Consider the following 72,089-nt stretch of genomic DNA (forward strand, 5'->3'; position numbering starts at 1 on the left):
ACACCTGAGCCCCACTTCTCGCGGCCGGTTCGGGGAGCTCTCGCGAGAGCTCCCGGCCCCGCCGCGCTGACAGGCATCAGCTGTCTCTGTCTGTCTGACGCGCGCTCTCTCTCTCCGCGGCGCCGTGCGTCTGCGCGCGCGCGCGCTCGCCCGGCCGCGACAGGCGCTTGGGAGCCGCTCTTATAGTGACCACCAGCAAGGACAGCGCAGGTGATGCACCTGTAGCTACCCGGGCATGCGCACTGCACGCCTCACCTTTCCCACCGCGGCTCTGGAAAGATCAAAAGGGCTAGCTATTGTCTCAGGGTACGCACCTTTTAGGGGGAGAAAGACAAGATGCTCACAAGCACCTTGGTGCTTTGCCTCTCTCAAACTCTCCCCCATCCCCATCGCAAGCCCGGAATATATGCGCATTACTTAGGCGCACCTCCGCTCCGGGATGTCTAACAAGCTGTTATATAATGTATACAGCTGGGTATTTGTATGTTAAATTATCCCCGCGCATTCCTCTGTATACAGTATAAATAACAACACAGAAATGCAGAAGATGCTGTCTTTTGCTGCAAGAACCCGTTTCTTTCAAGGTTTATAAATAGGTTCCTGGAGAATAATCACGGTGACAGACATTTGTTTGAAGCAGTCAGACGCTATTGATTTCCATATAATTTAATTTCCTCCGCATACTTTGTTGTTGTTGTTGTTGTTGTGAATATAACTGTGTCAGGCACCGACAGTGACAGCCACTTAGGAGCCACAAGGAGCGTGTGCTTTCTACTAGGGAACCGCTGTTGAAATGAAATTGTGCATTTCTCTTATTGTTTGTCTCCTTTAACCGTGTACAAACCCACATTTCAAACGAGCTCCGGGTGATCTGAGGCTTCTAGTAATCAAAAGGAAAAATAGTTAACAGGGTGTTGTTGGGATCCTTCCCTCTCCTCAGCGTGTACACACACACACACACACACACACACACACACACACACACACACTTTAGGCTGGAAACTCCAGGAAAAGGAAATCGCTTCAGAGAAAAAAGAATTAAGATGTTGAAAAGAGAACTTTCTTTTCCCTTCCATCGTTTTGGCTTCTTTGCTTCTTATCGCTGTATGTCTGTGTGTGTAGATAGATAGATATGTATATATATGCGCACACTTCTCCAATAGGAGATGGGATCAAGCCAGTTTATAGGAAAGTGTGATTAAAATATTAATTCAAACCAATTTGAAAGAAAGAAACCTAAGCTCTGGTCCGGACTTTATTTTTTATGTATTCTCTTATTGTGAAATCAAAACCTAAGAAGAATGAATCAATTAGCCAACCTGTTATATGGCCCTTGTTTGGCAGGCAGATCAAGGGCCTCCCGGGAGAACCACAGTTCAGGTGCCGAGTCCCCAGGGACACAGAGCTTGCCCCGGGTGATAATAACAGCCCAGATGTTATCACATCTGCGGCAGGAGAGCTGGAGAACAGCAAGGGGCTACTTATGGGAGGCAAAGATCAGATAAATAATCTTTCTGGTCTCTCCCACACCAAAGAGGTCTGTATTTCCACCAAAGAGCAGATCTCATTTCTATAAACCTCAATTTGCGTTCGTGTGGATCTCTTCTTCAGATAAACATGTCCGTATTTAGCATACCCACTCAATACTCAAATTCCAAGTAAAGCCCACAGGCGTCACCATGGCTTTTTCTTTCTTTCTTTTCTTTTCTCTCTACCCTCCTCCCCCGTTGCAGCCAGAGAGGGGAGTAAGAAAGATGTTCACTTGCTGGAGCAAGAGGAGCCTCGCGTTTCCATCCATTACGTGGTCCCCTGGGAGTGCTAAATGCAACTTATCTCTACGGGGAATGGAGGAGGAGCAGGACATCTCTGGAGGGAGCAAGTGAGTCCTAAGGTAGTCATCACACCGGGTGTCCAGGCTTAACCTAATCCTTCCTGATACCCATGGCAGCGATTCCCTGAGCTCTCTCACTAGGGAAAGGAAGGGTCCCGCAGAGGGCGAGAGCCTAGATCCTGCCTGATCCCCAGGGAAACACTGGCCTTTAGAGACTCCGAAGAGTGCATGGGAGACAGAACCGCAAACAGCACAGGTTCCTCCCGATGGACCCCCAGAGAACAAGGCCAGCCCCCAGGTACTGGAAGCTCATCTGGGCTTACATTGTGACTCTGGGAGGGCACCAGGAAACCCAGAAGACAGGTACCCTGCCAGAGATCAGTTCACCGGCCTGCCGAGACTCCTCCCCTAGTTCACATTTCTTGGACAACTTTCTAGGACAACACCTTGGGGTGGGGCCAGACTTTTGTCCAGAATGTCACAGCTTTACCTGGGGCTAGAAATATGAGGGCTGTGGGTTCAATTCCCAACCCACCCACTAATCAATGGACTGGAAGCCCATTTAGGGCACATCTGTGTCCACCATGGTACCTAGCAAGGTGTTTGTCACAGTGTAAAAATGCCCCATCAAACAATAGGAAGAGAAGGCAGATGGGGAGGGCCAAGAGTAAAAGCCAGAGAGTTCAACAAGCCAGGGTTAATGGGGAGCAAGCAGGAAGATCACTGAAGGGTCTCCTCTCTTCCTAAAAGGGAGATTGAGACTGGGCCAGAGGGATATGTTTTCCCCATGCAGAGCTGTAAATCTTGATAGCAGTTTGTTCTTTCTCGAAGTTCAATGATTTCATCCCTCCCTCATTTACTTTCTACTTTACTCTCCTTCCTCAAATACTTGGTAATCACCAGTCTGGGCCAGGGCAAGACACTAGAAAGAAAATGAGGTATAAAATAGAGGTATCTGCCCTCCAGGAGGTGGCAGTCTCTAAGAGTGGGGCAGCCCCAGGTGAAGGGGTGCTCATGATACAGGTGCAACAGGTTCAAAGAGAGGGAATTGGACAGAAATATGGGATGGGGTGGGAGATGTTGCTGGGACAGTTATCCTGCCACATCCCTGCTGGGCCTGGGCCCCAGGCTAGAGAGTGGGGCACAGTGGCAGATCTGCATGCAGTTCCTTGACCTTATGAAATCTTTTTCTCCTTACCCCACGGCAGTGAAAGAAAAGGGTGGTGGACTGGGGCTCACCAATATGTCACTGCTTTGTTTTCCTGGTTTGGCAAGTGCAGTAACTAGTTGGCCCCTGCCTGTGCTAATGATGCGCATATGGGGTCTGAGCCTTGGCATAGATTCCTGGAAAGGTCCCCCCCTTCCTTCTTATTTAATGACCAACACAGATTCTCCCCTCTCCCCCATCTCATAGCTTTGCATTTTATCAAGAGGGGGATAATGAATGCACAGCTATTGATTTCCAAGGAATTTCCGCCCCCAGGGATAGGGAGTCTATCATCTGGATCAGAGACACATTTCTTTCCCTCATTAATTAATTTTCTCCTCCTCCTTTGGCAGGCCACACTTCACATCTCCTTTGGCAGCTGCTTTCTCCCCCGAGCTCAGGGAGCAGAGATGCCTTGGTTGCAGTGAGGGCCTCGAGAGAGGCGCTGTTCAAGGGCCTGCACTGCAGGGAGTGAACTCTCCTTACCTTAGACACTCACCCAACGCCACACATCAGGAGAGCGCACCTGACAGCAGCTGCCCGCTTCGGCTGCCTTTCTCCTTCCAAACGGGTGCGGGGAAAAATCAGCGCCCCCCGACTCAGCAGCCACACACACGCGCGCGCGCGCGCGCACACACACACACACACACACACACACACACACACACACACACACCCCCCTCTGGGATTGAACCCGGGTTATTTGTTCGGATTCAGGGACAGGGGGTTGGCCCTGAAGAACGTCTGCTTCAGTGCGTGGAGTTTGTGTGTGTGTGCAGGAGGAGGGGATCGGGCTCCACGCTCTGGCCTGAACCCAGGGACCGTGCCCCACCTGCAGGCCGGCCCCCTCGGGTTCTGGCGGCCCGAGCGGGAGCCCTGCACCTCCCAGACCCGGGGTGCCACGGTTCCCGCGGACAGTTGCCCAGTTTGAAACTAGGCACATTTCACAGCGCAGCCAGCGCTCTGCGTGCAGGGGGAGCCTCCAGAGCTCAGAGCTGGCCGGCTCCAGAGACCTGTTAGGTTGTTTTTAAGCCGTGTGAAGGGGCAGGCAGGGGAGGAGCAGGCCCAGAGTAGGGGGTGGGGGTCGGTTCTCTTGAAGAGGAGCTGCGCTTGGGTGGGCCGGCGGCGCCCTCGCGCTCCGACACTTTCTGTCTGAAGGGTGGAATAGAGGAGCTACTGGTGCGGTACTTTCGCTTCCTCTCCGGCCGCCTTCCCAGGGCCGAGTCTGGGCTGCCTCGATGCTAGGTCTCTGTTAGCGCTACCCTTCGCGCAGGCCGATCCCGGCTCTCCTGCCGCTAGGGGCCCGGGCTCCTCGCCGGTCCTGCGGGGGTCCTCAGAAGCTCCCCCACGCAGACCGCCAGGCCGCAGCGCCCACCCCGTCTGATTCTGGGCGGTGGCCCTGCCTTAGGCCAGCCCCCGGGCCCAGCCCTGCCCGAGCAGCGAGTTCGGAGCCACGCTCTTGCTGCCGGGAGTTCGGAGATTTCCTGGAGGGCCCTGTCCTCCCTTTCTACCGCGCCCCGCCCGCCCTCGGGCTGCTCGTCGGACGTGAGTGACTTATTGAGGCCCATGGTGATCTCCTTAAGGCTCCCGCCCCCGCGTTCAGACTGGATTCCAGCCAGGACCTGCGGAGAAGGATCTTGAGTAAGCCTGTCAAAACCCCACTGTTTTCTTTCCTCTGGCCGTTTAATTCAAGTGCAACTTCCGTTGGGAATATTTTCCCTGGATGTCAACCACCCCACCCCGAAATGATGCGTCCCAGTAAAGTTCACTGCCGGTCATTATCACTCTTGGCGTTACATATGTAGAGATCGATCTATCTATCTATGTATCTATGTATCTATCATCTCCACCTTCTCCACCTTAATCTCTCCATGGACTCAAAATCAACCTACCTTGTGAAAGATCTACGGGCGAGGCAGGACAACTACATCTGGGTCCTAACAGGGGCATGCCCCCCTCCCCGCGCCTGGTAGTTTCGTTGTCCATGTGAACAATGTTGTATCACTAAATGAGGCCAAGGGCCCCTGTGGTTTAGATCCTAAGAGGAGCAAAGTCGCCCCGGCTCCACCCAGGCTCCTTCAAAACCGGAAGAGTGCGCTGGTCAGAGAAGGGGTTCGAGGTCCCTGAGTGACAAACAGCGAACAAACCAACTCTACAAAAGGCACTCCCGCCAGTGACCCTATGCGACGAGATGGAAATTCCGTCGCCTTCCCTCTCGTCAGATAGCCGCCTGCCCACCGCTGCGATTCGGACGCATGCAGGCCGGGGTCGGAGGGAGTTCCGCTGGCGCAAATGGACGGCAGAAGACCCCTGGCCCGGTACTAGTGCAGTTCCGGGGACCGCGAGGCGAGCGCCCCTCGCCCTCCGCAGGTTCAGCTCTACCCGCAGGAGCAGGATCCCCAGGCGGGCCCAGAAGCCGCCGAGAAAAGCGCGAAACCGCAAGTCCAAACGCCAGAAGTGCGGAGTTGGGTCCTGTTGCCCGGCTCCGGCGCTCGCCGGCGCCGCCGCCCGCCGCCCCTCCTCCTCGCCGCCCCCACAAATCAAAGCCCCTTGCGAGGGACTGGGAAATAGTTGCCTTGTCATGTAACACATTGCCCTGATTTATTATAAAATTTTAACGAAATCATGCATATTTTAACAGCCTTTAATCACTGCATGAAAATTTAATTCATGGACTGTAGCGCGTTTAAATAAATGAAGTGTTAATTCATTAGGATTAATTAATTTGTTAAAGGATTGTGTGCAAGGTTAAGGTGGAAAGAAAACTCTTTGTTGCTTTCGCGTCTTAATCGCCAGGTTTCGCGAGTGGTAATAAAATGAAAGGAAACCGCAAAGCAAGTCGTTTCCTCGGGTGGGGCCTGGGCGGGACCAGCTGAGAGAGCGCCCTCGAGAGCGCGGGAAATTCCGGCCCGCGGGGCACCGGCGGGTCTGCCCTCCCGGGAAACCGGGGGTGGGAGGGGCCGGGGGTGGGGGTGGCTGTTGGGGGAAGAGCGGCGCTGGTTGCGGAAATCCCGGAAGGCTGGGTGCGTTGGAATCAGAGGGAGGTAGGGGCCTCAGAGCCGAGACTAGCGGGCTAGACCTCACCTCCCCACCCCCAGCACAAAGATGACCCTGAGTGAAGCGAGGTCGCGCCTTCCGGCCCTCGCAGCGCAAAGCCCCGGCTTAATGGACAGATGACGGGCCAGCCCTGCCACCTCCTGAGCCTTCCAGCGCCCAGGGAGTCACTGTCTCGCCATCAGGCCGCCGACTCCGGCGGCTAGGGCTAGCTTGGAGTCTCAGGGGACGCTTAGAAAGAGGAGGCGGAGCAAAGCCAAACTTGCAAGCTTAGGCTGGAGCAATCTAGAAACCTTTCTCAATCAGAAGCCCTGGCATTAGGCAGTGAGTCCTTCAGCACCTCTTCTGAGACGTCCGTGAAGTAGGCGCCCCTACAAGGACAACGAACAAGCAGAAGAGACGTCCTTTTCCACACCGAGCTCTTACTCATCCTTAAAGACCCAATGCAAACAGCACTTCGTGAAGATGCTTGATTTCCTCTCTGCTCCATGCTATCGCCAACACCGACTTTTTCTACTCACCGTGCTTTAAGAATCAAAATGGACCAGAACTAGCTCCTCTGCCCTCACAGAAAGTCTCAGTAAATGCCTAAATCCTTGCCCTTAGTAACTCCGAAATTTTAAGTGTCACACAAGGCACACACTTCTCCACACTTGGCTAATCCAACTAACATTTATTAGAGGGGGTCTGTTGTTCCCTCTTAAGACACAGCAGACCTTAGAATCTACCATTTCAAGAAGTGGAGCTCCAATTCAAAGTATTCTAGGCTGCTTCTGTCATATAAAACTGAAGATCGCCCTAGCCTGAGCTCCAGATGGGTTCTTAAAAGAAATCTGCATCTTAATAGATGTTTCCTCGCTCAGAGTGGGGTTCCGAGAATTAGGCAATAAATGTTCACTATGCACTCTGAGATCATTGCTTAAAAGGTTTTCTCTCTGCCAAGTATTATTAAAAGGATTGAGTTACATCATCACAGGCAAAGACTGTGTTGTAGGACTCCCACAAATAGGAATGAAAGACCTTCTTATGAGGCTTTGGGAAACACATTTAATCTAATAGGCCATACTCCATAAAAAACTGTTAATCTCAGTTTGATGTTGTACAAGTTATCATTCACAGGTACAAAATCTATGTATTACACTTTGAATAACTGAAAACCATTCAAATATACAGAAACAAGTTGCTGAAACATCTTAGGGTTTAAGACCAAAGTTCTTCCCTTGTTCAGTGGTACCCTTAAGCCAATGTAGATACAAAAGAAATTATGGGAATACAAAGCAGATTTGAAATTAAGGAGCTATAAATCTTAGTCTACCATTTTCAGCTTTTGTCTCAGCTGATACATTAAAACAGGAAAAAACATGTCATTTGTGGATGGGATTAATATTTTGGGAAAATTAAAAGATGAACACTAAAGGTCATGTCAAAAAAAAATCTCGCATGTCACATTCCCTTTGCCATTACATTTTAGAAAGATAAGCAATCAAAAGATGCTGTTTTTATAGGCATGATGATTAGTGTCTGCTTCCCTTATCACAAGTGCATCTTGTTCTAACATAGTCTTTAGTGCTAACCCTCCCAATAAGGGTTAAATTCATCTAAATGTCGGAGTTAATGCAATTCTTTCTAAATTTAAAAGTGGCACACAAACAATTTTCATCACTGAGCTTCCACTTAGTAGTGGAGTTAGACCCTGGAACATTGGCAGGAATTAAATGCTACTTGAAAAGAAACATGCTAATATTTCTAAAGTAGTACTTTTAAAATAACCCTCGGAAATTTCAAATCCATTCATCCTTTGGCCTACAGATGGGAACTCTCATGCTTAGGGGAGAAGAGTACAAGCTCTAGAGTCAGGGGCCCAGCTCTAAGACATGGTTCTATCCCATTCCAGCTGTATGACCACTAATCCTCAAATCACTTATTTTAAACTGAGGATAACAGTTCTTGGCTTACAGAGTTTGAAGAGGATTAAAGGAAATAGAAATTAGTAAAGTGCTTGGTTTAAAGAAGTTTGTCTTTGTTTTGTTTTTAGAGTGTGCATACAATATACTTGAAAATACATGAAACCTGGGTGGCTCAGTCGTTAAGCATCTGCCTTCTGCTCAGGTCATGATCCCAGCATCCTGGGATCGAGTCCGCATCGGGCTCCCTGTTCCACAGGAAGCCTGCTTCTCCCTCCCCACTCCCCCTGCTTGTGTTCCCTCTCTCACTGTGTCTCTCTGTCAAATAAATAAATAAAATCTTTAAAAAAAAATACATGAAACCACTACATTTATCATGCTGTATCACAGATTATGTAAAGGGTACAAATGAGAATATGTGATTAAAATAAAATCCTGGTTATTCCCTTCAACTGAGAAATGTCACAGGTTTGATTAATTTAATATATGAAATATTGTTTTGGGAAGGGTGGAGCAACGTGTCTGAAGCAGCTGGGAAATACTTTGGTCCAGAAGAGACACTCTAACCCTGATTAGGCATCACTAAATCAGGTTACACATTCTGCATTGCCATGGCACACTATCAGTATATATTTGGATTAATGGATTAAAAACTGACACATTCATAGTAAAGAAGAGTTACAGACAGAATTAGAGTGAGGCTTACCCACAAATTTACTCTGTGATTACTCAGAAAAATTATAGATTTCTACATTTAATAGAATTTCAAATATATTACCACATTGTCAAAGATATCTAAACTACTTATCTCTAAAAGTATCCACTGACTTTAACACATCAAAAGAAAAAAATAACACACATATACTTATTGGAATATGTATGTTAAAATTATGCTTCATGTTAGCTTTTATTTTTGGCCCTTATTATTTCTAAAAGTGGAAGGCATTATTCTCCATATCATAAAAGTGATTTGTTACACTTTTATAGTTTCATTGAATCCTTAGAGTCTATTATTAACAGGGGTCAGCAAATTTTTCTGTAAAATGCCAAATGGTAAATATTATTTAGGCTTTGTGGGCCATATGGTCTCAGTGGCAACTATTCAACTCTGCCACTGCAATGTAGAAGCAGTCATAGATAATATGTAAACAAATGAGTGTAGCTGCATTCTAATAAGACTTTATTTAGAAACACTGAAATTTCAATTTTATATCATTTTCCTGTATTATGAAAGATTTTTTTGATTTTTAAAAACTTAAAAAGTGTAAAAACCATTTTTAGTTCACAGGTTTTTCACAAGAAACAAGTGTAGGCCAGATTTGGTCCATGGTCCACAGTTTGTCAACTTCTATAAGATCAATTAAAAATGTAAGTTTTACTGGTCGTTACAGGCTAATTCAATATCTAAGACAACATCAAGGATTACAGTGCTTATGACATCCTTTATTCAATTCACATAGAAAAGCATGCAGTATTAATGTAAAACAGTACAGTATTAATGTAAAATGTTCAGTGCACATTAGATAAACAAGTCATTAGCATACAAACCATTTTTAAAGGCCTATATAGGCATACCAAACATGTTTAGAATATACTTTTTCAGAGCCTAAATTAAAAATTGTGCTTAGCTCACCTATTCTCATTTCAACACTCTTCATGAAAAAAAATTCTGTCCTACATAAAAGATATTCTATTAGCCAACTAAAACTTCTTTTTCTTAAGTAAGGAAAACAGTGCAAGCAAGAATGCTACCATGCATACAGTTTCCACAAAGAATAGTAACATGCAAACAAGAACTTCACTCCAAAAAAAGCTCCCTGGGATGAAAGTGGATCAAGCATTTGGCAAAGAGTGCTTCTGCACCTGTGTATCTGGAACAATGACGCTACCATGTTTAGGCTCCTCCAAACCCAACCAACCATTCTATGCCTTCTTTCCAAGGTAGGCTCAATTTCTGATTTTCAACACACACAAAAAGATGAGGAAATGAAAGCTACCTGACATAAAACAAATATTTTCATATAGAAAATGTGTTCTTTCATTCTAGCAAAAGGTTCTCACAAAAACTGTACAAAACGCAATGTTAAAAATGCAAACATACATATACAAAACCTAAAAAAAAAAAAGTAAATGAATACTGGACTAATATAGAGTGCTATTTCTCCACCATGGCCCTGCCTAAAAGTTGAGCCATCACTAAATATAAATAAAAAAGGGCAGGCAAAATTATTCCCACCCTAGGAAAGTTTTAAAGAAACTCAAGTGTCTTATGAGCAGTGTGTAAACAACCCAAAAAGTTTTATTTAAGAAATCCAAGTTCTGAAGACAACCGAGGCTCATTAATAGGCCACTGTATCTTAACAGCTAAATCAAGACCAAAGAAAACAAAATACACCCAAACCAGATACATATAATATTCATTAAAAGAAACCCTCTCCCTATCTTTTCTGTTTAAAAAGATGCCCAAATGAAACTGAAAAAGGACAAATTCTTTAAAATGAACAAAAGTATTTTGGTTACAGGCTAATCCACCATTCTGACTTGACACTTGACTACAGATTATCAATTCAAAATTGTATAGAACTTTTATGAGGGAAAAAAGGAACTTTAAAAACTTATATTCCTCTCAGGACAAAAACATAAATGACACCTTTCTAATGAGTCAACTTTTAGTTGCTTTTGATGGGCTGGCATTGGAAAGACTGCTCTGGATTTTTCTTTTTGTTGATTGATTCATATTTTTATTCCTCTTCTCAGGCACAAAGGAAGTAGACCAAGGAGACTGAAGGTGGTTATGAAGACCATGCATCTCTGAGGTCATCTTAAATAAAGATGACCCAAACCTCTGATCTTCAAACAGCCGGTGTGAACTGCTTAACAAAACACCCTGGGAAAACTCAGTCTGAAACAAACAGCTTGGGGGTTTGATTTCATTAGTTCCTGGGTTAGAACTGGTATGGAGAGAAAAATCTTCATTCATTTCTTGGTCAGATGGAGAGAGGAGAAAAAAAGAAGCAGGTTTCCAATCATTTCCATTTTCTAACTGATCAGTAGTTAGAGAACCTTTGGAAAGGTTTGGCTTAGTTCTTTCTTCCAGCTTATCTGGTTCCTCAAGAAATTCACTGCCTTGAGACGACTTTGATAACCCATCCAAATCCACTGACTTAAAACCATTATTGCAAGGGCTCTTGCTGTTGTCTGATTCCGACATCATTGAATCCAACTCAGAGATTTTGTCAAGGTAAGCTGCGTCCATGGATGCTTCACTGGATGTTCTTGTCCGATTCATTTCAAAAGAGCGAATAGAATTCAACCTCTTAGATAAGCATGAGCCTGATTTCTCACTTAATTTTAAAGAAATTTCTCCAACAGAATTTGCTATTGTGTTCCCCTCTGAGCTTTCAAAATCCAAGTTTTGGGCATAGCTTGTGGAACAACAGTCCCAAAACCCTGTCTCTGAGGAAGTAAAACACTCTGATTTCTTTTCATTTTCACTTCTATCATCTTCTGATGAATCTTTATTACAAACATTCGGAGAATCACAAAAATCATCAAACACCAATTTTCTGAGATGGTTTGGGTGCTTTTTGGAACCTACTGCTTTGACTACAGAGCTCTCTCTATTTTCTGGAGTACTGAGCTGAAGGCAACTAAGGGATAAAGGAGTACAAGGAGCTGGAAGATCATAAAGTTCTTCATCTTTGTAGGGTATACTATCACTTGGCTTATTACCCCAATCTCTTTCCAAATAAGTATCCATACTTGTATCTGTCACATCTAACATTATTTCCACCTGTTTTTGATACAGGTCTTTGTTCTTAGAACAATTCGGTTCTGTTTTGCTGGTGCTTTCCTGCCTGGCAGAACTGCTACAAGGTTTTGCCAGGTGAGAACTTGAGGTGGATGAGCCAAGCTGCTTTCTGGCACCATCACCTTGATTCTTTGATGCCATATCCTCCTCGTTGACTATGCTCCCCTTGCCATCTGTAGAAAGTGCTCTCTGGCAAATGGAATTCATAGCTTCCTTCTCTTCACTTGAATTTTTTAGCTGTGCAATTTGAGATTCTAGTTCCTCTATATACTTATCACTTCGTTCCAGGGCTTTCTTGAGGCGATTGGTTTCACGTTCATGCTGTTCTACTTTGGACTGAAGAGCAGCTACTGTAAACCTTCCAAACCTGCAAGGAGTGGAAAGATAGTTAACTTTACAGTTACAAGCTTTTTTCTTTCTTTTTCAAAGTTTAAGAGTGCAAACTGTCTCAACCCATTTCAATTTCACATACCACTGTCATTTCAGACCACTCGATGAACAGGTCAAAAGCAATGCAAGATGTAGTATCTTCAGAAAAGAGTTTTTCCATTTTATGTAATAATATGCATATGATAACAATGGCAAAGATCTAATAGGATACTTTTGTGGTCAAATCAGATTAGCTGTGGCAGAAAGGCAGAAACTCACTGCTGACTTCCCTTCCAAGAGCCAGCTCTCTCAATTCAGCTCATATATGCATGCAGGGTTATCCCCTAAAACAATGGCAAAGATTTATGATAACATTTGAACAGTGGTCCACATCTTGAAATATTTACATTCAATCATTTTCCTATCGTACAGCAGTGTTTTACAATACATTTCTTATACAATGTCACCTTGTCAAACATAAAATGCCAATTTGAAATTCAGAAATCTTAGCAGTCCCAGCAGGGGTGGTTTTAAATACTTATTTGGACCCTTTCAATTATAGCCACTCGATCTGAAGCTTTTACTTGGCCTTTCTGAACACTGGGCTTTAATTCATTCCAGCTCTACTTATTTTTGGCATTTTACAACTGTGTGGGACATCAATCTCATTTCTTCCAACTTTGAAATACAAAGTCAGTGCTTGTGGTTCCAATATATTACACATAAAAACATTTTTACATTTTCTGAAAAGGAACATTTTAGAGAGTAACTGAAAAAGAACATATCAAAAATTCACTTCTTTTACTCAGGATTATCTTGTTTTCATTATTCCCTTAAGAATGGGTACTGGGGGGTGTCTGGGTGGCTCAGTTGGTTGGGTGACTGACTCTTGATTTCTGCTTGGGTCATGATCTCAGGGTCATGAGATTAAGCCCTGAGTGGTGCTTTGCCCTCAGCGTCTTGTCTGCTTGAGATCCTCTCCCTCTGGCCCTCCGCCTGCATGCTCACTCACACGCTCTCTCTCTCTCAAATAAATAAATAAAAATAAATCTTTAAAAAAAAATGGGTACTAGGTTCAGCTCAGAAAACGGTTTTGAGCACCTAGTATGGGCTGATGGTATATCTGGAGCTGGGGATACAAAGATCAATAAGACTGTCCCACCCCAATGGGTATAAAATGTCTACCTTAAATTCCATCAGAACATCAAAGAAAATCCTATCTTTTAAGAAACTGCTTCTTATGAGCCAATAAACATAAACCTTGCATTCTAACCCCATGAAAAATACTTCTCTCCACGAAAGTTCTTTTAAGAAGCCTCCTTCTATAATCTTCCATTTATTTATTAGAGAGAGAGGCAGCGAGAGAGGGAACACAAGCACGGGGAGTGGGAGAGGGAGAAGCAGGCTTCCCGCAGAGCACGGAGCCCGACACGGGGCTCGATCCCAGGACCCTGGGATGATGACCAGAGCCCAAGGCAGATGCTTAAGGACTGAGCCACCCAGGCGCCCCTCCCCCTAATTGTAAAAGTAATTACAATTAAGGGGCGCCTGGGTGGTTTCTTGGTTTAGGCTCAGGTCCAGATCTCAGGGTGGTGGGATTGGCCTGCCTAGGCTCCCGCTCAGCAGGGAGTCTACTTCCCCTCTCCCTCTGTTCCTCCCACCCCCAATCGTGCTCTCTCTCTCTCTCTCTGAAATAAATCTTTTTTTTAAAAAAGTTATTACAATTAAGAGAATGTACTAGGTATTAAAAAAAAAGACAAGAAACCCACAGTAATTACCTTTTAGAGACAAACACTATATGTGTATGTGCTCTCTCACTCAATGCCCAACACCTCCTCCTACACTACAGCCCAATTCACTCTCTAGCTCACTCCAACACAATTCCTGCTCTGTTCGGTATGGGGGCGGGGGGAGCAGAGCAAAGGTAAATATAGATTCATAAAATCTCAGGATTATAAGAGCCTTAAAAGAAAGGGTGCTGAATATTGATCTACCCATGGCAATTAACTAACTGAACTCCCAGAAAGAGCACACTCCTTCAACCTCTAAAAAACAAAGCAAAAACCACAGGTATAACAAAACAAAACCAACTACAATAACAAGCCTGCCTGTTTTAAAACCAATTTTACTACTATGAGTATCTGGTTAAATGAATGATGGTAGTTTTTCCTTCTTTGTTAGAGAAAAATGTTTTAGTTTATAAATGTAGTATTTGACAGAGCTGTGGTTTCTGCAAGAGAATTTTAAAGACCGGACAAATATCTTAAGGACATCATTGTAAGTTCTTGATTGTAACTACTCTATAATCAAACAACCCACATATTTTTATTCTTAGTTTTATTTTTTATTATTTTTAAAGATTTTATTTATTTGACAGAGAGAGAGACAGCGAGAGCAGGAACACAAGCAAGGGGAGTGGGAGAGGGAGAAGCAGGCTTCCCGTGGAGCAGGGAGCCCGATGTGGGGCTCGATTCCGGGACCCTGGGATCATGACCTAAGCCGAAGGCAGATGCTTAACGACTGAGCCACACAGGCCCCTCTACCCACATATTTTTAAATGGAAAAAACGTGCAGCATGTTTACTTAATGCAAACAGCAAAAGTGACAGCCTTAAATTTGCTTACCAAGATAAAATTTATCTTTTTAAGTGCAATTTTTACAATAAAGGTAAACTCAGAAGAAAAAAAAAATCAATTTTTTTTTTTAAGATTTTATTTATTTATTTGACAGAGAGAGACACAGCGAGAGAGGGAACACAAGCAGGGGGAGTGGGAGAGGAAGAAGCAGGCTTCCTGTGGAGCAGGGAGCCCGATGCAGGGCTGGATCCCAGGACCCTGGGATCATGACCTGAGCCGAAGGCAGACGCTTAACGACTGAGCCACCCAGGCACCCCTCAAACAATTTTTTAAAGATTTATTTTAGAGAGAGACAGAGAGAGAGACAGCACAAGCAGGGGGAAGGGCAGAGAGAGAGATAAGCAGACTCCCTGCTGAGCGGGGAGACCAATATGAGGCTCAATCCCACAACCCTGAGATCATGACCTGAGCTGAAATTAAGAGGTGGACGCTCAACTGACTGAGCCACCCAGGTGCCCCCAAATCAAACAATTTAAAGTCAAATAATGCTACTAGATAGGAAAGTCAGCTATTACCAAAGGATGTCCTTGGGAACTCAGAGGCTTACATAAAGAAAGACTAGTGACAAATAAGAAATGTTTCCCAAAATATTAGCTGCATTTTATTAGAAGGTTTTAACCTGGAATTTCAAACATCACTTTAAAATGCTACATTTGCCCCTATGTTTATTTTTTTTAATTATGTTTTTAAAAGAAGTTAGCAAATGGTTTTGAGTTGAAGTCAAAATGACAGCCCCAACAGTGTATTGTGTGTTACTTCAGAGAGAAAGCTGAAGTGCCATAAGAACTAACAACAAAGGCCAGCAAAGGAGCACATATGACAGGGACAGCAAGCAGAAGTCACTGATGGAGCTGGCTGTTTTCTAAAAGGTCACTGTCCTCAATTCCCCAAAGTCCCCTTTCAATACTTTACAAGTCTGTAATACTCTGAGTGATCAGACCTTTTTACCATGCTAGTAAGAGGCCTGTGCTGGTGGGCAAATGAACAGAAATGCATAGTGAAAGCCATGGGACTGATCCATTAATCAATCAATCCATGTAATTTTTTGTCTCTCTCTCCCCCATTCGAGTATAAGCTCCAGGAAAGCAGGGAGTCTGACCATCTTACATTCACTGCTAGCTCCCTAGAACAATTCCTGGTATACAGCAGTCCTCATTAAATACTTCTTGAATAAATGTTATTTTCTTACTTTAAGATGCATCAGTGCCTTAATCAAGACAGAACCAACAGCATAGGATAAGCCAAAGGTCCTTGGGTCCCTTTTACATCTGAGTATTCTGAATCACTATATTACTAAACTGGATGTTTCATACATTTCACTGTTTTGTTTTTTTTTTCCACTGACACCAAGGAAAACAACAGAGAACAGCATATTCAGAGTATAGTTCTGTGGCTTTTTTTTTTTTCTTCTTCTTACTACAGGCTTGCCATCTTATACTGCTCCTTCTAAAAAAAACTGCCGCTTAGGGCACCTGGGTGGCTCATTCAGTTAAGCATCTGCCTTCAGCACAGGTCATGATTCCAGGGTCCTGAATCAATCCCTGAGTCCTGGCTCCCTGCTCAGTGGGGAGCCTGCTTCTCCCTCTCCCTTCCCCTCCCTCCCCGCCCCCCCCGCTCGTGCTCTCTTCTCTATCAAATAAATAAAATCTTAAAAAAAACAAACAAACCTGCCACTTTAACCTTACCAAAAGAATGGAAACATATGAGACTTTTGACATAGCCATTAGGAATTTTAAGCTTACCCTCGATTACTGTATTAGATTTGGCAAAGGGAAATTATCAAGTTATATAGAAATAACAATTAGGGCTGCATATCTGATGCTATACTTCCATAAAAGAAGACAATGAAGATAAGAGCTTATTTAACTTTGGGTTTTAATACTCTTATTCACACTAATTCCAGATATTTCCAGAGTACATAACATTAAATGAATCAATGCCAAGGCAAGCCGGAGGGAATTCTAACATCATTTACCATACTTCCTTTTCCTGAGCAAATTTCAAAATGGAGTATTTTTATAAACATTCCATTAGAGACCAAAAGGCTTTGATTTTCAAAGTAGCAGTGATGGCCAAAGGCTTCATTATGTCAGAGAAAACATCGTAAAGCAGTTTGGGAGCTGCAACTGATATATCGGAAGTGTGCTAGAATCCGGGAGAAGCTTAGTCTTTTTCAGCTTGCAATGTTAATGAGTATATACATTCTGGATTAGGGCTCCCCTTGTCCAAAAAGCTACAGAGGTACAAGACTGTTCCTGTACCTACTAGCAGTAAGAGAAATGAAAGTCCTATCAGTTTGACCTTTGAGGTATTACATCTAGAATAGATTATCACTAACAATGAAAAGCTCCTCAGTCCACATTTTCTCATAGCCCATTACATAGGAGTAATAGGACGTGCTTGAAGGGGATTAAAAGAAAGCAAATGTGGTAAAAGAATAAATGCCAGAACCAAGTACCAAAAGACCTAACTTCTAGTGTTATGCTGCCATTAACTAGTTGTGAGAACTTGAGCAATGAACTTGCCTCTCTAGTTCTCAATGGCATCCCCAACAAAAGGGATAAAGTCAGCAAGCCCAGTGAGTTGCTGAGACCACTAAACTCCCAAAACATCAGGACATAGGGGGACATCAGGGAAATAAACCCACCTGCCCCCCATGTATCTTTGATTTCATATCTTTTCCTTACTTGCTAGATGAGGTTGTATTTATGAAACAAAGTGAAAGCAGTCTTTGGATCCAGACTAGCTTTTATGATCTGGCCTATGTGACAGTTTTCCAGCATTGATATCCTTGCTGCACATGCTTCCAATACTCATAAATTTCAGTTGCCACAGTTTAGGTAAATAATACCACTTACTTAACAAAGTGGCTCAAATTTACTGCATTATATTAACTGTAACTAACTGCATAAAATAAAAATTTCAATACTTGCTTTTCAGTTCACAAAACAGTACATAAATAACAGATGTGCATCAGTGACCAATCGGGTCACTTCTTTCTAAGTCTGAAAGTGGATGGTCACTCTGCATCTGTTATTCAGTTCACACACAGACAGCAACACATGTAGTACTGTCACATACGTTTTACAAAAATGGATAACCAAAAGACAGACTGGCCAACAAAAATGAAGGTGCAGCAAAGAAATGAATAGTGATCAATGAAGTACAACTGGAATCAAATATAAATGTAGTTATTGAAGAACTGACCATGGAAATGTTGAAACCGTCACCATTTGAGAGACCCTAGCGATGCCTGAGGAATCTGGGAGCTGCAAACTTATTGACATAAATGAGAGAAGTAGTTGTGGTGAAAAGAATAAAGATGTCTAGAGGAAGTGACAGGTTGGCAAAAAACTTCACATTAAAGCAATCTGGAGATATTTCACGACACTGAAAGCATTAAGGATGAAATGTTGGAAGCTGATGCAAACTTAGGAGTATGACAATTCGTCAAGACATTAGAAAAGATGCTAGTAGCTTCATTTAATAAGTGCTAGGATAGGAAGACAAGCACTATTCAGATTATTCTCCACAGGTTTTTTACAAAGAAATAAAATACTTCACAATGTTTCTAATGTTTTAAATTCTACTACATAAATATTAGTGTACTAAATATTAGTTTTTCTTTTTTCATTTCCATATACATTTATAACTGACAGTAAGAGATTTAATGTTTTGACAAAAATTATTAAAGTTTATAAAGCAACTTGATTTTTCCCATTGATTATTAAGAATGCTTTTCATTTTTACTTGAATGGCCTTTTTTATGGTCCTCCACAACTGTGCAGAGTGAGGATTACCTATACTGAAGGAATAGTTGATATGTAAGAAAACCAAGTAAACTTCAGTGAGTCTTGAATGTTTTTTTAAAAGAATAACCCATTCATAGAGGGAATTTTATTGTAGAGTTGCCTGTTTACACAACTGCAGTTATGTATCTTCTCAATTCCCTGACTTTCAGAGATATTAGAAAATATCTTATTTTAAACATAGAGTAAAGGTAGGGTTTTGAATGAAAGAACATTCCATTATTCCTTTCCCTTTCCTAAATATTTTCTCCTAAAGCCAAATTCACCAGTTAGAGATTCCTTAAATTTGCAAACTCCTCATTTTGATTATACGCAATGGAAGTAATAAGCAGCTTGTAATATGAACTCTTCAGAAACATGAAATTTTGATAGGAGTCAGAAGAAAAGGGAGAGGCCCAAGTACTGTGTTCTGCCTTGTGCTTATGTGTGCAGGGTGGGCAGAGGGGCATATTTCAGGGAAAGAGGGCACAGAGGTCCAGGACTGTAGGAAGCTCAAAACTGTACTTGGTGGGGTGGCGTGGGGGGGCTTTCACTCTCACCTGTTTCCAAAGAGTAGTTTGTGTGTTCACCCATATCTATTTCACCCTTGTGTACGTGTCAGGAGGATGGTCAGGGGCATTCTGTCTTTAAACTACTACGGAAGCTTTGGGAAGTAGCTGATATATTTTTATCTGCTGCAGAGCTGTATGACTTGTCAATATTTCAAGAGTTTTCTCGTTTTAAAATTAAACACCCAGTGAAGAAAATGCTACATTCTTAGAGAATTTATTAATCACAAAAGTACTGTCTATGACCAATCCTAGCCACACAAGTTGGTTCCACAAAAATATGTTAAATAATATGAGCCATACTAAGAGAACAGGAAGAAATTCTTCCCCCCTGAAGACTCAAGACAACACTTCTGTTTTCTGGACCATCATCAAAGAAAGAAAGAAACAGCCCAACATCAAATAAATGAATGAATGAATGAATACATACATACATAAATAAAGTGAACTTTTGTGATGGAATTTACCAAGAGTAAGTGTAACAAGTAAGTCTTTAACAGTAGCCTGACCACTACTGAAAATGATAGTGACAAAAATAACTGCAGAAACCACAATTTATTAAATGTTTACCTGAATCAAGCACATTGCTATATGCTTGTTATATATTATCCTTTTTATTTAATTGTCCTGTCAACCCAATGAAGGAAGATCTGTTATTTTTATTGTAAAGATGAGAAATGAGAAGCTTAAAAAGACTGTCTCTTGTTCAAGGATTTGCAGGAATGGGATTTGGATTCAAGTGTGTCTGAGTCCAAACACCATGCCTGACATTATATGAAGTGCCTAAACATGAGATCCCTTCTTCAGTAATATAAGTACCTATTTATACTGTAAAGTAATATAAAATACAAGCTAGGATTGCTGAGCACTGTCAGTCTGTACACACAGTTAAGTAACTAGGATTGTTGTAATATTTACTAAATACATACATTTGCTAATAAAACCTGGAGTAGAAATAAGGGATCAAGATGTGGAAAGACATACAGATATGTATGCACAAAATTGAGAAATATTTATCAAAAACCTACTATGTTTTAGACACAAGTTCAAGAATATTTTGCAATTTCCAAAGATCATTTACTGAAGTGGCCTTGCAGAAAACTATAGCACAGACAGGTCACCCTGACAAATGCAAACCCAAAGAGGGTAGCTATTTTAACCAGAGATAGGGAGACTAAATCAGAACCCAAACCACAAATTTGAAAGCCCCATCTTTAAGTGAGCTAACGACAGAAAGTATACATGATCATTTTGTCTACCTCATGCATAATCAGCAGGCATCTTCAACTACAAGGAAACAGTGCTACTTACGTGAAATGAGCAAAATTAAATGCAAAATTTTAGGGCCTAAGCATCACATCGGTACTTGTCCTGGGGTCTTATACTGAGGAATAAAAAACACAAGCTATATTATGCTGCATCTAAGTTTTACCATAAAATAGAAAGTGCTTCAACATTTGCAAGAATAAAAAAAAAGTCACAATATCCTCCTTAAAGACAAAGGTCACATGGACAGTGGAACTAGATAAAGAATTAAGGCCCACACAGCCATTCTTCCTCTTTCTACCTCCCAGAAGTACCGTTTAAAGATTAAGGTACAGTCTGCTTTGTAAACTTTCAAACAGAGAGCAGGGTTTTAAAATAACAGCTCACATTATTAATACAATTTTAAAGGAAGTTTTGTGTGTGTGTGTGCGTGTTTATTAAACTAAACCATGCCTTTGTAGTTGAAAACTGTGATGTTGAAAATTCTTGCTGAGATACCTAGAAATTCTTAACACAAACAACCTAGTGTTGGGCTGCATATGTAAACTGAAGAACAGATTCTCTTTTGTGGTCTCTAAAAAGGGCTATTAGACTGCCTCTGAAGATGGAGTACTCTTTTTACTATGGAATAAATTCCATTTTATTTGATAAATATATTTCATTTCAATTCCACATAGAAATGCCCTAATTTTCTGCCCCAAAAGAAAAAATCAGCCTTGAAGTTTACAGGACATCAGTGGGGATCTTAATCTTTCGTGGAAGGAAATAACCTATGACATGCTATTTCATATCTTTTTACAGTTCTAAAAAAAGGACTTACATGTTTTCCCAAATATAATAACCTTAACAACAAAATCTCAACAGTATAACAGGACAACTACTGTTATATGAAAAAAAGCATACTTAAAAATCTCCTGACTGGTATCTATCTATTTTTCACTACAGTTAAATCAACCTCTCTCTCACCATGAGGAACAATCTGTTTTTTTATTCTTCCAATTCCAAAGGGAATGTTTACTAACATGAGAAACAATCTAAAACAAAATAAAACAAAAACTGTGATCCAGCCACCCTGTAATTATTACTCTGATGACAGTTACTGAGGACTTAAAGTATGCTGAGAGGATATGAGAAAGGAAAACAAAAAGTGTAGAACACATTCTATTTCTCAAGCAGGTCCTAATCATCCCAACAACCTTATTGCTTAGTCATTAGCATGCATTGCAGGCTCTTAAAATATCTTATCAATACAATAAAGACAAGTTGACAGAAAACTGCAGAAACTGTCCATCCCCAATTAGCTGAATACCCAGAGAAGGGCCCCTCAGGCGGCTGAGGGGCCTGAGCACACCTGGCTGTCACAGTCTGGCCCCAGGGTATCATCAGGCTCCCCTGACAGTCTAAAAGTTCCCCTTCCGGGAAAACCAAAGGGCATAGAAGAATCAGTCATCAGATCAGGTTGGGGTCAAATACCAGGAATCATGGCGTTTGTCAGCGCAGAATCATTAGAAGAAAAAAGGCCAGAATAGGTCAAGAAGGGACAATAGCCAAGGCCCGCTAGACCAGAGGTGCTGCTGAGGAAGTCGAAAGACAGGAGTAGTCTGGATGGTACTGGCATGTCTTGAGACACAGTTTAGGAAGAGGAGAACTGTGAACCCAGGAGCCACAGCTCAGAGTCAGCATGGAGACAGATCAAAAGGCAGGATAAATCCAGTTCAAGAAAGGCAACTCAGACAAGAAATCTCGTCCAGAAGCCCAGCAACATCACCTCCTCCTTTCCCCTTTCTTGCTCCCAATCGCTAGTATGACTCAGGAAAACCTCAGAATCCCTCTGCTCTCATTTGGAGAAAATGCCAAGAATCTTGGGAGTTTCTTGTCCCTGTAAACTCTTTGTACTTTAAGCTTCAAGAAAGCTCAGAATCTTAACTCCCTGATTAGTTCCTTCCACGTTACAGCATGGAGTATTAGAGTATAAGGACTCCTTCCTTCTGCCAGTCTCCAGAGAAGGAACACACACACACACACACACTCACACACACAGAGTCATACACACACTTACATGTATTTTATACAGATATACATATGGCATGCATTTTTATAAATATGTCTTAGCTCCAAGAAGCTAGCTGGTAGATTAACTGAGCATGACAGCCATGGAACTTGTCAGTATACCATGTGATAATAATATAATAATAACAATATATGATAATAATATAAGAACAATGGGAAGAACAAGAGGAAAGTGTTTCTTCCATCTTAGGAAATCATGGAGGGCTTCACAAATAAGAGTAACAACTGCGGAGGAATTAACAAAGCAGAATAAAAAGGGAGAGGCTAATGGGAAGGACCAGGGAAAACAAACGAAAAGGCATGAGCTAAGGTGCAAAGGCCATGTCGTAACATGGTGAATCTGGGCCCAGGGAGCAGCATGGCCAAAGCAGAGTGTAAGAATGGAAAGGTTGGAGAGGACACAAAAAGGCCAAAGCTAAAGTCATATTGTAAAGAGCCTCACAAACTTATGAAGAAATTTGGGCTTTAATTTGAGGACAATGGGGAATCACCAAAGGTTATTAAACAAGGAAGTGAGATGATCAAATTTATATTCTAGAATCTTGGCAACAATAAGGCAGATGCTTTAGGGTTAAGAGTGGAAAAGAAGAGGAAGCAGTCAGAAGGTTGTTTAAAATAGACTAAGCAAGAAATCATGTGGATCTAAACTAGTGGGAATGAGAAGATGGATTACAAAGACATTTAAGAGGTAGGACAGATAGAATATACTGAACAATTAGGTGTGGGATGAGGGGAAGGGGTGGAGAAACAGAAGACTGAGGTTTTTATCTGAGGCAACCAGATGAGTAGTAAAGCCATTAAGGAGGATAAGGAACAAAGCAAGAGGATAAACAATCTTTTGAGTAGAATGGATAATGGATACAATTATTTAGATACACACCTCTACCAGTTCTTTGTGCTACACGTTGTTCCAAGGACATGAAATTATTTCCGTTAATCCTTGCAGTAACACATCATCTACATTTTATATAAAGAAAATGATGGCTCCAAGGGATTAAGTAATTTATTGAGTGTTATTTATCTATTCATTTAATTATTCAACAAATATTTATCAGATGCCTTTTAGGTGCTGGGGTTTTGCAAGTAAAGGAAACAGGCAGTAAGATTCTTACCCTTGCAGAGCTTAGAGTTTAGAATGGAGGGGACAGACAACAAACAGATCAAGCTATTAAGTAAACAAGATAATTTCAGACTGATTAGGGCTAGGAAGACAATAATACTATAAACTAGCTGTGGGCTCTGTTATAAGCACATTTCAAGTTTTAATTTATTTAACCCTTACTACAACCTATTAGATAGGTACTACTTTTGGCCTCATTTCACAGAAGACAAGAACAGAGATACAAAAAGGTTAACTGTCTTCCCACAAATCACAGAGCTAGTAAGTAGACAAAACCAGAGTTCAGTCCTAGGGAGTCTGGCTCCGGAGCCTGTGCTCGTAATCACACTATACTGCTTCATCATGCCATGATTTAATTTATTACTATGGTATCACAGTAAGACAGAGTAAGGACTTAGAAGGTACTGAAGCAGAGGGCTGCTTTAGAATGAATGATCAGGAAAGGCCTCTCTGAATCTGATGACAGAAGGAGTCAGCCATATTAAGATCTAGAAGCAGAACATTCTAAGCAGAGAGAAAAAGTCCAGCATGTTTTAGAAACAGAAGGCCAGTATGGCTGGAGCAGGATGAGTTGGGATAATAACATGAAGTGGAACAGGCAAACACAGACTAGTTTGTGAAGAATCTGGATTTTATTTTAGGGAAAAACAGGACAGTTTTAAGTAGGAGATTTTTATATAATTTGATTTATATTTTATAAAAAGACCATTTCAAGTACGGTGAAAATGAATTCGGTAGGGGAAGGAGGGGCAGAGTGGAAGCAGGGACATTTGAATCCAGGTAGTCTGTCTCCAGTGCTAAGCATTTATTTAAACACTATGCTGTATGGTTGAATTTAAGGTATAGGATCTTGGGTGAAGGTATAAAACAGACAGAAATATGAATCTACAACTGAAGAAAAAAGGTAAAACCAAACAAAGATTTATTAGACTTTATTTTATCTCTGACATACAGGTAGATGATTATTACAGCTATGGGAGTAAATGCGATGGCTCATCAAGGAACACAAATACAGCAAAAAGGGAAGAAAGCCCAGGTCATAATCTATGAAATCTGTCCTTTCTTCTTCGGAGTACTTTTTTTCTTATACTAATAACAGAAAATACTGTTCACTATCCAGAGAGTATCTGGAGGCTTTATCTTCCCCCAGAAGGAGCAGGGGCATGGAGGAAGATTGGTCCATAATGACAAGCCTTGGGGTTGCTGTGCAGTAAAAGAGCTGCATGCAGGGAGACATTATCAAATCCATAGATCTCACTAAAGACACAATGACAAGAATACATAACATTCCTGAATACATATTTATAGAAAGGAAAGCCATTAATCCAACTATAACCAAGTTTGATATATAGAGTTTTATACATGGAGTTTAACACCCTATGCTGTTAAGGTAACTTAGTAGCCGAGGGCCAGAACTGTTGCTCCACTAAAGCCTCGTAATAGCCAGCACAAACCGCAGAAAGCCTGCCTAGTGCACCTAGAGCAAAAAAAAAAAAAAAAAAAAAAAAAAATGGCACAACCGATCAGAAAGATCTCAGAGAGAGGGCATGAAACCTTTAAATGCTTTAAAAGTCAATTCTTCGTATCTCCTCAAGCTAAAAAAAAAAAAAAAATACTAAGGAACTCCTAACTCTATCAAGGACAAGTGTATCTACATTTCTGGGCACAGTTTAGGAACAGTAATTGAAGCCAAGGGTATTTAGGAATATTAACACCCCTTAGCTTCTTCTCATTTTTGTTGTTTTTTACCATGTGGAGGTGTGACACTCTTGGCATTCCCCACTGAACAGGAGACTGAGAACAGGCCTTTCTGTTTAAAGCACAGAGTGATGGATACAGTGGAGTCAGGCTAACCAGCTATTTAAGTGGGGTGAGGATAGTCACGATGGAGAGCTATGCAAATTACATAGAGGAGTTCTGCTCTGATCAGTCTGAGAAGGAAGCCACCATGTTTCTCAAGCATAACTGTAGCTACTACTAGAGACAAGGGGCTAGAACTAAAGGGACTACTTAGTATTTCTAACAGCTCAAGCTGTTTCCCTCTAGCTCAGAATGCCTTCCTCCTCATGGAAATCTCCATCTTTCAAAGCCAGGCTCAAGTCCTGCCTCTTTGATAAAGACTCTCATCATTGCAACGCACTGGTCATTCTCTAAACTCCTACTGCGGTCTCTACTGTTTGACTAAATCTGTTCAGTATTTAATTGTTTCATGTATTTGTGTCTCTTGACTTCGTTAGATTATGAGCTTCCTAGAGGCAGGGGCCATGTTTCATGGGTTTTATTTTTTTATTATACATCCCCTTTCTTCTATTAAAATACTCTATAGTCTATATTTTAGTATTCATTTCTAAAAGAAAATATGGACATTTTCTTAGGTAACCACAGTTACCTAAACAAAATTAACAGTAATCTCTTGGTATCACCTAACATCTAGCTCATATTCAAATTTACCCAATTGCCTCAAAATGTCTTCTGACATGCTGTTATGAATCAACATCCAAACAAGATCCATATATTGCATCTGATTATTATGACTCTTAATTCTCTTTTATTGTAAAGCACACCCCCCTTCCCATTTTGTCAATGATTTTTTTAAATTTAAAGTCAATTAATTTAAAATCAACTAATACAGTGTATTATTAGTTTCAGAGGTAGAGTTTGTGACTCATCAGCTGCATATAACACCACCTAGCCATTTTTCCTATTAAGTGTACCACATTTGGGATTTGTCTGTTTCCTCCTAGTCTTAAGAACTATGTTTAGTGGGGCGCCTAGATGGCTCAGTGGGTTGAGCGTCTGCCTTCGGCTCAGGTCATGACCCCAGGGTCCTGGGATCAAGTCCTGCGTCGGGCTCTCTGCTCAGCCGGGGACCCTGCTTTTCCCTCTCCCTCTGCTGCTCCCTCTGTTTGTGCTCTCTCTGTCAAATAAATAAATAAATAAAATCTTTAAAAAAAAAGAGCTAACTTTATCATCCATTTACTACAAATACATTATTAGGAGCAGAATATGAACCAGAACTCTATAAAATGCAGTGGCTACAATAGTGAATGCAACTATAGTCCTGGCTTAGACAGAAGAAAGCCGTGAAATAGCTGTACAAAATATTAACTACTAGCAATTATGATATGTGCTATGAAGGGAAAGTACAAAGTAGTAAGAGAAATTATAGCAAGGGGACCTAACCTACTTTAGGGATCAAGAAGAGTATTTATTTTATATAGTTCAATGCACCTTGTACAGTGTTAAGTAAATAAACATTCAGTACTCCCAGGCTGGCTGGGAGAATAAGTTTTCTTCAAATTATCAGCCTTATAAACAAAAGGACACATCACCATCTCTGTGGAGTTATGAACATTAGATGTGATTCTCTTAGGACTCCATGTTAAAGAAAACTGAAAAGGCAAACAAATGGTGGTTTTCCCTAGTGAAATAAACGATTTTAGAAGAGAAGAAAAATTCAGGAAGTGGCTATATAAAATCAAAAGAAAAAGACCCCATTTTCTGGACCACCAGTTTAGATATTAGGACAATGGATTTTTGACAAGGAACAGAATAGATATTATTGAAGCCTAGAAAAATATGCTTAGTAGAATATCTGACATACTGCTCAAAAAGGCTTTTAGGTTAAAGTTGAGGAAGGAAAATTATCCAGGCACACTTTAAGATTGGATATAATGGATGGAAACAGACAGAACAGAAAAACAGTAACAGAGAAGATAAATAATAACCCAGATTTTCATTTTAAAAGCTTATAGCACTGTTTCTAAGTATTATAAAATATATTACTTTTATACAGAACTCTCTACTTGAGACCAATGTAAATGTTTAAGTCACCCTTGTCCACATCATGTTAGTCTAGTTGGGGGTAACAGCATGATTTGAGTATCTTGAAAAGAAATACCTTCTGCTATGGATTGAACTGTATTCTCCACCCACAGCCAAATTCACGTGCTGAAGCCCTAACCCTCAGTCTGACTATATAAAGAGAGTCTTTAGGAGGTAATTAAGGTTAAATGAGATCATACGGTTGAGGCCCTTAGTCTGACAGAACCGGTGTCCTTATAAGAAGAGGAATAGAGGGGACACCTGGGTGGCTCAGTCGGATAAGCATCCAACTCTTGATTTTGGCTCAGGTCATGATCTCAGGGTCCTTGAGATCGAGCCCTGTGCTGGGTGTGGGCATGCGGCCTGCTTAGGATTTTTCTCTCCCTCTGCCCTTCCCCCACCCCCCTTTCTCCCTCTCCAAAAAAAAAGGAGGAAGAGAGACCAAAACTCCCTTTCAGACATGTGAAGACACAGTGAGAAGGTGGCTGTCTGCAAGTCAAGAAGAGAACCCTTGCCAGAAACTAAAACTGCTGAACCTTGATCTGGTATGTCTAACCTCCAGAACTGTGAGAAAATAAATATTCAATGTTTAAGCCACTCCATCTAAAGTATTTTGCTGTGATAGCCCAAGTTGACAATTACACTTTTCTAAATTTTTTCCTCTCTAGTATCTAAATCTTAAAGCTCTCTCCTCTGCATGATTTGTAGAATATGTCTGCGCAATTTGAAGGATACATTGGAAACTAAAGCTATGTGCCTAAAAAGGCTACCTTGACACCTAACCAAGTAGACCAAAGAAAAATAATTGGTTAAGGAACTTCCTAATCAAGGGAACAAAATGAAACAGATGGTTTTATTTGCTTGCATTTACTTTTACACTCTTGAAATTTCATATTTTTTCAATACAAATGGGAGCTCTCTTCAGGTGACCAGATCTGGGTATTTTCAGCTGTGGTCAGCTTCTCTCTGAATCCCACTAGGGTTTGGTGATGCAGAGTAAACAAGGCTATAAATCAACTGCAATGCATTTAATACCTCAATGCATTGCAAATTGATCTGGAATAGGGATCAGTTCAAATCGTTTTTTTCAAGTGAAATTGTTCCTTTCCCCTGAAGGGAAGGAATGGAAGTTAAAGATAGCAAGTCCTAAAGTTATATGGGATTCAGAAGTGTGGCTGTTTGTTAGGATAGTCAGAGGCCAGGTTTCTTCAGGTGAGATTCTTCCGTTACTTACCAGGTTGGAACCGTGGATATTTAAAAACACATCCTGGTAGCTGGCATTAAATCTGAAATCTGGTGGGCAACTTTTCAAGAAATAAAAGCTACAGACAAAATAGCTTTAGTTCCATTCAGCACACTGTGGGAAATGCAGCTAATGGACAAGTATTACTATGACTGGCAAGGCGAGGTGCCAATAAATGAGAGGAGCAGAGATTCAAACCACCACATAACAGCAACATTTCCTAAGCTTATTCCACTAATTTGTCAAAGTAGAACATTATCTGAAGTGAAAGAAAAATGAGGTTGGAAAGCACAGGGGAAGGAACTATTTAAAAGTAAAAGCTATGCTTCTTTCTCTATTGGTTAGTTATCTCTACTTTGAGTAATTATGGTTTAATTCTACCATTTCCTGATACCACACTTGGTTTTACTAAAGGCAGTGTTTTCTCTTTTTCATATGGTAAGCAGAGAGCTACTTCTGGTAGGACAAATTTCCAGTTGTTTATGTCTGCCTTGCCTTTTTCCAGTAGGAAGAAATGAAGTCTAGTCATTACAGAACGAAAGTGTGGAGCTCTGATATGTCACCCCTCACAAAGGGATGTAGGGCTATATTCTCTGCTTACCCTTTTTTTCCCCTGAAGAAGAAAAACTTCAAGTGCTATCTCCCATCTTTTCTCCATCTTTAACTCTCAACTCTCAATTGTTTCTTATAATTTTAAATAAACTGTTAAACAGGGCAATACTTGTACTCTCTTACTTGGAGTGGAATGAAAACTATCCCATCATAAAGGAAGAATAGACTCACTTATTGTATAATTAAAATCAGTCTAAAATTCAATAAATAATGCCTTAAACTCTATTTCAGATATGCTTTTTAGTATAATGGTTAATGTAATAGTGTAATGGTTCTCTGTGTAATGTAATACAGCATGGACTCTGGGACTGGACTACGTGGGTTCAAATCCTATTTCCATTACTTACTAGCTGTACAGATTGGATAAATTAACTTAATCTCTCTATGCCTCTGTCTCTTCATCTGTAAATGGAGAACACTAATAGTACATCACAGGTTGCTGTACCTGGCAAAGAGAAAGCACTATACATATGTTAACTACTATCAAGATTATTTCAGAGAATATCTAAAGGGCATTACGTTAATCGTCCTACTCTCTGTTAGTACTATTAAACAGTTACATACAAAACCAAGTGAAACTTTTTCTGTCTTAGGTCACATAAAACACTCCTCTTGCTAATCAGATAAGGAAAAAGAATAAGAAGGAAATCCTTTCTTCAAAATTAGCCTTAAATGACACAAAGATTTCACCGATAACATAAGTATACACTTGACTTTCAGAGGCAAGACATTCTATTTAAATCCACATCTTTCAATGAAAAGAGTCAAATGAAAAACACATACAATAATAGCAGCTTATTCTAAAACATTGACATCACCTGAAACATTGCTTTATGAGCAAAATACATACTTCTGGGGTGATCGGTTATCAACTTCAGCCTTCAGTCGTAAATTCTCCCTCACCAGGCCACCATTTTCCAATTTCAATTTTTTATTTGCCTTTAAAAAAAGAGTTGAAAATAATTAATCACGAACTAAAACAAGTGCCTTACAAAAATTATGTCATGAGCCATCTGTATTTTTTAGAGTGATATCAGAAAATTGAATACTAGAACAGAACATGGTCCTCAGAAACTTAAAATCACCACTGGGAATGACTTGTGAAACTGTGAACACAGCCAAGCATTTTTAATCCATAATCCCCAAGCACTTTGCAATTCTCCTATCCAGGGAAATAAACAGCTATGTTAGTTAGCTTAGCGTCATTAAGGGACTATACTAATGGCAAATATTTTTTTTTTCCTTTTTCACATAACTGAATATTCTAAGCATGGTAACATTAGACTATATGCAATTATTTGCAAAACTAATGCTAAGAGTTAATTCTCATGAATTATGAGCTGTAAGCTGATTTTGGGTTGCTACTTAAAAATAGCTTTTTAGTGATAACAAATCTAATATAATTAAACCACTTGCTTTCTTTCTTCAAAAGGCTTTCCCAAATGCCTTGGCTCACAACTTCTGGGACTCTCAAAATTGGGTCAATATTTTCTAATAAAATTCTAAGAATTCTCTTTTGATTAAAAAAAATCCCAACTATGACTTTCTTTTTGAATTGTATGATACCTAAAAATTGTCTAACAAAACATTAATTGCTAGAAAATTTAGAAGTTGAATATTGATTCTAGACAAAAAGTAGTGTGCCTCAATTTTAGAGTCTTCTTAAAAGCTATTTAAATTCCTCAGTCATGGCATTTTTTAATCCCAAAGAATAACACTCCCTAGCCTAGAAACCAATCTGACTAACTTGGCAAGAGAAATGTATTTTGTTTGACTAGAACACTGACATTTGAAACATTTTAAAGTGAATGGGTCACGAAAACTGTCAACAAAAAGGCTTAACCCAAAAGACTTAAAAACAGATTTCAAAAATTTGACCAATGTTTTTGAATAATTTCCAGAACTTCTGACTATACTGCTCGTCCACCCACACACAAATACGCCAAGAGGATGACAACAGAGGAAGGGCAAAAAACATTCTCTGGGCACAAAGCCTAGCTAGCTCTTGCACTTACACTCATGGAGGTTCTTTTTGGGCTCTTGAACAGCTACTTACCCTCATGGTTGCAAACTAACCAGTACTGTGGAGGGTTAATTCTTTAAGTGACTGATAAACACTATTACCGCCCCTCTGAAGATACAAGGAAAGTCATTTACTTCCTCCTACACACACACACAATGAATTAAGCTCTCAAACACAGCACCATAAGAAGAGGCACTTAGTGAATGCGTTCTGATGATGATGACAAGCTTAAATTAGAAACTCATTTGACTTCTCTTCCCCATCCCTTCCATACTGTATCACTACATTTCAAGGTCTTTCATCAGTCCTGTGGCTCTCTAATATCCTCATTATGGACTGGCTGGTTCCTCAACTATCAGAGGTATTTTCTTTTCTTTTTTTTTTTTAAACCATCAGAAGTATTTTCGGTTTAGGTGGGTCAAGATTACAAAGCGCAAAGTTCTGCCCATTCATTGCACCTAGGACTTCACATAACTATTTTGCATTTGCAATACTGATTGCGTAACGATACTGATCTCATAATGGTTTCAAAACTTACCTAGTCCTGGAAACATCAGAAAACAAGTCCATTTCAATCATGTTGTGTAGTCTGAATCTTTTGTACTCCTGTATTTGATTTATAGTATGTTATTTTGTACCTCACATTCAAATTTTGCTTCCACGTTTTTTAATTCATTTGTGCCCCCGTTTATTGCCTAGTACTACCTAATACCACCACTAGGCATCCAAAATGGGCTTGTTAAATATCCCAAATAATTCTGAGGTCTCAGTGTAGCTTTGGGTATTGAATTTAACATGTGACCTTTAAAAGAGCAAAGAAAAACTGTGTTTTATGTACTTTCCTTTCACATACACCACCTACACCACTTTTACAAGCCCAGAATAATGTTTTCATACAGATCCTCATCTTCAAAGAACCATTTATTGCCAAAAATTTAAATGAAGTTTAATAACTATAAAAGAGACCACGTAGACCTTAATGATAGCTCAAGAAGACGAAGGGAAGTTAAAGGGGACATAGTAGATTAATAAATACTGTAACTTTCCAGCTGTCTTTCCTTCTTATATCCTCTTCTTGGACAAACCAACCGGCTAATGTTGGCCTTCAATACCCAAAGAAACTACACACTTCCCCTAAACTTGTAACAAACTCAGTGTAATTCTATCCATAGTTTCTTTTTTCTCTGAAAGCACTAAGTTCCCTTCTTTCATTACGGCCTTTCCTGAGCTCAAACATTTATTTTATAGGCAGGTATGTGAAGACGACTTAGTATTTACACTAAGTTGCACACTTCTATGCTACTCAGCTTTACTGAGGATCCGGGGGCAGTATGTGGTGGTAGTTCTTTAAGGAGCTCATTAATGTTTTCAAGGAGGCAGGACTCAATAATTCAACACAGTAACAATATTTTAAGTGAATGCAGACAGGTTAAATGGGAGGCTGTGGACATGGATACCACAAAACCAACTCCATTCAGCAAAGCAGGACTCCGCTGCGGAGGACTCCCGCTGTGGATAAACTTGAAATGAAAGCCAAAGCCTGGTCCCTCTGGCCAACAAAACTCTACAGCACTTGATTATAACAACTTCTCATACTGACGGCATGGATCTCATCTCTTTTCCTAGACTGAAAAAGCCTAGAGGTTGCCTTTTCCACCTATGCTTTATCTTCTTGGGTGAAAGGAAGAATAATTGAAAAAAATGAACCCACTTCATAAGCTACAATACTTTCTTACATGGAGTATTCCAAAGCAGCTACTCAAAGCTTCCTTGGAATTAGTCATTCAGTCTTTACTTACAATATTAAAAATCAGAGAATGGTAGTATTAGAAAAGATATGTTCCAAACCTTCCATTTTATAGGTAGAGAATTGAATACGTTTGTTTTTATGCATATAGGGCATAAGCTTAAGAAAAAATTAAGGCAAACCACAAAGAAGAAATAGAAACACATCCTTTAAACTGATGTCACTCTTCTACAAGAAGATGCAAACTCATACAAAAGCACTACAGTCTTCAATTATGGTCACAAATGGAATGACCTGGTATTTCTTGGCAGCTAATGACATTTAAGGAAAAAAGTTCTACTGCTTATAAATGCTCATCCAGAGATTTTTGTCCTTCCCCAAAAATCTTCTAATGAGTGAAGATAATATGGCTATTTTACTTTTGAAGGTACTTAAAATACAGAATTTTAAAAACTACAGAATTTTAAAAATAACCACAACTTACTTCCTTTAACTTATCCACATCATCTTTTACTTTTTCATAGATTTCATTAGCTGTTCTAAGTTTTTTCTTCCACTCTGCTACAGTTTCTGGGTCAATTTTATTTGGATTATCTGCAACTGGATGCTTGTCTTCATTCTGGTTGCCTTGCATCAAGGTTAAAGGATCCAGAATAGTCTTGATTTGTGACTCTAGGCTAAGATTTTTACTCTTAAGATCTTCTACTTCTTTCTGCAGACAATCTATTTCATCCTGAAAAAGAATTGCATGGCCATTAGATAGATACAGATCCTAAACACGTACATATGCTAAACTGAAGTCAATGTGTTTTTAAATTTTATACTCAAAATTCTGTAGGTACACAGATTCATTATGCATCAGAATAGCTTTGTAGGCAGAAAGTCACATACAGCTGAAATTCTCAAAATGTATTTGACCCTGGTAAAAGCTAGCATTTCCACATTTTAATTCAGTGATAGTTTGTGGTTAAAAAAATAAAAATGTTGGGGCGCCTGGGTGGCTTAGGTGGCTGAGCGTCCGACTCTTGATCTTAGCTCAGCTCTCGATCTCAAGGTCATGAGTTCAAGCCCTGCACTGGGTTCCACACTGGGCATGGAGCCAACTTAAAAAAAAATAAAATAAATAAAATAAAAATAAAAATGTCAAATCTTTGATTTTATTGAAGAAAGCCAGAAAACAAGACAAGTCACGTGAATTCAACAAGGAAGTAGATTCCGCAGAAGAAAATTCTTAGGCATGTTTAATTGCTTTAGTAAGGGGAATTAAAAAAAGACAGTGTTGATCAAGGTCACAACAGTTTTGATGTTTACATTTTTGCTTCTGCATTTGAAGTAGAGTGTAACCCTGTACCATATCCTTCCACTTTCCTTCAGAATACATGTGGTTAATTTTTAGTTTTACTTTAACTTTTCTATATTCTCATTCTTCAATTACCACTGTGACTATTTCAAGTATTAGTTTTCCCCATCTGGAACTGCTGTCTTAAATCCAATTACTAAACATTTGGTCTAGAACTCTTTTTTGTGATACCATTTATTAATCTATAATAGATATTTCATCTTAAACTAAGATTGTTAGAAATTCTGTTGTTAGAAAATAAACTCCAAGTAGTTCAATATGCCAGTGAACTCTTAAAGGATTAATCTGATTAATACCTAAGTATGATAAATATTAATTATGTAAGAATACATTTTAGAGTTAACAGACAGTACTATTTATTATTTTAAATTACAGTACATGTCAAATTCAATTGCATTATTTAAAATAAGAAAGTAAGTTTTTTGTTGGAATTAATACATTAATAAACAAATATGAATTGGAAAACATATATGAACGAACATTTATGCAGTCATTTATTTATGCCCCACTTTATTTCAAAATATTTTTGAGGCAACTGAAACAGTTTCCATGTATATACTTTAACTTAAAAATATTTTGTGTTAAAATAAGAGATTGATAACATCCCCTCTCTTTAGTCAACATAAAATAACAACTGGGTTTAATGGTTACTATTCAAAACCATGCATATTCCAGGGGTGCCTGGGTGGCTCAGTCCCTTAAGCATCTGCCTTCAGCTTGGGTCATGACCCCAAGGTCCTAGGATTGAGCCCTGCATTGGGCTCCCTGCTGAGCAGGGAGCCTGCTTCTCCCTCTCCCACTTCCCCTGCTTATGCGCACTCTCTCTCTATCAAATAAATAAATAAAACATTAAAAAAAAAAATCCAAAACATACATATTCCATTAGCATGAAGCTAATTTGGAAAATTTCCATCACCATATCAAATCGCCTTCACAAGAAAGAAAACTACTGCATGATCTCACTTATATGTGGTATCTAAAAAACCTGGATATATATAAGCAGAGAGTTAAACAGTGGTTACCCAGGGTGGGGAGGTAGGGGAAATGCAGAGGTGGGAGAAAGGAGATGGGTCAATATGTACAATGTTGTAGTTATGTAGGATAAATAAGTCTAGAGCTCTCAATGTACAGCATGATGACTACAGTTAATACTGTACTGAATACTGGAATTTGCTAGCAGAGTAGATTTCAGGTGCTCTCAACACAAAAATAGAAGTACGTGAGGAGATGGCTATGTTAGTTATTAGCTAGCACAATCATTAGTTAGCACAATCATTCACTATGGATATGTATAGCAAAACATCATGTTGTGGGCACATAAATATATAAGATTTTTAAATTTTATTATTTGAGACAGAGACAGAGAAAGAGCTTGAGCACGAGCGGGGAGACCTACATGGGGCTCCATCCCAAGACCCTGGGCCTATGAAGTCAAACACTTAATCAACTGAGCCCCCCAGGTTCCCCAAATATACACAATTTTTATTAAAAATCAAAAACAATAACCTCACTGGTTAACATGCAAAAAAAAGGAAAAAAGGAAAAAAGCATATTTCACACCAAAATCTCTTTGCTGGTAGTTGACATAGGTATATTTATTTTACAAAAACTAATCAGGCACAGAATTATCAGGGAATTTATAGACAAACAAAATGGAATGAAAGTTACAGTCACTATTTACCAGAGCATTCATAATGCCCTGTGGGGGCTGGAAGACTGACTTTCAGAAGAGGGTTTCTTTTCTCTCCCAACTTGAGGAGAAAATACTTACAAAATGATGTGTCTATTGAGGACAAATTTGAAATTAAAAAAGAAAAAAAAATGCTTATATTTGTTCCTGTCTTCTATTTGAAATAGAAAAGGGAAAAAGAAAAAAAAATTATCAAATAAGATATTAAGTAGGCTCCATACCCAACATGGGGCTTGAACTCCTGATCCTGTGGATCAAGCGTCACATACTCTACTGAGCCAGCCAGGAGCCCCTCAAATAAGATTTTTTTTTTTTTTAAAGATTTTAATTATTTATTTGACAGAGTGAGACACAGCAAGAGAGGGAACACAAGCAGGGGAAGCGGCAGAGGGAGAGGGAGAAGCAGGCTTCCCAAGGAGCAGGGAGCCCGATGCGGGGCTCGATCCCAGGGTCCTGGGATCATGACCTGAGCCGAAGGCAGACGCTTAACGACTGAGCCACCCAGACGCCCCCAAGTAAGATATTTTTAAAATAGCATTTAAAATAAGATTTCACTGGATATTTACTCTAAGAAGTCCAGAGACTGAGATAGCTAAGTTTTAGCTTGAATTCAGTGTTGTCCTCATTTTAAATTATAATTATTATTTACCTCATACTCTTTGTGGAGTAACTCAAGTCTAGTTTTCCGAAGGTGCTTCCTGACTGTATGGCTTAACATAGGTTCACTTTCGCTTGTTCCTCCTACAAGGGGGAAAAAAAAAATCTAACTTTTATTCTGATTTAGGCAGTATGAAAACAAAGATAAACGGTTTTCTTATTGTCTTACATAGTTCTCCAGCTTAATTTCTACCCTTTCCCTTATATACACACTTGGGGCTGCCACCTAGGCCTTTTCTCTATCTCAATCTAGAGAAAAGATAAGTATCAAATAACGCCATAATACCTTCAGTAAAATATCATGGGTGTTTACTTACCTGTGTATCTTATTATAATAAACTCAATGAAGGCAAAGGCTGTATTTTGTTAATTATCACATTTGGACTACTGCAAAATTTGAATACCAGCAACTGTTAAGTGGTAATAAAACTAATGATTATATTTATATTTAACCAATTAATATATTATCCATATTATCAATTTAAATTTCACATAAATAATTATCCAATATGTTTATCTATCTATATATACATATGTGTTCATATTATGATATATATATTATTATAACCGAAGTATTCAAACATACCTAGTTACTGGTAACACAAATGAAAAGATTAATGCATCTTTTAACTGAATCTAACAACCCAGTTACAATGGATTATGAATCACAGCATTAACTGTATGCCCGTAACGCAATACAAATACACTCAAAATGAATTCTTTCTGAGAGCTCATCACCTATGCTGTGGTTACTTTCTTTGTACCTCTTAGTATCATGACAGCAAAGGCACTTTACAGATGTTCTTTTTCAGGACATTCTATCCAAATACAAGATGAATGAACTATTTTACTTGACTGAATTTATGAAATATCACTTAGATATGAAGGCAGGAGAAGGTATGTGAAGAGAAGCTGGGGAAAACACATTCAAATTATTTTAATCATCAAAGTTCACACAGAAAAATATTCCTCTACCAGATTTCACCCAGGTATCAAGAAAGAAACCTTGGAATAATCTCTGATTCCTCCTTTGGATTTCTTAGCTCCAAAGTCCTACTAGTTCTCTTCTTTTGTTCTGGTATTTATCTTCCTTTCCATTTGCACTGTAAAAATCTTACTAAGTCCATTTTCCCTAAATTGGGATTATTACAATGACTTCTTACGTTTTCTGAAAAGTGTTTTCTATACGTAGCCAATGATAGATTCACTTTTAATTTTTCCTAAAGCAGAAACAAGTAAAAATCATTTTAATTTCTGCAATCTAAGAATGATAACTTAATGAAGAGAATAAAATCCAAACACTAAAAACGCTCTTTAAATGTTTAATCTTTCAAGGATCTTCTAGTTCAAGTTTTATCTCCCTTTTACCCACACTGGTATCACACTGAATGTTCTTTTTTGTCCTAAAACCAGACTCACATTCCCCCTTAACTGGGCTAGAGCCTCCTACCTGACATACTCACATTGTGTCTCTCCCCTTCAACCCAACTCACATATCATTCCTCAAGCACATTTTGGATCTTGCCACTCCCTTGTTCAAAACCATCGGCTCACTCTACTCTTCTTTTCACCCACAGAGCAAGTCCCTGAATTAGTTTATTATTCAAGATTCTCTGCACTAAAGTCTCAATTTATATTTTCAGTCTTATTTCAGTAGTCAGACCAAACTTAACTACTGATCATTTCTAAAAACATTCTTTGTGTTTTCCTACTTCTAATCCTCAGTTCATGCTATTCTCTCTGCATAAAATGCCCTCCCTAATCTTTACCAGTTGAAATTTTATCCATTCTTAAATCTCTTAAGGCCACGTGCTTTATGAAGCCTTTCTTGATATTCCCAGCTGAACTTCCTTGCCTGAACTCTATGGGCCTCTTTGACCTTTAGCACCTGCTCCTTTAAACCATTAATATCTTGGTTCACATGCATAGCCTCTTACCATAATGTTAGTTCCACAAGGCTCTAAGATTTCTCATAGTGGCTTGTGCCCCTCATGCGTTCATTTACAGATTATACAAATGACCAATCCATCCGTATGACAGTGGCAAAATGACAACCATGAAAATTGTCTATTTTAGTCTTTCTCCAAATATACACTATTTAGAAATTGTTTCAAATCTGTTTTTATGCGTTTATAAAATAGGCCCTTACCAATAATCTCTTTGCAAGGATTTTCAGGCGTGATGGGGACTCTGCAAGCTGGACACTGGCTATTATTCTTCAACCACAAATCGATACAAATTGAACAAAATACATGGTTGTTGATGCATATGACAGGCTGGCGTACCTTTGAAAAAAGAAACACTACTTTTAGTACAGGGCAATAGTCATAACTGGGAGAATCCCAGTAAGTTTAGTTTAGAGCAAACAAATAGTTTCTCTAGAGTAGAGCAGAGTACGTGCTTTAAGAGGAAATTATTCAGGATTTATAAAAACACTGGTTTATAATTTAAACAACAAACAATGCTGACAGAAATACTGACATGCACTAAATATAAAAATCTTTGACTCCATTTATATAAGCACAAATACTAATACTTTACATTTATATAGTCTTATATTTTACAAAGGGCTTTCACATTACTTTCTCTGTGTTTTTGTTTTGTTTTAAATAGTCCTGTTTTGTATTTAACACAGTTAAATATACCTCACAAGGAAACCAAATTGTGAAGAAATTAGGCGGCTCGGTCAGGATTAACTAGGTGTTCTGTGTGTAGCTGTTTTATAAGACAGAAAATAAAAGAAAGAAGTTACTTTAGTTTTCTATCTGATGTTATGTTTGTTTACACATTTAATGTCTATCTCTCCTATTAGAAAGGAAGCTGCATGAGAACAAGAACTTCCCTCATTTCATTCATTCCTAAATCTCTGACGCCTAGAAGACAGCCTAGTACACAGTAGGTACTCAATAAAAACTCACTGGATTAGTAATTGCTATTAAGACAGTATTTAACATTAATTAGGGAACTGCCGGAGGAATAATAACTTAAAATTCTTCAAGTAGCAAAAATTTTAAAATAAAAACCAAAATAACATGGAAATGCTTAGGCTTTCACTTGATTCACAAGGTAATGTTACTGTGGACTCAAAATACTTTATAGCATTTTCAATAGTTTCCTGTTATAATAATAATAAAAATACCATTTTAGAGTCCTTCTACACTCGAGATCAGAAGATTAAGAGAAAACAGAGAAAGTAGAGGGAGAAGAGACAGAACCACCACAAACCACTTTTTTAAAATTTTTCCAGCTTATTTTTTATTATGTTCAGTTAGTCACCATATAGTACATCATTTTTCATGTAGTGTTCAATGATTCATTAGTTGCATATAACACCCAGTGCTCATCACAACACATACCCTCCTTAATACCCATCACCCACCACCTCCTCCCCCAACCCCCTCCCCTCTGAAACCCTCAATTTGTTTCCTCACTGATTTCTCCCCCTTCAGTTTGCCCTCCCTTCCCCTGTGGTCCTCTGTGCTATCCTTATGTTCCACATATGAGTGAAACCATACGATAATTGTCTTTCTCTGCTTGACTTATTTCACTTAGCATCATCGCCTCAGTCCCATCCATGTCGATGTGAATGGTGGGTATTCACCCTTTTTGATGGCTGAGTAATATTCCATTGTATATATGGACCACATCTTCTTTATCCATTCATCTGTTGAAGGGCATCTCGGCTCCTTCCACAGTTTGGCTATTGTGGACATTGCTGCTATGAACGTTGGGGTGCATGTGCTATGTCTGTATCTTTGAAGCAGATACCTAGCAGTGCAATTGCTGGGTCACAAACCACTTTCTGCAGAGAAAACACTTACGCTGCTCTATGTCTGCCTCAGAGAGATAGTGTGTATTCATTAATTTGAAAGGGGTCTCTACCTTAAAGAAATCACAGATGTATGGCGATCCAGACAGGCAGGAAATCATTTTAAGTGTCACTGTAAAGAACTCCTTGGTCTTAGTGTGGCTTTCTAAACACTGAGATGCTCCCTTGATTATGCACATTAACATATGAAAACTAAACAGAAAAGATGATTCAGCATTCATTTAGATTTCCTCTTGGAGAAACGAATTCTAATTCATTCAGTTCAACTTATCTGAATGAATGAATGAATGAATAAGATACGAAGGACAGCTTCTCATACTCTTCTTCCAACGTGCTCCTACCTACAGCAAGGAGTGAATGTTTATCTAGAAGGTATTCCTGGTCAGAGTCTCAAGAGGCAGACAAGTCTAAATTTCCTTTACAGGTCCTGTTTTTTCCTAAAAAGTCATGTAATTCGTCCAAGTTCACCATCATATATTCGTGGGTGTTTTCATCTTCAAAGTCATGAAATGTTTTAAGAACAAAAAATTTCTCAAAACTAAATACCAGAAAGGTACTGCCCAATCTATTCTATAGCTTTCTGCAACACACACACACACACACACACACACCCTAAATTCCTACTATACTCCTAGAAGTATGTGTACCCCTAAATTAAGAAACTCAAGTAAAGAAAGAAAAGTTATGTCCTTGGACTTTAAGAGCAGTGATATAATTTCTTTTTTTTAAGTCATGAACTCATCTAAAATGGATGAAAGCCAATGGTCAAAACATGAAACTGTGCACATTTAAAAAGATTCAAGATGCTCTCCTACTTCTTAGAGGCTTCCCTCATTAGAAGCACATTTAAAGGCAATCAGTACTTTCTATGTAACTGCTTCCACAACAAAGGTTAACTATCTCCCCAATCTAAGAGATGGTTTTGGATAACTCAGTGGTTGATGCTATCACTAACTAAGGTGAGAAAGATGGAGGAAGAGAAGGTCTGAGAATCATTGGCATAAATATGATGGCATTTATTATTTTTTTTTAAGGATTCTATTTATTTGACAGAGAGAGACACAGTGAGAGAGGAAACACAAGCAGGGGCAGTGGGAGAGGGAGAAACAGGCTTCCCGCCGAGCAGGGAGCCCAATGTGGGACTCGATCCCAGGACCCTGGGATCATGACCTGAGCCGACGGCAGATGCTTAATGACTGAGCCACCCAGGCACCCAATATGATGGCATTTAAATCCACAGGACTGGAGGAGATCCCTCCATGGGCAGAGTAGCTTGAGACAAGGCATTCCAGCAAGCAGAGGAAGGAAAAGAAGGAACTGCCAGCAAAGGGACCTAAGAAAGAGGGGCCTGTGCCAGAGGACAGGAGAGTACGGTCTTAAAGAAGCCAAGAAAAGAGATTTTCAAGAGGAAGACAATGGCCAAGCATGTCAAATGATAAGAGAATGAGCTTGGGGTGCCTGGATGGCTCAGTCAACTAAGCGTCAGACTCTTGATTTCAGCTCAGGTCATGACCTCAGGGTTATGAGATCAAGTCCTGTGTTAGGCTCCTCATTGGGCACAAAGCCTAGGAAAGGGAAGGAAAGGGGAGGGGAGGGGAAGGGAGGGGAGGGGAGGAGAGGAGAAGAGAGGAGAGGGGAGAAGAGAGGAAAGGAGAAGAAAAAGAATGAGCCTGATATGGAAAGAGAAATGACTATACGATTAAATTACATGGAAGTCATTGTGATCTGTTACTGACAAGCGCTGCTTCAGTAAATGGTAAGAATGGAAACTTGACTGAAGGTTGAGAAAGACAGGGAAAGGTTAAGTGACAACAGAGAATATAGACAATTCCTTCATGTTTTGCTGTGAAGGAGTGAGCATAAGAATTAAGACCATGGTAAGAGATGCCAATGAGAATGACACAGTAAAGAGGGGATATTAATGACGGAGGAAGAAGAGGAGGGATTAGAGCCACAGGCAGCAAAGTCCCTAAGAAGTCAAGAGGGAATGAAATCCAAAGCACAAAGCAAAGGTTTTGGCTTTTACGGGATTGAGGATCTGTCTTTCATTGTAACAAAAGGGAAGGCCAAGGGTATGAGAACAAATGCAAAGGGGTTAGAAGATCTGTTGATGGAAAAATGAGAGAACTCATGTTCTAACTATTCCAATTGCTTATATTTTAATCATTAAATATGAGGTGAGATTCCCAGCTGAAAGTGAGAAGTGGGTAGGGATATCAACTTGAGAAAACAGAATAAAGCAGTATTTTGAAAAAGGAGAAAGTAAATTTACTAGTAATTTACATATAGCAGGATTGCCAAACATTGCTGAGTTCCTCTTTGAGATCTGTGATTTTTACTATAAACAAAAACCAATTAACACAGGTGTTTATTTTTCTTACCAATTTTTACCTGTTCAGTTTCAGGCAGGAAGCAAATAAGTAGATGGGTTTACCCAGAGTTGGGTTTTTGCCAAGAAGAAAGAGAGAGACAAGGGACTGATGATAATAAATGACCATGGTTAACAAGGGACATGAGTATATGAATGGTAATGATGACAGTGAAAAAGTGATATTCACAGAGTCAACGAATTGGTCTTGATAAGGCTGAAGTAATGCTGGAGAGTAGGTATGATGAAAAGAGGATCAGAGAGATACTTATAGTCAAAATACCAGAGTTGGTACAGCTGCTTTCTTTAATGTTTTTTCCTGGGCCATCTTATCTGGCATAGTTCTATTTTCTCTCTTAATCTCATGTATCACATGATGTTAACATCTTTTCTATGACAACTCCTGAGAATCCTCTTGTAACTGGATTTCAGTAAGTGGCAGAGCTTAGGTTTTGAGAGACAAACCTGGGGCTAACTCCAGCTGGGCCACTTGAGCTGTTTGACCTTGGGTAAGCCCTTTAGTTACAATGATCATCGGTTTCTGTCTCTGAAGATAATGGCTTAACTTAGTATACTTTTCATCCAGGCATTAAGATTTAATAATGTAAAGATACAAACACAGAGGGTTCCAGATAGCAATCCCTCAAAAAAAGAAAAAAAGAGAAAGAAAAGAAAAGGTAACAGTATTACTATATCTGTGCCTCAGAGCCAACTCCATGTAAGGATCTTGTAGCTGCCTCAATTATAACATGTCCAAACCCAAACTTGGCTTCCTCCACACATTTGCTCCTCCTCCTGCACTCCTTCTTATCTAAGGTAATGGCACTACCACCTCGTTACTTGAACTAAAATACTCAGAGCTGTCTGTCTCACCCTTTTCACTTAGCCTCACCATCCAGTTGGTCATCAAATCGTGGTATCATGTATCAAGTCTAAGTGGCCAGAGATTTTAAGATGGACCAATATTTTCTGTACCACTAAGAAAAAAGTATGAAAAATGTGCCAATTACAACTGTAAGATGCCATCACTTGATACAGCCAGGTTTCAAAAAAGTTATAGTATGAAAAATTACATCCTAGAATTGTCAAAATTTGGCAAATCTACCTCAAAATGTTTTTTGCTTTGTTTTACTTTTACCTATCATCTATCCCTTCTTTTCCATCTTCACCTCAATGAGTTCAGGCTCTCATTCTTTTACCCATGGACCTATTGCAATGACCTCCTCCCACCCAAGCTTCCTGGCTTCCAAATATTCACTTCTGTCCACTTATTTTTTTTTAAGATTTTTTACTTATTTGTCAGAGAGAGTGCGTGCACACGCACACGCAAAAGCAGGAGGAAGGGCAGAGGGAGAGGGAGAAGCAAGCTCCCCGCTGAGCAAGGAGCCTGAAGCAGGACCCTGGGATCATGACCTGAGCCGAAGACAGAGGCTTAATTGACTGAGCCAACCCAGGCGCCCCTCTGTCCACCTTTCCTACTGACGCCAGAGCTATCTTTCTAAAATATGGATCAGCAGCTTTCACTGTTCTCCTGCAAAACAGCAATGATTTTTCCCTGTTCACAATTTTTAGCATTCAAAGAACATAATCTGGTTCTTAAACAGCCCTCTCATCTGCTACTTCAATACTGACCTTCTATTTCAATACTTGATATAACCTACACTTCAACCACACAGATCTACTTGATGTTCACCAAATTAATAGGAACAGTGGAAGCTCCCTGTTTATTGTGCTCTCATTTCTTGGCTTGATATAACCTGCTGGTCTCCAGCTTCCCCAATCAAAATAGAGTCGCTTCCACCTTTTAAGATGAAAATCAAATGCTACCTCTCTCTTCTGCAAGGCCTTCATTAATCCTTTTTAAAATTAACTGGGTCTTTCTCTGATTTTCATAAGGGTACTCCTTATGCATTGATTTAATGTTCATTTCTTTCTGTACTGTACTTAGAAAGTGGTTTACATCCTGCTTCCCAATTGGATTTCAGGCTCCTTAGGGTCAGGGGATGGGCATGCTCATCTTTGTATTCACCTACAGCACCTGATATAATGCCTCACACACTCTAAGATTAATAAAACTGAATTCTGATGTATTAAAATGAAAGGCTGAAATAATGTTCCTAAAAGTGTCTCAAGAAGCAAAAGGTCAATGGCCACTAACAAACTGTGTAAAAGCAAAAATTTAAACTTCCCATTTAATATGCCAAACTCTTTAGAAGAACAATCACAGGCAGACTACTTAGCTCTCTCTGCTAAGACCATTGGCAATGCCACCCACAGGAGAATCATTTTCACTGTTTGATACATGGTATTGTCACTGTCATTGTGGTGGAGTTTTAAAGAGTAGACTAATTCACTTCTTTGGAACAAGTACTTATCAGATGATTTCTAAACAATGGTTTAAATTTAGCTTAGGAGAAGCGAAATCTATAAATAAATAACTACTAAAACAAATGACTTCTTATTTATTTGACTGTAACCTACAGGAGCAAAATACAAAGAATCTAGCCCTCCCTCAATTCCTGTACACCCCACTTCCTCTACCCAGATCCTGGTATATACAATACCTAAACACGCACATAATTTTCCTTAATATAATCTTACTGAGATATGGAAATAGTCATAAGTTGCCTGTTATTAGACTTTATATCCAATTTACTCTCAAATGAGATCTGTGGCAATAAAACAGTATTCTTACGAAATAAAAATGCAAGATGACAACAGCAAGTAACGTGTACAATGCCAAACTCATCTGGAGTAAGCATGTCAAAATGATATTCTAGGGTAATACTCCCTGAGGCTGGGAAGGAAGAGGAGAGAGATAAGAGAAAGCAAGGTATAAAAAGTGGGCTCTTATCACTGGAATGGGCCTGAGTGGGGCAGTCCTAGGTGCAGAAAGATTAACCCTAAATCTGTAATTCTACTGCATAGTTTTCATTTCTTTTATTTGAAGATGTTTCAGTTTGGTTTTTTTTTTTTAAGATTTTATTATTTATTTATTTATTTATTTGACAGAGAGAGATATAGCAAGAGAGGGAACACAAGCAGGGGGAGTGGGAGAGGGAGAAGCAGGCTTCCCGCTGAGCAGGGAGCCCAATGCAGGACTACTGATATTTTGGACTGAGGAACTTTTTGTTGTAGGGAGCTTTCCTGTATATTGTAGAATGTTTAGCTAGCAGCATCCCTGGGCTCTACTCACTAGACATAACTAGCACACCCCTGGAGACAATCAGAAACATCTCTAGGCATTGCCAAATATCCCTGGGGGATGAAATCCATCCCACCCCTTTGAGAACCACTGGTCTAGGATATTCACATGAATTTCCCAAATAACCTAATGGCCTTGGTAGTATCAAATTCATTTTCAGCTGTGGAAACTGAGACTCAAGGAAATAATAATACAGGTTATAAGTGGCGGAACCAGTATTTAACCATCATTCAATGTGACTCAGCTGAAATTGAGTGCTCTTTCAACTAAGAAATAGATTTTTCTTCCTTAGGGTAGAGTTAGTAAACAATAGTCTGAGAGTAAGAAATAGAGGGCACATGCCTGAAAGAAGCAAAAGATTAGGATCAAGACTTTGGGATCAGTAGAGGCTACAGAAAAGGGGCACTGATGGAGGTGATGGGAAGGAAAGACAACCAACTAGCCTGGCAATCACACTTAAAAGTCAACTCCTCTGTCTCTTATCACCTTTGCTAGAGACTAGAGCTAATCTTTCTTCAAATAATATTCTATCTTGCACCTATGTCAACATTTTATGGGCTTCATGAGACAAAACCTAGAAAGACTGTGCAAAAGAAGGCTGAGGTATAGAAATGATGCTAATAGCTCCCCTACCATCACCAACTCTGGGAATTTGGAAACTTTTCAAAAATAAAATTTCTGGATTGTTCTTGTTATGTTTCAAGAAATCTTTGGCTCTAGACCAAAATTTCGGTCCTAGAACTTTAAAACTGTGTTATCCTGAGAACTAAGTTGCTTAATGCCTATTGGTCCGGGTCCCCATTTCTATCCAGGTAAATGGAAAGGTAATACATTTTTGCCTCCCCTACCTTAATCCCTACTTGGAATGCTTTCAGGAATCTTATTTGTTTAGTAAGTATGCTAGCTATTACATACCAACCTTAAAATTATTAGGATATATCAACACTTTTTTTTAGTGAATTTTTTATTATGCTCTAAGTATGTTAAAAAAAAAACCCACATTATTATACATTTTTTAAAGTGTCTGCATTCTTTAAACTTAATTTGGAAAAGAGAAAAATGGTAGTCCATATGGCTTTTTTCAAAGCAAATTACTTGTGACAGTTATGTACAAGGCTGGTTCTTAAATCCACTCTTGGGAACTGAGAGGCAGTCAGGACTCAAATGTGGGCTCAGTGTACTGAGGCTGATAACCTGCTAGCCAATCAACAGCCTCTGATGAACACTGATGAATGAATTTAGTCAACCTATAATGAGGACTCAAAGTTGCATAAAGCTTTGTAGCTAGCCTTACCTTGTCAACATTTTTAATCAACAATATGGGTGGAAAGCAAGGCAAGGAGTCCTCCCTGAAAAAAAAAAAAAAAGGATTCTTCCTGTAGTACTCTAAGCTGGAAGCAGTCCACCCTATTACTGGACTCTACAAGAAACAGACACCCCACATCCTAAGGAAGCTGATTTCATCTCAGATTATTTCAGCCAGAGAGCTTGCCCTTACATAAGTACAAATCTTAATATTGTGGAGCTACATAAAGCTTGATTCCCTTCCAAATGAAAAATAGTCTTTAGTTAAAGATTTACTATCATATCCATTCATTCCAACACAATTCCATTCCGCTTATATTCAAACCTCAATTTCAACTCCTTTCCAAATGATTTCAAAATACTCTCACTTATTTATATTTATTTTAAATATTTAAAATATATTTTAAACTGGACTCATACTCAAGTGAGGAATAACTGAATACAATATACTAATGTTAAACAGCATCAGAAGTCTAGTTGCTTGGCATTTCACTTTAGAACCTCCTTCATCCTTTCATAAAACTAAATATGGGCCACATTGGGAGACATGTTACTCATGAAAAAATGCAAAGTCAATAAGGGTATTACATGCAACAATCATTTGATTTCACAGCTTGAATCCTAATTTCGAATTATCCTGAGATAAACTGGTCTGTAGCAATCTGATGCCAGGACCAAAATGTCATTTAACAGATATCCTGAACTAGATCATTCCTATATTTCTGCTTGCTGGCCCACTAGTCCAAGGCAAAGGGAAAAAATTAAGGAGAAACAGGCAAGAAAATATGTTCCATAAAACTCTTCCCACAGGATGTGTACCGACCTTCTTCAAGCCACACAGAGCTCTTGTGATACTGGCAAGGTTGCTAAACGTTACTGCGCAGAGAGAATCCACCTTTAAGACTGGGGTAGAGACAGGCAGAAAATGCAAAATGTCTAAACTGTCCAATTTTAAGAACATTTGTATCGAAAAGACAAAGTATTGACAATGTGCATACTTAGGCTATCTCCACTACTTCTTTACCTTTCCATTCTCTCCCATCCCAATCAGCATCTATATTATCCATTTAGATTTGAGGTCTCTCCTACCCCAACCTTCTCCTTTAAAGTAATATGCATTTTTTTTTTTTTACAGTGACCTTTCAGGGATAATGGCCCCTAATTCTGTTGAACAAGCAAAAGAAAAGGATCTTGCTGATGGTGAGATTTGGAGACAGATAATCTTGCTGATGTTGAGATTTGGGGACAAATAATGAGGTTGGCAAAAGAATGGTTATCTGGGAGAGGGCTAGGCAAAAAGGACCTTAAAGGTAGATCTCAGAGTTGGCCAGAGATGCTGTGTCAGGGAGGTGGAAATAACAATGGGAACCTACTACCCCAGGTTATGCTATCTCCAGTATCCCACAAATACCAGTATGTGGGGAGGGTAAATGGTCCAAGCAGATCAGATTTGCTTTAACTATACAAAAGGCAACAGTTATATGAAACCAGTTAAAACCTCTGGACATCCTGTGGCAATTTCTAGAATAAACTCACTCCATTGGGAAAGCAAATCTTCACCAAGTAAATGCACTGCCTCAGAAAGCCACCGGAAAGAACAGTTACTTGAAAGGTTGGTCTGCTCATAGGAGGGCCTGTCTCAGCACCCACACTAAAGGTAAACATTTATTGAATATTATTCTGTCCCAGGCCTTATGCTAAGCACTACATATGAATTACTTGATTTATCATCCCAAAATGCAAGGAAGGATGTTGCTACTACTACTATTCCCATCTTACAGATAAGGAAACTGCTCTGAAAGAGGTTAAGTAACTTGAATGAGGTCATACAACTAGTAAATGGAAGAAGCTAGAACTCATGCAGTCTGAACACAGAACTCAGGCCTTCAACCACCACACCTTTATGCCTCCATAGTAGAAGAAAAAGATGACAGTTCACAAATCGTTAATCTCTTATTAGCAGATTTCATTTTAGAACACAGCCAACAAATACAGGAAAAAGAGAGAGAGAGGAAGGAAGGGAGGGAGGGAAGGAGACCCCCAAGAGTGTCTGCTCACGTGAGTTTTTAGGAACTAATCTACTGAAGACACAAATGATAACGACAAAGGTTCAAACCAGAGACTATAAGCCTTAGTTTTATGTTAAAAAAAAAAGGGGGGGGGGCAACCAACCTATCTATCTCACAGCACTGGTGAGAAGAGTAAATGAAGTAATTAAATACATACAAAAGCATTCTGTAATCTTCAAAGCACTGTACTCTACTAGAATCATTTCTGTTACACACAGAAAGCATAGGTATGGAAAATCAACCAGGCAGAACACATTTTCAACACAACTGCAAAAGGGCCTATTAACTAAACTAATGGAAACAGATATAAAGCATACAACTAAGACCAAGTGAAAATTATTTCCCAAGATATTTTTATCAGCTCTTAATGCTATTGCTGGGAGCATATTCACTCAGAATTTAACATATACTTGTGGGAACTTCATGTCAGAAACCAAATGTAGAAGAGCAAACACAACATCATCTCCTCCTCCCAGCTATGTAAGTAGGCAGTGTCAGCAAATGCCAGCTCAAATACCACCCTCCATGCAGCCATCCTTGATCTCTCCAGTCAGAATTGATCACGCCATCCCCTATATACTCTCACAGCACATCTGCTATTTCCTTGGCATTTCATTCTGAGGGATATCAAGTTATCAGTTGCTTCCAAGCCTGACTTCCTATTCTGGAACTCAGTAAATTCACACAGAACCCCAACACCTAAGGCAGATGATCGTGTTGGCTGGCACTCAAATGTTTGCTCTCTGAAGTTCGTATGTCTCAATTCTAAATATGCGGCTGTAGTTTCAGTCTGCATTTCAGGGTAAACACAGACACACCACAAACGTAAAAACAATTCAGGGTGGAGAAAAAGCTCATTGTTCATACATAGTATCTTCTTTTCTCGATCTATGCGTTAAAGAAATGCTCTTTTGAAAACCGAATGGGAGGCACAAACGGAAACGAAAGAGCAGACAAATGCTTTAGAACCTTCAAAATCCCGTTTCTAATTCAGAACTACTCTCTCCTAATTTCACAAACACATTAGGTACCTTTTGCAACACAAAGAGAGGGTATTCTATCTCATCGCTGATCCGTTCTTGGAATAAAAGACCATGACTTTCATTTTTAAACATCACTTAAGGGCGGGTACTATTTACTTTTCAAATTTTGAACCCAGAGCAAAGGACACGGCTGGGTTAAGCAAAGGAAAGGAGGTTGGAAATGGAAAAGACTCCCCAACTAGCACTGCAGGCAGGCCCAAGGACAGAAACATTAAACTTGTGTAGGGAACGAAGGAATCTTAGGCAAGGCTCCCAGGAAACGTGCTTCAATGGGCTTCACCACACGCCACACGGGTGGCAAAGGGGCGTAAAATACTGTTGAGATTCCTTTCTGACGAGGCCTCCTTCGACGCCGGAGTCGGCCGGGTGAGGCCGCCGGCGGAGGCAGAACAGCCTGGCCGCCCTCCCTTCAGACCCCAGGACGCTGTCATCCTTCTCCAAAAGGCACACAGATGAACCCAGTAATCACGACGCGCTGCCGTCCCCCAGGACGCGGCCTCCCATTGCCTGAGGAGAACGCGGGTTAGCGTCTGCACCCATCTCGGCGCCTCACGCCCCGTCCCCGCCACATGGAGACCGCCCTCGGCTCCGGAGGACGACTTCATACCCGACCCTGTAACGTAGAAGTGCCCAGAATCACCCATTACCTTCCCCAAGCAAATGTGGCACGTGATGGGCAGAGTGAGCGACAATGTAACGTTCTGCACGGTCTGAGCCATGGCAGCGTTCAGAATCCCGCCAACACGGAAGTCCCGCCGACGGCGGCTCCTCGCCGCGTCTGGGGCCGCGCGAGGCCGGCTACGGCAGCCCGGCAGGGCCACAGCCCGCCGGGAGAGGAAACGAAAACGCGCTTTCGAAACGCGCGGTCACCACGGCTTTTCTTTCCTTCCTTCCTTCCTTCCTCCCTCCCTTCCTTTCCTCCCTTCCTTCCTTTCCTTAAAAAAAAAATTCCCGTGTTGGGGAGCTGCAAGATCCTTGAGAATAAGAAGGAAGGCAGTATACTACAGGCATTGATGGAGGATCCTGAAAGTTTAAATGAAAAAGTGCGGGGCCGAGAGGAAGATGGGGAAGGCGATTTTAAATGCCTTACTCTTTCCCAGAGGGTGGAGGGGGAGTTTTCCGCCTAAAAATTAAACCCTACACAGTCTGCAAACACATGGCGCAGTCAAAACAGGAAGAGAAAAGATGTTATCTATATATTTTAATTTTTCAAAACAACTTTCTGCCGCTCTCAGGTCTTTTTCCATTCTGAAATGATGTAATGTCCCTTAAAAGCAACAGTGATTGTCTTTTGGTCTGTTTCCGAGACAGGTTAACATTTTATCGCAACTTTCCCTGAAGACATTCTTTTAGTTGGCCCTTCTGTGGTTTCTAACAGAGACTTAAGGGTCCGAGCCACGGACTCTGATTTACACCCACCAGTGAGAAAGCTGCAGATAGTGCCAGGCGTCCACATTCCCGGAAAGCACTTGCACAAGCGTTTAAAGCCTTCCTTTCAGGTGCGTGTTGGGTAAGGTATGTATCATTGAGCTGTAGAACTCGGAAGGACAGTGTGTGAGGTTCTAAGTCAGCATTTTCTACCAGTGAAAAAGAAAAACTAGAAGTCCCTACATGAATCTTGAATATAACAGATTTGGAATTTAACAGCAACTAACTTTAAGTGAGAAAGAGCCAATGTAATTAATTTATGCAAACAAATACCATTTGTGAGTAGGGAGTTTTAGAAACAAAACCAATGGAACGACTTTTGGTAATCTTTCGGAAAAAGAGTATGATCACGAGAAGCACGTGGTCAAAGGAAAGGGGTTCTGGACCTGTACCCGTAGGGTAGCATTCCCTGCCCCGACAACTTCCTACTCTACTGGCTTCAGACAATTTATTTGACCTCTCTGCTTCTTAGCTTCAGTTTTGGTAAAGTGCGTGTGCATGTGTGTATTAAATGAGGTCAATGTATGCTTACTATCCTGTTTCAAAGAAACAGACAATAATGGGACTGGACCAGCCAGTAATTCACCTAAAGAAGCCCAAGTCCAGTTCAAAATCGCCTCACAGACAACAGTGAGAATTCTTCCAAACAGCTCAAAACTTCATTTCCTTGGAATTGGAGGCCATCATCTGTTTGGAATTGGAGAATTAGGCAAAATAGTCACATCGCTTGTTTGGTTAATGGCCACTTTTTCAAAATGCCTGGCATAAAGTCACCTGGTTTGGTTATTTTCTGGCTGTTTGAAATAATATTTTTATGCGGTTTGGAGTTCACATGTTTTGCTAATATATCTTTCCTGTCCCTAGATCTCAGACTTCAGAATGAGAAATCTCCAGGTCATTTATTACCCACTGTCATTCAAGTTTCACCTTTTCCTCATCCTGCAGTGTTCTTCCCTACTCTCACCTTGTCCATTCCCTGTTCTCATCTCACTGATACCTAAGATGGTATGTTAGGACCTGTCATTGCCACCCTCTGAGTAGGATGTAGGACTGAGAATGTTCTGCCTCTCACATCCATCCCTGGAAACAGTGCAGCAGGGAGACATGTTGAAGACAATTTTTTAAAAAATTCTTTTCCGTTGTTAATGGAGAAGATTCATTTCTTGTTAATCACCTTGGTGATTGGTGTTAATAGTCACAAAGTGAGTTTAAAAAATTGTAATGTACATTTTAAGTAGAATGTTAAAATCTAGAGTATTCCCAGCCTCTCTTTCCCCATTCACTATCATTGTCACAGCTCCTTCGTGCTGTTGTTGTAGTTTGTCCATATAGTTATTTCTGTGCTGATCACATCGTATTATAGTTGGTTGTTTATGTGTTTGCCCCCACAACAGACCGTTTTTTGAGGTCAGAGATTGCGTCTTGATTTATCTCTAGTATCTGGTACTAGGTGACTATTCCACAAAAGGTAATATTTTCTTTAGCTACAGACTCGGGCTGTTTTAAACATTGTCTTTACTTGTTTTTCACTGCAAAATGGAAGACTGTGTTGCTTTTTTGCTAATTATAAAAATAATAAGGCTTGTCTTAAGAAAATTAAGCCATTTATAAATATATAAAATAATAAGCAAAAGTTCTTCTGTACTTATGCCTCATCTTCCTATCCTGTGTGGTAATCACTATTAAATTCTAAAGCATATCCTTACAAACAGTTTAATTCATATATTTGTGCATAAGCACAAATAGGATCATACCAAAATATACCTGCTTTGTTTACTAATGCTTGTGAATAGGCGTGTGCACACACACACACACACACACGCACATCTAAATAATATTGTTAGCAATATGGGCTGATAAGGACTATCTCTAGGTCCAAACTGATTCCAGACCAATTCCCAGGCATCACTTTTAATAATACAATGGTTTAAGGCCAGGAACTATCCTTTCCCTCTGCTCTAAGAACAGCATTTCTTTTTGTTGACAAATCACGTTCTAAACAGATGTCATTTGGCCAAAATTGTTAAATAATGTTGCTATTACTCTAATAGGAAAACAAAGATTATATGGCTCCTTGACTTTGTGCTTAATCTGTGTCTTGGCTTCTTAGTAGCCTTATGGAGAGTCCTGTGACCTGAGGGGTACCATCAGATATAGCACCTGGAATGGGTTAAACCCCCCTAAATTCTTAGAACTATAAACTTTTAGAACTAGAGGGAATCTTACAGGTTTTTATGCAGGTCTCTCCTTTCACAGATGAAGACGTTGAAGGTAAACCACCAGAAAATGGTAGATTTGGAGCTAAATCCTAGATCTTACTTGGATTCTCTAAGATTGTTGGCCCGTTGCCTTTGTGTAAGTGCAAGATGTATTATTATTAATAAAGGAGTTCGGTAATAAAAAGTCAGTCATAATTGAATTTCTTTGCTAAGAAAACCATCAAATAGCTATGGAACACCTTTTACCCCTTGTTTAAATCAGATTCATTTTTATGATAAATTATTTAAAAGCAAGTTTAAAAAAATATAAAATCTTAAGTGCTATTAAAAATTGATTAGGCATGCATTATTCTCTCATTGACCCAGTTCAGATTGTTTTTTAATTTTTTTGGTCAAAGCTAATAAATTTGAGTAGATGTTTCAGACAGACGTTTTGTAATCATTTGGCCATCAGTCAATTAATCACAACTTCATAAATATTGATTTCAGATTACATTTATCTTTCAATCCTGAAACACAATCTTTTTTGTTGTTGTTTGTGTGTTTTTTTTTAAAGATTTTATTTATTTATTTGACAGAGAGAGACACAGCGAGAGAGGGAGCACAAGCAGGGGGAGTGGGAGAGGGAGAAGCAGGTTTCCCACTGAGCAGGGAGCCTGATGCGGGGCTCGATCCCAGAACCCGAAGATCATGACCTGAGCTGAAGGCAGACGCTTAACGACTGAGCCACCCAGGTGCCCCTGTTGTTGTTTGTTTTAAATTTATACTCCGCCACCTGGATTGTGGTTAACACTGAGGAAACTCATAGAAGTTGGATTTAAAAAAAAATAATCATAGGTGCTGGCCCAGCTACATGGACGTCAAGCATAGAACAGTCTTCTCATAGGCTGGGAATTCTGAGCTAAAATATCTCAGGATGGTGGCATGAAAGATGCTTGTTACTATAGCCGAAGTTTTTCTTACAAGTTTTTTTTTTAAATAGACTACTGGAAGTTAACATGAATTTGTATAATGTATTTCTACTAAAAACATTAAGAAACAACTAACTGCAACAAAGTTCTGTCTCATGGAGCCGTCCTTCCAGTGGGAAAGTTACACTGCATTGGCTTAGAACCAAATCTTGCCCTCTAGAGTAGCAGATGAGGTTTTAATGCTGAATCTACATGTCAAATTTGTATGTAAATCACAATATAAGTGATTGCAAAATGAATGAATGAATGAATGAATGAATGAAGTTATGTATTATTCCACAAGTATTTAAAGTTTTTTTTTTTTTTTAACGTGGCAGGCACTGATCTAAGAGCCTGGTACTCAGCTATGAATCCCTGTCTACTTTTGTTCATTCAACAACCACTTGGCTGACTACCCTTGAGGTGCCAGCCACTGTACTATTTTTTCTTTTCTTTTTTTTTTTTTTTTAAGTATGCTCCACACGGAAAGTGGGGCTTGAACTCACAACCCTGAGATAAAGAGTCACATGCTCTGCCAACTGAGCCAGCCAAGACCCCACCACTGTACTATTAATAAGCCACTTTATCAATGGAACTACGGAGCCCAACTCTTCTATTTCACCATCAAGTGCCTATTCCTACAGTAATTTCTCTTCTAGGTGTTCTTATTGTGGATTAGCCTCTGGCATTGTGACACAGCAAGTTACAGTTTTAAATATTTTAAAATGTTGCAAATTGGGTGATTGTTTTAAATTAGGTAATTTTTAAAAGAAAATTTTAGTTCCACCTAAGGCTAAGTGGTACTTCACAAATGTTTGTTGAATGCTAGAGAATAAATAAAGGAAACATTATCTCCGGGAATATTGTAACAGGAACCACAAATACAAAGAAGTTGTGGCGTTTGCCACAGTAACAGAATAGGGAACCCTGCTCTGAGATCCTGACTGCTTTTGTCTTTAAATTGCCTGACAGACCATATTCCTTTTTGCCCTAACTTCCAAGGTGAGATCCTCCATTAAGAATTAAAAGCCAGGGGTGCCTGGGTGGCTCAGTCTGTTAAGCATCTGTCTTTGACTCAGGTCATGATCCCAGGGTCTTGGGACTGGGATCCCCACATGGACTTCCTGCTTGGCGGGGAGCCTGCTTCCCCCTCTCCCTCTGCCTGCCACTTCCCTTGATTGTGCTCTCTGTCTCTCCCTCTCGTTCAAATAAATAAATAAAATCTTAAAACAAAAAAAAGAACCGAAAGCCAGACCCTTGTTTTCATGTTATTTACTCAAGCCCTATGAATAATTGCATTCGGAGGACACCTTTCCCACAAAGGCATCCTGCAGTTGGCCATAGAATCATCAGCAGCTGGCTGCAGTCTGGCCAAGTTGTTTTACCCTTTTTAGGTAAAGCATCTGACACCTCCTTTACACACTCAACACTCCCAGTCATTGTTTTAGCCACTGAATCATTTATTACAAGTGTTATTTAAGATATGGCTTCATTTCCCCATATCTCATCATCCTCAACTCTTTGATCTGTGATTTTTACTTCTTTTTCCCCTCATGGCATTCCTTATATTCATGATGAACAAATGTCAACTTTCATCTCACTCATGATGCTTTTCTTGTCACCCCAGCCTCCTCATAACCCCCTTGACTTTCAAATTCTGAATCCCTACTAATCTATATCAACCAATTTTGTACCTCAGGAATTTATTCTACAAGCCTCTATTTAACACCAACTGTGGCTCAAGCACAGTGACAGATGCTAAAGGTAAAAAATTGAGACTGGCTAGAAGTCTGAGATCAAGGTGTCACTGGGCTGGTTACTTCTGAAGTCTGTGAGGAAGCATCTCTTCCATGCTTTGCTCCTAGCTGGTGGTTTTCTGGCATTCTTTGGAGTTCCTTGCTTGTAGAAGCATCACTCAGATCTCTGCCTTCATTTTTACATGACATTCTCTCTGTGGGCACGTCTGTGTTCTAATTTCCCCTTTTTATTTTATTTATTTTCCTTTTTTTCTAATTTCCCCTTTTTATAAGGATGGCAGTCATGGATTAAGAACCCACCCTACTTCAGTATGACCTTATCTTGCTTAATTAATTAAGATGTGATGACCTTATTTCTAAAGAAGGTCACATTCTGACATAATAGGGTTGGGACTTCAACATTATGAATGGGGTGGGGAGCACAATTCAACTCATAACAGTATCCATGAATACTGTTTAATATGATGTCAGTTTCCTCCCTCCTGAGCACATGACTGGCCTGCTCTGCCTTGCTCTACTGTCTGTGGTGGGACTTTGGGTCTAGTTTAGCAAATGAGATGCAAGTAGAAGTAATGTGGTTCCTTCTTGGCTGGGAGCCTTTCATTATCTGTTTAAGGTTGCTGAGAGCTCTCTTTCCCTCTGCCATGGTGACCAGTAATGTGTAAGATGGAACATTTAAGTAAAGCAACATGGAGCAGAGCTTTGAGCCTGATAAGGCAAATAGCCTGAAAGAAAACTAAACCTTTATTGTTACAAGTGACTAAGAGGTGTTACCATAGCATAACCTAGTCTTTCCGGATACGGTAACTTTGGGGGATATGATTTATTTTTATTTTCACTATGGACTGAATCATATCTCCCCAAAATGTTTATGTTAAAGCCTGATCCCTAATGTGACTGTATCTGGAAATAGGGTCCCTAGGAAGTAATTAAGGTTAAATGAGCTCATGAAAGTGGGACCATAATCCCATTGGACTGTGGCCTTGTAAGAAGAGGAAGATCTGTCTCTTTCCCTATTTTTATTTCTTACTCTATCTTCATTTCTCTCTTTCTCTCCTTCCCCCATGTAGGGACACATAAAGACAAAGGCTATCTTCGGGGTGCCTGGGTGGCTCTGTTGGTTGAGAGTCCGTCTTTGGCCCCAGCGATCCTGGAGTTCTGAGATCCAGCCCTGAGTTAGGCTCCCTGCTCAGCAGGGAGTCTGCTTCTCCCTCTCCCACTCCCTCTCCCCCAGCTTGTGTGTTCTCTCTCTCTCTCTTGCTCACTCTCTCTCAAAAAAAAAAAAAAAAAAGACAAAGGCTATCGGCAAGCCGGGAGGAGAACTCTCATCAGAACCCAACCACATCTGGCACATTCTGATCTGGGACTTCCAGTCTCAGAACTGTGAGAAAATAAATGTCTGCCACTTCAGCTACCCCAGCCATGGTATTTTGTTTTGGCAACCTGAGCTAAGACACCTCTTTTACTTAGTTATACTGATATATAGGTTTTCCTACTTGTACTTATTTAGACTCTTATTATGATTTTTTTCTTACTTGTGCTTCTTTCTAATCTATAAAAAATACTAATTTTATAAGCAGGAAAGATTTAACATTAAAAAAAATCCTTCAAAGCATGCATCATTATGCCATATATTTTAGTAGATGTGCTACCCAGGTTATCTTTACAATGAACTAAATTCAAAGGAAAACGTAAATTCAATTTCATAGAAATGTGTTGAGAGCCACAACTCTCACGGCCACTATCCTTAAGAGCCTCACACAAATCTCCTACCTCTCTTTCTGCAGATATAAACTTTTAATGATAACAGACCCCATTTCTGTACTTCATGAGCTTCAATGGCAATTTGTGGTATTGTTCTTCATCTCACTCAAGTGTTCCTTGAGATGAATGTAACTGTGGTAAATTGTATACCTGTTCACCAAAGTCGGCTTCCCGTCCACGTCCTGGGTGAGGATTCTATTTTAGAGTCCCACTGAAGTTGGGCTTGATCAGGCCAGATTTTCCTTGGCCGGTGAAATGTGTGCAGAAGTGACCTAGATCTCTTCCACACCAAAGCTATAAGAGCTGCTGTGCTTTCTTCCGCACGCCTTTTCCCCTTGCCCTGGGAACTGGAAGGCTCTCAGGGGCAGGTGTGCCCTGTGCCTGGGTCACAGCGAAGACAACGCAAAGCAGAGCCTCAGGCCACGTCCAGTGGACTTGAAACATGAGCTGGAAAGTCCTTGTTGTGATAAGCCACGGAGATTTTGGAGTGGTTTTTTTTTTTTTTTTTTTTTTTTTAAGGGCTGCGAATCCTAGCCCAAGCTCACCGATACAATGTTATGTAAGACCGTGTGGTGTGTGTGTCTGTATGTCCCACACAGGCTAGCTTTTTCTTGGGACAACATGTGTGATGGACACAGAGATAAACCACTCCCTTTTTTTAAAGATTTTACTTATTTATTTGAGAGAGAGAGAGACAGAGAGCACGGGCAGGGGGAGGGGCAGAGGGAGAAGCAAGCTCTCCGCTGAGTATGGAGCCGGAGGGGGTGGTGGTGAGGTGTGTCTCAAACCCTAGGATCATGACTTGAGCCAAAGGCAGACTTAACCATCTAAGCCACCCAGGTGCCCCTAGGGGAATCTTGATGCGGTTGTTGAGAGAATTGTCAGCAAACGTCCTTCCATTCTCAGCCCCTTCAGGGTTTGCCACAGCTGCAGAGAAGCCTCTCAACCACATCGTATCCATATCCTTCCTAGGCTGGCTCGCATCTGGTAGCTGATGGAGGTAGGGCTATAAAGGCTTAGCCAATGAACGACAGCTCTGTTGGGTCATTCAGCTCTAGAGCTCCTTGTGAAATGGACGAGGTGTTGATGGGCCTGCACCTCAGCTTGTCTTCTTCCTTTGCCCAATCCTACTTCCTTCCCTTCCTGTCCACCGGTGTCAACCACAAGGACCCTTCCTGACAAACATTTTGCACATTCAACACCGTTTCAGTCTTCTTCCCAAAGAACCCAGTCTGCCATCAACATGCCTACCTTTAAAGAAAATAAGAGAAGTGAGTGAGTGTGTGTGTGTGGGGGGGTGGTAAGTGTACACACATATGCTCCCAGTGGGTCTCTGTGTTGGTTGTCTCCCCACTTTCCTCCTTTGGTGACCCATTTGCTCGTAAATATGCCATTATTACTAATTAGCTGCAGCCAACCTCTGCTCCTATGGGCCTTGGAGACCGTCTACCTTCTTCTAGCAGATATGTCAAATGTGCAAGCATAACTTTCAGAGTGTGACCTAGTTTCTTTGCTTAAAGTCACTGGGAATAAGAAGGACCATTCAGAGGTTGAGAGGCTGGGCCATTTTAATTTTTGCTTTTTATTTATTTTTAAGATTCTTCAGTATATTAAAAAATGAAAAAATGCCAAGAGAGTACCACAAATTTTGTGGTGGATTTTGAATGTTTACATTTAACAGATTGATTCCTTTAGCCCAAAATACAGTGCAATGTAATTACTTCCACATTGCCCAAAATAATTATAGGACTTATCATAGAATATGAATTCCTGGCGCTACAGGTAATATTGTCTTGTAAAATTTTTGTTTTTGTTTTTGTTTTCTTCAATCCATGGGTCACATCCCCATTTGTGGGTCATGAAATCAATTAGTCTGTGAAGAACAGGGCAACCAAAGTGTAAAAAGCTGATTCACGCTCTCTCCCTTCAGCCAGGGTGAATTAACTGAAAATTTTTATGTGGGATTTGTGATTACCTCTTCTAGCCAACACAGGCTCAGTAATTTATCCTGACTTTCTCCACTTTTCCCATCCCTTCCCCTTCATCAACATCTGTCCTCGGTGTAACCAACAGTTTAAGAAACTTTCAGTTGCACACAATGGAACAAAAATACACACTATATTCCATGTGATAATGGTAAAAGTGTTTTTGTTTTTGTTTTTTTTTGCTTTGTTTTTTTAGTAGTTTCCATGCCAAGCATGGAGCCTTAACGCAGGGCTTGAACTCATGACCCTGAGATCAAGAACTGAGGTGATATCAAGAGTCAGACACTTAACCAACTGAGCCACTCAGGCACCCCAATGGTAAAAGTACTTTTTGTGCTGGGTTGTGATGTAAAATACATTTCTTACTGAGATGTGTATTAAAACATTTGAGAACTAGTATCTCAGTGTACATATCTAGGTTGAAAGACGGATGTCTCCTTTTAATATCATCAGTGTCTCTATGATGGAATATTATTTACATTCTTTTTGAGATAACCTTAAATGTCGAAATTTGAGTCATCTTGATAAAGGAAGTCTTGGGGCAAATGAATCTTCTAGTCCTCTTCCAAAAGGGGCTTCTTTGCTCCTATTGTCTCCTCTTCTTACCCCTTCTTAAAGACAGAAGGTTAGACATTATGTGTTTTCAGGAAATAGTCTCAACCTCATTGTTGTGGCTTTACAAAAACTGAGGAGAAGCAAAAGGAAAGGGTCTTTTATTTATTTTTTATTTTTTTGATGTATTTATTTGAGAGAGAAAGTGCAGAGAGCACAGAAGTCGGTGGAGGGGCAGAGGAGGGAGAAAGAGAGGCAGGCTCTCCACTGAGCAGGAAGCCTGACATAGGGCTCAATCCCAGGACCCCAGGATCGTAACCTTGAGCCCAAGGCAGATGCTTAACCAACTGAGCCACCCAGGAGCCCTGGAAAGGATCTTCTGTTGCAATTTTTTCCTCAGACACATAACTCCAGCAGAGTTGCAAAAGGTAACTCAATGAGAATGATGGTTCAGTCCAGCAGACATTTCTGGTGTACCTACTACGTGTTCCTTACAACAACCCACATACTATGTGTTCCTTACAACAACCCTGGTAGATAGCCTGCCATTCTTCCTGTTTTATAGTCAGAAAACTGAGGTTCAGAGAGGTAGCAAAACCACATAGATATTAAATGCCATAAATAGATTTTCTGATTTGTATTCCAGTAACTGCTTATTCAACAATAATTTGTCAAGGATGCACCATGTTCTAGAATATATGTGTTATACCTGGAGGATATGAAACTCAGACATGGTGTCTGCCTTCAAGGAGCTTGAATCACACCTAATTTAAGACTCGATCAAAGTAAAGTTAGAGAAGACAGCCGTAACAGCTACCACTGACAGAGCACTAATTCTGGGGCAGGTGTGAGATCCACACAGTGCTGTGAAGACCCTGAGGAGAACAGTTGTTTCAGGGTAGGGATCAGGTAAGCTTTTGCGCCCCTGGGAAAGGATATCCAGTAGCCAGAGGGGAGAGCAAGACCCCTCAGAACAGCGGGAATTGTGTGTACAGAGGAACTGGCTGGGTGAGAGAGAGCCTTCTGTTATCAGGAGGCAAGTAAGACTTGGGCTGTGCGGTAGGGCAAGGAGATCAGGAATGTTCCAGAATTTCCACTTGGACAGCAAGGTGGGAAGTGGGATAGAGGTAATTACTGAATTTTAGAAGTTTGCTCGATTCAGTATTGTGATCCTAACATGGATATTCACTGTCTAGAAGAATCAGCACTTTTGAAACTGTTAAGTTTATGTTTGCCATAAATAACTAAGTTGTGGGAAAAGCCGGTTAAAATCAGGGGTTTTCGTTGTTATTGTTGTTGCAGAACTTATTTGGAAAAGAAGAATGTATCTTGGTACATTTGAATATGCAAACTTTTCAATGCATGGCTCTTGTCTCTTGATTTAAAATCTGTATCTAAAAGATTAATGAAATAAGAGAACTCAATTTTATATATGTTTATGTTTATATAGACTTGAGAAAACCAATGCGGTAGGTGGATAATGGACAGGGAATTACCAGAAGACACAGTCTTGTTGAATGAAAACAAGATCCGGTTAAAAATAAAATTTGAATTCAATGATGTTTGAATAGCCCTGTGATTACTTTGTTATTTGAGTGATTATTTGGATGGATTTACAAAGGATAAGACATCATCATTTAAAAATAAACTTTTATTTTATTTTTTAAAAGATTTTATTTTTAAGCAATCTCTACACCCAATGTGGGGTTTGAACTTACAACCCTGAGATCAAGAGTTACGTGCTCCACCAACTGAGCCAGCCCAGCTAAGCACCCCTAATAATAAACTTCTAAAAGTATGAAAGCATAAGTCTGTAGGAGTCAAAGCATGTATTAAATGGAAACAAAATTTATATATTTTAGAGAGAAAGGGATAGAGAGCATGCAGGGGGAGGGACAGAGGGAGAGGGGGAGAATGACAAGCAGACACTCCACTGAGTGCAGAGCCCCAGGTGCTGGGGGGACCCTGAGATCCTGACCCCAGCCAAAACCAAGAGCTGGATGCTCAACCAGCTGTGCCACCCAGGTGCCCCAGAAAACATTTTTAATGACTGACTAATACCCTTTTTTAAACTGGTGAAAATAGAGTATGCTGTGTCAAGATCAGTATCAGTGTTAATTATATTTTATTATATTATTTCAATATTGGTCATCCAATATTCAAGGTGGAAAAAGGTGGTTTTTTTGGTTTACAAAAAAAATCAAGATATAATGTTAGTATATGGCATCAGCGAGCCCTTGTCATTCTCTGGTTTACTGTTTTGTTCTCTAAGTTTTGTTCTGTAGTTTCGTCTCTAGTAGTTACAAGTTCTGATCTTTGGTGATAATGCTTGATTTCTTAGAGACATCTTGGGGCGATCAACATTTGCCAGAATGTGCTTTCTAATTCTCCCTAGATTTGCAAACATGATAACCAAGATTGGGTGTTCAGGTTAGATAACCCGTTCTTTTGGAGCCCTCTCCTCTAACCTAGCTCTAATTTGAAGGGATGAGAAGAGGTTTGTTTTGAGGATAGTAATAATGGCCAGCATACTGGATTCCACTTAACTGGATTTCAGTCGCTGTTAAGAGCTCAAAGTGCTTCTGTTCCTTTAATTCACAGTACAACTCTATGAGATTGTTAGTGTTTTACTTTTGAGAAAGCTGAGGGGCATTCATTCATTTAACAAGTGCACATTAAACACACACTATGTGCCAGGCACAGATCTAGGTTTGGGTCCACAGCAAAGAGTAAAATAGATAAAAAATTCCCACCCTCTTAGAGTTTACATTTCCTGTAGCTTCCAAAGAGGTTTTGAGAACTTGGGAACATCAATCTATAGTGCCTTTTGAACTTTAAGCCAAAATGTCACAGAATCTATATTGTTCAGCAAGTATTTCTGAGTGTCTACTGTGCTGTGTGTAGTTCAATGGAAATAGCACAAGACCGACAGTCAGACATCCTCGTGGTTGTGTCTTTGACATTAGTTAGGGGCAAGTGCCCAAACTTCTCTGACCTTATGGGTTCTAGATGAGATGTCACTGAGTTACTCTAATTTTATGGTTCTATGTGTCTAAAATTCTTTAGATACAGTGTATAAAAATGTATATACTCAGGAAGCATATGCCAGACGCTGACTTGGGGAATATAAGCCTTCTATAGGATTATGCAATTTCAAAGCTCATTATTATGACTATGAACAGATTGGGAAGATGCTATTATTTCAGTTTTACGTTTGTAAAAACTGAGGCCAAGTGGCTTGCCCCAGGACACGGAACTAACGAACATTGGGACAAAGATTCAAATTCCTCTCTTCTCACAAATGCTGGCCCAGCTCTGCCCCCTATTTGGAAGATAAGATTGAGCTTGTCTTGGAAAGAATTATTAATCTTTCACTATATTCAAGACACTATGAACAAAGACAAATGGAATATGGACTCTACTTTCTAGCACCTGTAGCTCAGCAGAGGGGAAAACAGTTACACATAAAACTCCTAAAAAGGAATAAAATGGTAAGAGTTTTAAGGAAGATTAAATGGGAATTGGTTGGTGGGATAAATTATTTTAAGTGGGCATAAAAGAGAAAATTACATAGAAAAACACCATTTAAGTTCATCATATATGGACGTATGGAGTAAAGGGAAAATATTCTAAGTGAAAGTGATAGCATAAGGTAAATTATGGAAATAGGAAAGGATTAAGGAACACCCCAGAATTCAGTTTAGCTGGAGCATAAGCTGCGTAAAGGCAGCAGCAGAGAGGCTGGTGAGATGGGCTTGAGGCCAGTGGTGGAGGTCCCCCAGGACTTTGGACTTTGCTTTGTAAGCTCTTGGGATCCAAAAGACATTTCTGAGTAAGGGAGTGTATGATCAGAGTTATGCTTCAGGAAATCCAACCCATCAACAGTATATAAAATAGATTGGATTGTGGAATAAAAAGGCAGAATATTATGCAGGCTGCATGTCGCCAGGAATAAGAAAGATGGATCTGTATAGGCTAGAATATTGAAGGATATCCTGGAGCAGGGATAACTTGGTCTGGGCTTAGAAAAATGGTTAGATTTGCTCAAGAGAGGTCTTGGTGGGTAAGGATGAGGATACGTGAGATTATAGCATTCATTCTCATGAGGATTCTGGTCATTTTAGGAATCAAGAGATATATGCCCTTTGAACAGCAAAGTAAATAAACAGAAGTGCCCCCAGAGTGAATCTGAGGGTTCAGAAAGTTCTGGAATCAACCCGGATGCAGAGTTAGGGGCCAGATCTGCCTCCTGGGCTGCACGACCTAATCCTAGGGCAAGTTTAGTCCACGAGGAATGACTACCAAACACCCTGGGGGCCACAAAACTGTAATGCAGCTCTTAAGGAGAACACCAGGCTTTATGGTATTCTCAGTAGCATCAAAACTCAATCATCCTTAGATTTGCAGAGGATGGATGGACAAAATTAGACCAGGTGGCTGGACAAAGCACAGAAGCTCAGCCTGAAGCAATGTAGCTCTGCTGTAAACAGCTGGGAAAACAGCAGCAACTGACAGCCCCTACTGGCAAGCTGCTGCTAGCGACAGGCATGCTCCGTACTGGGAGAAGTGACGGGAAATCTGCAAGGCTGAGCACTGGGCATCAGGCCTTCCAGGCCAAACCTGAGACACACATTAGGAGGCAGGCCTCTTTCTGCTGGTTGACTTAACGTATTTCACTTGCCCAGGAAGGAAAAATGCCAGCAGATTACCCTTCTTGCTTCAAAGGGAGATCAGGAACCTCCTTGTGAGCTTCTTGGGTCTTATATGCCATCCTTGTCTACACCGCAAGCCTTCTGCAATTGACAGACTTTGGTTTGTCAGTGTGTTTGTGTTTAAGAAATTGTCAAGATGTTGTCCAAGAATGGGGCGCCTGGGTGGCTCAGTTGGTTAGGCGTCTGCCTTTGGCTCAAGTCATGATCCCAGGGTCCTGGGATCGAAGCCCTGCATCTGGCTCCTTGCTCAGTAGGGAGCCTGCTTCTCCCTCTGCCTCTGCCCCTCCCCCTGCTTGTGCTCTCTCTCTCTCTCTCTCTCTCTCTCTCTGTCAAATAAATAAATAAAATATATATTTAAAAAAAGACATTGTCGGGAGCCTGGGTGGCTCAGTTGGTTAAGCGATTGCCTTCGGCTCAGGTCATGATCCTGGAGTCCCGGGATCGAGTCCTGCATCAGGCTCCCTTCTCAGCAGGGAGTCTGCTTCTCCCTCTGACCCTCTTCCCACTAGTGCTCTCTATCTCTCATTCTCTCTCTCTCAAATAAATGAATAAAATCTTTAAAAAAAAAAAGACGTTGTCACAGGTGATTCATCATTTCCCATTACACCCACCAGTGTATGGAAATTCCAATTGCTCCACATCCTTTCCAACAGTTGGTATGGTTAGGCTTTACATATTTAGCCATTCTAATAGATGTGTACTGATATCCTTATTGTGTTAATTCACATTTCCCTAAAGGATCTTTTCATGTGCTTATTTGCCGTCGTTTATCTTTGTTGAGGTGTCTGCTCAAATCTTTTGCCCATTTTAAAAAATTGGAAGCTCATCCTCTTTTGAGTTGTAGAGGTTCCATGTATGTTTTAGATACAAGTCTTGATCAGACCTATACTTCACAAATATTTTTTCCCAGTTTGTGGCTTCTCTTTTTATTTTCTTAACAGTATCTTTTAAGAGCAAAAGCTTTTAATTTCGATGAAGTTTTTGCTTTCTCTTTACCTCATCTCTCTGATTCTTTCCAATGCAGGAGTAAGGCAGATTCCTCCGGCTCACTGTGGCTGATGTTTGGGCAGGGTCACGTTGGGGTAAAATTGCTCCCGAGTTTAGTTCAGGCATCCCCCTTTCTATATTTTTGTGATTCCGTGGTTTTTGTGGCAAAGAGTAGAGGAATAGAGTGAGGACAGGGTAAGGTGGAGGTTTTATGGGAACTATCATGAGATCTGCAGTTCACCCAAGAATGGTACTCAACCCATTCCAAAGGATTTTGAGGGATTTTCTCTTCCATTCATTAAAAGCAGATTATTTCTTTTTTATTTTTTAAATCAGAAGGGAAGATGAACCATGAGAGACTATGGACTCTGAGAAACAGAAAGTTTTAGAGGGGAAGGGGGTGGGCGGATGGGTTAGCTGGGTGATGGGTATTAAGAAGGGCACGTACTGCATGGAGCACTAGGTGTTATATGCAAACAATGAATCATGGAACACTACATCAGAAACTAATGATGTAATGTATGGTGACTAACATAATAAAATAAAATTAAAAAAATTAAAAAATCCACTAAAAAAAAAAGCAGATTCCTTGACAGCTATCTTCTTGGACTCCCTTGCATCCCTTGCATCCCTTGCAAAATGTGACTTATGTAGGAAGGGAAGATCTGTCTGAACCTGGTGACTTGTGATGGTAGATTTCCTTGAAGACCACCTCAAGTGACTTCAAAATATTGACTACTCCTGATATATTTCAGTCATCCTCCAAACACTTCAGAGGCAACAAGGTAACTTTTTGTCTAATAAATTTATTTACTTGGAGAGGATTGAAAGCCAAGGTTAAGAATAGCTCGTCTTAATTTCCAGAAAGTTACCTGGAATATTCTTTAAAAACTGTACTTCATGATCCTCTAAAAACTGTTTCTAAAAATGTGTTCCTCTAGTAGAACCATCTAAGTAAAAGCAGATCACTGTTTCCAACCCCACACTTAATGAATCAGAATTTCTATTCTGTGGGTCTCCATGTGATTCTTATGTACACCCAAATTTTAGAAACTGGGGAGAAATGTCTTTACTTGTGTGTTTGGTCAGTTATATGATATGAATGCTGGCCTTTGGGCTGGAGAGAAAGAGTCATAGGAAGGGGGAATTTATAACCAGTGTCATGCCTTTTATAATCAAAATTATGTGCTTCTAGATAAAGTGTAGGAAAGCAGGATGAGAGTCCCATACCCACCTCTGGACGAGAAGGAGTTAACTTGCAGGATGTTAACTAGCATGGCTGCATTATTACCCGCTCTAGGCAGGAATGCACCTAAGTCTATTGGCTGCAGGCAACAGAGCCCTTAAGAGGTGTGGGGCAGAGGCATCTGTGGTTGGGAGGCATTATTTACTGCCTATTCTGTGGGGCTGAGAAAAATGGATGTCATTTTATTGAAGTCCGAAGGAGTGAAGGAGAATGGCAAAAGTCATTTGCTAGAGGTTTGGCATTTGGTTGCTGAGGTATAATACATGTCAAAGAATGGCTTTTTTTTTCCCCCTAACAAGGTACAAACCTTCTTGTAATGCTAAAAAAGAAATGGCGTTTAGCACAAAATACAAAAAACTGCAGACAAGAGAGACATCCCATTTTTCCACCACGTGAGACCTTTTAAACCAAATAATAGAGGTTTTCAGCCATATTGGATATACACTGTACTTTCCCACCTCCTCATGACTGTCTATGTATTTTCTCCTAACATTTATCAACATTCTATCCATCTCCCAAAGATAGTCTTAAATGCCAAGCACCCCCTAACTGTACTTCCATCCCCCATCCCCATCCTCCACATCTTGCTGCTGTATGCTTTCAACTCTACCTCTGCAAACTCATTGCCTTGCCCAGATTAAGTCTCCTCACTGTCCTCACAGAGCCAGACACAGGATCTATTCACCGTACTTGTCATATTTTCCCCATTGTCTAAAACATCTTTCCCCTTTCTGCCCTTTTAATACCACCCAATTTTAAGACCAGAATAAATCCCACATATTTCTCAAGTTCTTGCCTGACCTTGGAAGACTACCATTATTTCTGCCTCCTCTGCTACTCTAAGGATCTTTACCTCTTCTTTGGTATTTTTTCATGATTTGTATGATTTATTATCTTTTCATGAGTTTTATCTTTCCAACCAAATCGTAAGTTTCTTGTAGGCTGTATGTCTTCGACTTCTTCACGTTCCTCCATAAGGTTGTCATAGAAATCTGGAAATTGTAATGTTTCCTGGTGGAATTCAATATTCAAAGGGAAGATTCTAGAGGCTAGAGTAACACACACACAGTTATATTCTAATCTGTGGTTTAGAACATATCTGAGTCATGCCTGTCCTTCTCATATCTCACCAGATGGTGAGCAGCTAGATGGCAAGGAGTCTCATGTATATCTCTGAATTCCTAGTTGACAGTAAATTCATGTTTGTTGAATTGATGATTAGGAAGAACTTTCTTGTAACACCAAAACACAGGATATACTCTACTCCCTCTCAGCATCCTTTCTTTTCTTCCTTCCTTTCTTCTTCTTCTTCTTCTTTTTTTTTTTTTTTTTTGATGTGCTTTTAAAACTGTAATATCAATGAACAGAACTGCTTAGGATTCGATATAATATCTCACATATACCCTACTGTTTCATACCTCTGGGTCTTTACTCATACGGTGAGTGCCCTCTGGAATGCTCTTTCTATCTTTATTTGGCTAGCTTTGAATTGTTCTTCAAGTCCCAGCTCAGAGTCTCTTCTAGGAAATCTCATTAGAACCCTCAGGAGTTATGTTTCCTTTCCTCTGTATTTCCAGAACACCATGTACCCACTTCTATTTCTACCCTATCACATATTGTGGAAATATTCTGTTCGTGTGGCTGTCTCCCTGGTTAAACTATACTGCTCCAGGTCACAGATGTGTCATGTTTTGACACAGGTTATTTCTCAACCTGTTACCCATCCCCCACCCCTCGTGCAGAGTCTGGTATAAAATCATAGAAATTCCATAAATATTTGTTGAACCGTTGGCCAGTAATTCTCCACTGGGAGGAGAGTGATTTTACCCTACAGAGTTTGGCAGTGCCTGAAGATATTTTTGATTGTCACAACTGGGGGAGGGGGTGTCACTACTGGCATCTAGTAGGTAGAGGTTGGGGATGCTGATAAACATCTTACAGCACACAGTACAGACTATTGACTGCCCCACCCTGCCCTTCCCCAACCCCAGGAATTATCCAGTTCAGAATGTCAATAGTGCTGAAGCTGAGAAATCCTGATGTTCACATTGTGATAGGAAAAAGTGTTGTTCACTAAAAACAACGCTTTGGAAATTTTAGAGGCTGTGCTGTCATCTCTATATTATTTGGTTTTCAGGAAGATTTTTAGATTTGCATTCACAGATGGGAATGAACTTACGAGAACAGCAACTTGTGATATGCTAGTGAAATGGCTTGGTTTCTAAGGGTGATAAAATGTTGGAAATTAGAAGTTAAAAGCTTTTGTTCATGCAGGGTTCTGTGGGTTTACTAAAAAACTGTGCAACTATTTGAATTAGTTTCAGGTGAATTTTAAAAGATCAAACCTTTGTGTGTGAAAAATCAATCCCACAGGGATTCAGAATAGCTTCTCCTGGTCATTTATGAACTGAACTGGGGAACTTTTTTAATTTTATGTACTACATGTAGCCATACTCCCACATAAAACTGCAGGGGGAACTGTACTTACGCAGGAGAGACTCTGGTATGTAACTGCACGCAAACATGGCTTTCAAATGACTTCAACTCACCTACTTAGACCAAAGAGGCTGTCAGTTAATTTAACAAACTATCCCTGTTCCCTGATCTTTGGGCCATAAAAATTGTTCATCTGCTCAGTCACAGGCCATTTAATTTTGGATGCATCGTTGCCAGTTGGTTACAGTAATTAGCATTCCCTATATTGTGGCAGCTTCCCTGAAGCTATGCTAAGTAGGGTTGCACTTTTGTGTGGAAACATAAGCTGGGTTGTGCAAATGAGCCTGGCCACCCATCTTAGAGACAGAAGCCCTAACTACCATCTTCTTGGCTCGGGGTGCCTTCCAGGCCCACCTGCAGATCTTATTTACTGATTATTAATGACAAGAACTGTAGGCAGCTGTGAAAGGCACAGCATGGCAACTCAAAGCTGCAACTCAAAACTATCCTCCGTGGGACTGTAATTTTCTTGAATGACACCTGACTTCATTTTAATTTCTTTCTTTGCTCCAAATGCACTTGTGCTGGAGAAATGCAATAGAAATTCAATGAGCTCCATGTTTAATAGGCAGACTTGCAACATTTGTTGGTGCATCTGTTAGTTTCCTGGCAGAAGTGCAGCATTTGGAAAGGAAATATACATTTGTGTTTGTTCCAGAGTTGGCACACAACCTGTAAGGAGATGATTCAGCAGGGCCCCTGGTGAGATACCAAAAAACAAGGTTACCTAGTGGTTCACTAGTTGCCAGTCTGTGGAGATCACGTATTATATGGGCTTAAAAATCAAATTTGATTGAATAAATGTTAATTTTCAAATCACGTCAATGTTCACGCTTAGGAGATCAGATTTTATTCCAATTTAGAGGGACGCGGTATTCTATGTATAACTTAAAATGAATTGGCTTCATTAGGAATGAAAACGGGATAGAGTTATTTCAAATGCACACATCTGCATTTTAGTTTGTACATCTGCAGAGTTTCAGTTTCCTGGGAAACCACCATGCAAGAGTTTGTAAGAAGGTTCACCCACTGCACATTGCTTTATATCCAGAGTGATTTTATTTCTTTTTCTAATTTGCTAGAAAGTAATATTTCATCAGTGGAATTCATTTTCGCAGGTTTAATTTTCAGATTAATAGGATGAACACCTTGAATGTAATTAAAAATAGGTTATGTTGTTTTCTTCCATTGACTGATGCTAATGCAAATATGGGGCTTTAGCTCACATTTGTTGCCTTCTTGTTTTTTACTGCAAGGCTGAATTGTTCAAATGAATAAAGTCATCTGAAGTTGAAATTTTGGGGGGTAAGGAACGTATAAATTTTATGATGGATTGGCCATTTTGCTGTCCTCTTTAATCACCATATTCTCTAAGCACAGTGAACTCTGCTA

At 40.1% G+C, this 72,089-nt stretch overlaps 1 protein-coding gene across 1 annotated transcript; it reads right to left on the minus strand.

Moving 5' to 3' along the window:
• Nucleotides 1-8,937: 8,937 nt before the first annotated feature.
• OBI1 (ORC ubiquitin ligase 1) lies at nt 8,938-51,363 on the minus strand. The gene is made up of 6 exons (XM_028106130.2): nt 51,249-51,363; nt 38,932-39,067; nt 36,775-36,866; nt 33,560-33,808; nt 30,156-30,244; nt 8,938-12,174 (listed from the first exon to the last, which is right to left on the minus strand). Exons 1-6 carry the CDS (start codon nt 51,318-51,320, stop codon nt 10,659-10,661), a joined length of 2,154 nt encoding a protein of 717 aa, XP_027961931.1. The 5' UTR covers nt 51,321-51,363; the 3' UTR covers nt 8,938-10,658.
• Between the last annotated feature and the right edge of the window lie 20,726 nt (nt 51,364-72,089).

The sequence above is a fragment of the Eumetopias jubatus genome, unplaced genomic scaffold (genome assembly GCF_037043125.1).
Source record: "Eumetopias jubatus isolate StellerSeaLion01/CBP00866 unplaced genomic scaffold, mEumJub1_p1.0 scaffold_3, whole genome shotgun sequence".
Classification (NCBI taxonomy): Eukaryota; Metazoa; Chordata; class Mammalia; order Carnivora; family Otariidae; genus Eumetopias; species Eumetopias jubatus.

Coding starts and splice junctions, on each gene's coding strand:
- OBI1 (XM_028106130.2), bottom strand. CDS start 51,320: ATGGCTCAGACCGTGCAGAACGTTACATTGTCGCTCACTCTGCCCATC. Junction 36,867..38,931: donor TCCTTGCAAAGAGATTATTG/GTAAGGGCCTAT, acceptor TCCCCCTTGTAG/GAGGAACAAGCGAAAGTGAA. Junction 33,809..36,774: donor TACTCCACAAAGAGTATGAG/GTAAATAATAAT, acceptor ATTCTTTTTCAG/GATGAAATAGATTGTCTGCA.